The sequence below is a fragment of the Dendrobium catenatum genome, unplaced genomic scaffold (assembly GCF_001605985.2).
Source record: "Dendrobium catenatum unplaced genomic scaffold, ASM160598v2 fragScaff_scaffold_1205, whole genome shotgun sequence".
NCBI classification, from domain to species: Eukaryota; Viridiplantae; Streptophyta; class Magnoliopsida; order Asparagales; family Orchidaceae; genus Dendrobium; species Dendrobium catenatum.
This window is the reverse complement of record NW_021319667.1, coordinates 384,551-446,627: the sequence shown is the minus strand read 5'-3', so window position 1 is coordinate 446,627 and position 62,077 is coordinate 384,551. Positions and strand designations below refer to the sequence as shown.

Here is a 62,077-nt window from a genome sequence, read left to right as displayed (position 1 = left end):
CTGGACGATATACGTCGTACGGGAATGATCAGACATATTATCTCCTATTGAGCACATGAACACAATAGGTACTTGCTTAAAAATTTTTCTAAGTCCTAGCCAGGATGAATTACAATCGTCCAGGATGATAGGTTCTCTGTAAAATTTTCGTCCAGACGAAATTAAAATATCTCAATGGCGTTGCGGACCTCTGGAAAATTTCGTCAGACAAAATTAATCTATGTGCCAGGACGATCTGGTTCTGGAAGATATTTTCGTCCATACGAAATTATAATTATAATTAATTATATAAAAAAAAAATTTCATACAATCCCTCGGTTCGACGGACTCAGAGGATTTGGCCAGATTTAGGCTAAAGCTAGCCAAACGATTTCAGTGCGCACCTTAAATCCCGGCAATGGGTAAATCCCGGATTTAAGGATTTACGGCTTAAATCCCGAATTTACTAAATCCCTCGGTTTGGCGGATTTCAGGATTTGGCCGAAGAAGACTGCGAATGGGAGAAAGTTACCTATGCAACCAGTGAGCTCCCGTTTTAGCTTCAGATCAAGATGTCGGAACTTCCGACTCAACTGGAAGGGAAAGTCGGTGGAAGAGCAAAGCCGAACAGCCAAGGCTCACACCGAGCGAGCTCCCGTTTGTAACTTCCGATCAAAATGCCAAACTTCCGATCCGACAGACAGGGCAAGCCTGTCGGAGGAGCAGAGCCGCGCGGAGGGGGCGAGGGATCGAAGAATGGAATTGAGAGAGTTTCGGTCGAGTGGGGACGTTGGCTTCGGTGGAGATCGGGACAGGCTCGGTCACAGGCGGGGGGTCGGAGCTGTGGTTGGACAAGGAGGAGAGGAGGAAGAGCTCTGGTTAAGTATCGGGAGAGAGGTTCGGTCGTGTGAGCTGGAGGAGAAGCGTAGAGGAGAGTCGGGAATGGAAGAGCAGAGAGCGAACGGTTCGTTTTATAGGCGTGGAGAAGGCGAGGAACGAGGAGCTGTCACGGGATTTTGGCAGAAATCCCGGAACGGCGCTGCTGCACAGTGTCTCGGCGAGACTTCGGCAGGATTCACGGGATTTCAGTCCGAGGTTTGCGGGATATCCGGAATTTTGGGCAGCAGCTCGATGGATACGAGGTATGCATATTTTTTGATCTTTTGGTTATTACGTTGAGGTCAACAAGATCCACTAAATAAAATCCCTTGTGTGACATCTAGAACAAATATCTAGAGATCCACAGGGTCAAACAGCATACAACAAACGTGATTCGCTCTAGAAGCGTATCACATTTGTTGGGGGGCATTTGTTGACCTTTACAGATGAGCCCAAATGAAATAGAAAAAAATACCTATAAATCGTTGAGTCCCCGAAATCTGCCTTCCAAAATTTACCTCAGAACTTATTCAGTTAAAACTCCCTCGCCGAATAAAAAGAAGAGCGAGCTGAGGCCGGGGCCGAATTTTTGGAGCCCACATGGCCCTTTGGTTTCCTCCCCTTGGTTGCCCATCCCGTGGCTGGTTCCTGCCCTTTTGGTTGTCTGTTTTGGTTCCCTGGTTGCTGGTTCCGCTCCCTGTGCTGCCCCTTCGGTTCCTTCCCTTGCTGCTTGTCCCGTGGTTGCTCTCCTCCATCGGTTCCTCCCCTGGTTGCTTGTCCCATGGCTGTTTTTCCTGGTTTCTGTGTGGTCTTTTTGGGTGCTGTTTTGGAATAAATTCTGGCCTTTTTGTGGCTATTTGGGTGCTATTTTTGGACAGCCCCTTGGCCTTCCATTTCCCCTTTAATTTGATTTAAATGAAGGTGGTTATGGTGGCTGTTTGGCTGCCCCCATTTCCCCTATAAATATGTGATGTTTTGTAAGAGAAAATAGGTGTGTTATGTGTCTGATTTTTGGAATTGAAAAAAACCTGAGGGTTTTTCTTCTTTTGGAATAGCTTGCGAGCTATATTTCGTCTCGGGCTTCTTATCTCTTTCTTCTCTCCGCAAGCTTCCACCTCACTTATATCTTTCTTCTCAAGCGATGGAATGCAAGTTTAGGATTTGTTTTGAATTGTTTTATGGGATAAGTTTGTAAGTGTCTTTCTATTATAAAAGTGAAGTTGTTTATCATTTAATTGTTGTATTTGGTCTAAGTAAAGTATTTTGGAAGGTTGTGTATGTATTTTGCTATTTCTTAGAAAGCCTTTATTTTGCGCATCACCTTTCTCCCACCATTCCCTAATGTTTTCAACTTTTCACACTGTTATCCCTACCCTCGTCATCTTTTTCTTCTGGTAGAAATGAATTGGTTGGAGGATGGGTTCTTACTCAAACATACTTGAAGCTGTATGAGAAAGCTTCATCACATCCTGATGTGGAACTGCATATTAAAGTGATTTTGTCACGGCTTTTCTTGTATATGATCATTATAAGCTATTGGGTATATAATTCATCACATACATTTTAGTTTCTCTTCCACGAATGATATTTAAGCATTTTCTTATGACTACATTCTAATATTCTTTGTTGAAATGCTAACTATGTACTTGTTGATTCTATGTTTTTTTGAAAAGTTTATTATTTGTTGCACACAGGTTGCAACTGCCAATTCCGGGGAATCATCAAACGCCACTTCGATTGAAGGTAGTATACAGTTTCATGACATTCTGTGATAATTTTGTTAGAAGATTGGATTGTGTTGGGCTACAAATGGATGCAAATGTTAGAAAGGCTTACATTAATATTAAGATATTACTTATATGACCAACACTCTAAATTGATTTGGCATATTTGTAGCCTTAAAAACATTGTCATGTTCTCATGCTCATCAGTGTGAAACCAGAAGATAAGGTTTTGGCGAAGCGGCTTCTACCTTTTTAATCGCTGGGATTTCCCAGTCCTTTGCATCAGTATAAGATGATACCACTAACGTCATCAATGTCATAGTTTTTATTTTATTTTATTTATTTATTTGATTGGAACTCCGTGCATGCAGTATTTTTAATTTGTTTATATCTATGTTTTGAGACTTCATAGACGTACATTTGGGTTTAACTTTATTCCAACTAGTCTCTCTTTTTTTAAATGAATTTTTCTATTATACATGGCCACTCATCAGCCTGCTAGGCTTTTAGTGCAACTAACAAGAGTGTTTGTCTTGGTAACATTTCTCTACTCCCCAACTTTGCGGTGGTTTTGGATTTCTTCTTCAGAAGAAATGCAACTAATAATGCTCAATTATTTATAATCACAACAACAACAACAACAACAATAACAACATCAAGTCTTTATCCCACTATGTGAGGTCGGCTACATGAATCCTTTTTCTCCATTGTTCTGTTAAGAGTCAAATTCTCATTTAAATCTAAAAAAGAAAGATCATTTTAATATTTTCTAACCAAGTCTATTTAGATCTTCCTCTACCTTTCTTAACATAAGACAAATCTAATACATCTACATTCCTAACCTGGCCATTAGAAGGCTGCCTTTTGTTTAAAAATAAATCCTAATCTTATTTGTCCTCCATCAATTCCCCATATGTTGGGTAGACCTATCTCTTGTAAAGTTCTTGTATACCATGAAGAAAGCTGTGATGAACTTCTTCACGTACATATTTGAAGTCATCTTGTGGAGCCAAAAAGATGTAAAGGAATAAATTTGTTAGCAACATATCAAAATAAATGCAAAAAGCTGATAGTTGACTCTAATATGGAATGCATGATATTATCTTTTGGTAGCAAATCTAGGCTATAAGTGGAAGGTTGAACTTAATGTCAATAATTAATATTAAAGTTGGAAGTGATAATGCCAACAAAGGATCGTCCTTTATTATATCTGAAGTGGTTTAGGAGCAGAAATTGTATTTATAAGTGAACTTTAGTTCAATGCTAATCACTATAGAAGACCAAGGTTTAGGCTCGTGCAATCTCAATCAATTGGACAAATACAAGCTGATCATCATCCTCATCATAATCTATATTAAGCTACCATCTATAAAATCAGGATCATCTTCATATACATTCTCAATTGATCTGTTGACCTTTGTGACCGTGACAAAAAAAAAAAAAAGAGAATAAAAAAATGGTAAAACCTGTTGTAGTCGGTAGCCCTTGCCCTGTTCAAAGGGCACCAAAATGTTGTATCCCACATGCATAGACTTCCTCGATCCCACAAGCTTTGTTCTGCATTCATCGTCATTAAAAGGGTGACTGAATGAAGACTTCCGTTCTTCTTCTTCTCCCACGCGATTTCTTCCATTTGCAAACCCCGACCTTCCCACATCTGACCTCCTTGCACAGCTCCTCTCTTCCTCAACCTGCACCTACCAAACTCAATAGCCCTCTCCACCTTCCGATCCTTGCCCAATCCTCTGGTCCACAGAGATAGATAGATAGATAGATAGATAGAGAGAGAGAGAGAGAGAGAGAGAGAGAGAGAGAGAGAGAGAGAGAGCATTCTCCTTGCCTAATCCGCCTCTACCTCATACCTACCGAAATCCCTCTGCCGTCAGCTTACCCTAGCTCCGACTCCTCACCTCTTCATCCCCTTCGTTGTTGGTCAACTTCGCTCCTTCGACAATGCCCCTTCCTTACAGGACCGAAAGTTATGACATTTGGATTGGATGGAATGACAGGAGCTTGCTCGCAGTGAAGGTAACCTTCTTTCCGTGCGCTACTTCGGCCTAATCCTGTAAATCCACTAAATCTCTTCACTGAATCGAGAAGAGGAAAAGGAGAATTTCACTAGCAATGAGATTTATCAGTTCCTTAATGCATGTTTATCGGGATTTAGCTCAAATCCTGCACAAATTTCTAAATCCCGACAGGATTTAGTTCAATCTGCATAAATCCTGTACAAAAATCCTGCTCTAATCCGGCTTTAATCCTGCTCAACTTTAGCATAAATCCTACTCTTCTAATTAATTAAAATAAATTATTTCAATTATATTTAATTATTGTTAATAATAGTTAGTTATGATTAATTAATATTAACTATAATTTATTATTTTTAATTATATTTAATTACTATTAATAATAATTAGTTATAATTAAGTACCGAAAATCCTATTTTTGGCATTTGTAGTCCGCTGAGGGACCCCCTATGCACGCTTTTCTTAGTGTGATGAGGGGGAACTCGATGCGTGCTTACGGCAATGCAGGCGAGTCTTGTGCGCATTTTTTTGGCACGGTGGGGCAAAATCTAAGTATCCTTAAGCGCTCATGTGGCGTGGCGGGGAAAAATTGCATTTTTAGACATGTACTTTCAAAGACCCATGCACGTCTTTCTTGGTGTGGTGGGGATGAAGACTGCGACTGTGGTGTCACCCGACACCGATCGTGCACACCTTTCTTGACGTGGCGGGTATGATATGACTCTTGGAATTTTACCAAAATGGGAGAGACGTTGTGAGGATGCTGAAATTTCGTCTAAAACGCACAAGGACTTGGAAAAATTAACAGGGGACTATTGAACTTGATTTGGACGAAATGACAAAGACTTGGACTTGAATTTGAACATTAAATGAACTAAACTCAAATTTGAATAAATGAACGAAAGACTTGAATCAAACTTGATCAAGAAGAATTTAAACTGAATTAGATGGGAGATTTGAGCTCAAATGAATAATGCAAGGAATCGAACTTCAAATTAATGAATATACAGTCAAAGTGAAAATGTTTAAACCAAATGATAACTTTGATCAAACAAATGAGAATTAACAAATCAAATTGAGAATGTAATAGCTTGCTTATTAGCAATGACTCACAATGGATGAAGTCTACATCCCATTTAGAGGTAACAAACAATATGAAGATTAATGAGTAATAAGAAGGCCCATGATAAATTGCTAAACATGCTTATGAGCTAATTTTAGCAAGCTACAATCAATCTAAAGGGGGCATATAACATAATGGTATACAAATCACCTTGATCATGGATAGCATATTCATGAAGAATATATGAAGAACATAAAATGAATGCCAATGCTTCCCTTGCCAATCAATTAATAAATGTAAATGGATGAGTACAATGAATGACTATATACATTCATGAACAATATACACAAAAAATGTGCAATAGATATGTCATTATGCAGTCAATGTTAGCATAAAATTAAGTGTATTGAATTTCGCAAGCAATGAATAACGAGGGCCGACATGCATTGGTTATGATAATTCTTTCATACGAATGCATCATACTGTTCACAAGCAAAGAAGATAAATATACAACAAGAACTCTAACCCCTCGTACGAGCTACTACAAAAGTTCATCATGTGCACAAAATACTGTCCACAAGTAAATACAGAAGAGCTGTAGCAAATTCAAATACCCATCAATGATCAGTTAGCTCATAGCAAATAAATATCAAAATGCCACTCATTGACAAGCAACGAATAAAGCCTTAAAATGAATATCAATGAAATAATAAGAGGAATCTAGAATATCAACAAATAATAAATGTAGCATCTCGTGGTCAGAATTAATACATAGTTATCTATATAAAGTCTTGCTATCAAAGCCGGACAACTCATAAGCAAGTACAATAACCCACCAGCGGGCGACAACATTGAATGAGTTCTAAATGCAATGGATTCCCTACAAACATGAGTAGGAAATATGTAACAGGTGCTCTCGCAATTGATGCATAGAAAGAGATCAATGGCGAATGTAAGTTCCCATGAACAGTTGTAAGAGACCCATCATATGCTTAACATATTGTCTATAATCAAGTACCTGAAGAATGGTGATAAATGCAAATACTCACGAGCTGTTGCAACACCCCTGCACTCAATAATTATGTAGCAACAATCAAATACATTGGTCCTCTACAGGCAGTAGTAGATGATGTATAACAAATGCAAATACCTGTGAGTAATGGTAGAAGACCAGCTGTACAGACAACATGTCATCTACAAGAAGGATACAAGGAGCCTGCAACAAGTGCTAAGATACTTATACAGCTTGTAATAAGGTAGTGGCAAGTAGATGCACTTGTCACCTACAAGCAGGGGAATTCAACATGTGATGAACTGAAAGACATGGTGTGTTTGAATAGTTCGAAGAGAATATAACTCTCATGCAATTAATACTATTCAATCGTAGACAAACACACCGGTCCTCTACCACTAAAAGAAGAGGATACATAACAAATACAAATTTTCAAAGACCCGTTATACACCTAATGTATTGTCCACAAGAAAAAATGTAATGTGATTGTAACAAATGCAAATGCCCACGAATTGTTGTAGGAAATTTATTGTTCATACGACATGTTATATGTGAGCAAGTACAAGAAAACTGCAATGAATGTTGTTACTCACGGACAATAACAGGAGATTCATTAGTGCATAATAAGCTACCTGTAGGAAGTAACAAGTAGTGCACGTCAGTCTACCTGTACAAAGTAGCAAACAGCTCAATCCACAAGCTGCTACGCCACGCCATCAGATCCGCAACACTCATGCAAGCGGACAGAAGACATCTACAACCTCTAAAATAGCGCACAACGCTGCATTCAAATGATATTTGCTTGCATAATCAAGCAAACTGAACTATTATAAAAATGCCCCTACACATATACCACAATATATGCATGCACAAGCATAAAGAAATGCACATGTAGTTATAGACCCGCATGGGCCCCAGTGAGCTTGTTGTTGGTACACACATGACGTCTAGGGATACTATGCGAGTTAATAAATGAACCCAAATTTGAGTGTGATCCTTCTATGTGGATAGATATGAGTCGACATGACTTGAATTATCAAATAGATATACGGTCAATGTGTCAACCAAAATATTTATTTTATACATTAATATTAGGCCTTCAAGGTCAATATCAAAAGAAATTCATTAATAAAGAACCTAGTCGACAACAAACCTGATCTTCTGTCGGCAAGTTGATAGAGTCGAATGGTTTTATTCAACAAAAATGCAAACGATTGCATACACCTCGGTGATGGTCGTGCTGAACGTAGATCTCAATCGGAGGGGTTAATTCCGAATATTCAAATGTCACCTAATTACCCATGAAAGTTCAAAAATGTCAATTCCAAATATTTAAAATCGAAATCAACCATCAAATGCTTAGTGCAAAACTCATCCACCCTCCGCAACAGTTTGCCGAGGTGGACAAATTCAAATATTACTTCGGCTCGTAAAGAGTTAGTGTCTGGTCGAGAATATCACTATGATCCATTCTCAAATCATCTTTTGTCAGTAAGGGCGTGGCACTTATCCTCTAACTACAGTTTTGCCACCAAATGGCACCGCAGGTAAACAGTTATGATCGAGGCCCCTGAATTGGGTGGTTTTGCCGCTAAATGGCACAACTAAATTATGATCATGGTCAGAACTCGTATGCTCCCCAATGCCACTAAATTTTTGAGATATGAATCAATAGGATATAATCGATAAGGCACTAAACCTTCTTTTAGCTAAGGTGTATTCAAATTTGTCCCTTTAGACAAACATTCACCCCAGGTGTACAAGGTACCCTTGGACGAAGCAACCCATGGCTGTCGATAAGGATCCTTTTGTCAGGTTGGGTCGACTACATTCTCTTACTAAGTAGACCAGGGACCACAATGTCCTGGGATGACGAAATCATGGGATCTTGATTGGGTCCATCATCCATTCCCCCACCTTCCGCTTTAAGTGCATGATGGTGAAGTTTCTAATCTTAAATATCAACCCTTTAAATTCCCAAGCCCATGCTTCTACTATATGCTAGATGTACGTATCTCTATGTAGCTGATCGACGACTAGCCTTAATTGAAAGTTCTCTCTCGTTATTGGGAGAGGTAATTAACTATAGGGGCTTGCGCCTATAGGAAACCATAAATCATATCATAAAGTCCTAGCAAAATGAGGGCGAAATCTCTAGGTAGTGTCTTATCTACAAACCCAGTTTGCCTTCCCAAAATTTATCCCAGAACCTAATCCGTTCCAAAAAGCAACAGGCGAGGCCATAGCGTGAATTTTTGGAGCCCACATGATCTTATCAAATTCTCCAAAAGATGTAAAGTCCATGGATCTTGGGTTTGAACCTGAAAATGTCACGCATTGGCTGAACTGTTAATTAAATTCCTTGAGGATTTTGGCTTCTTGCTAGAGTTTTGTTGTCTAAGATTGGAGTTTTAGCAATTATTGTTGAATATGTGGATCTTGTTTCAGTGAATCATAATATGGTACATGATAGACAAAGCGTGATTGATTACAATACATATTGGTAAACTGTGATTGATAATTATTATATTCAACATAGTTATTAGGATTAAAGTTATGTGACTGGTATGAATGGCAAGGTTGATGTGATTGATTGTATGAACTCTGTTGGGATGAATATGCATGTATGTGATAATAGTAATCATCACTATCATATGGTTTGATAGTAAAGCCTTAAGCATTGTTTGGCATAATCCTCATAATGATAATAAGCCATGAAAGGAATTATGGAGATTTGATATCTGCATTTGGTGAGTCAATTTATGGCGAGCACTGTGAAATAAAAAATAAGTACTTGAGTTGGGTTTCAATGGGTGAATCTAGACTGAAATATATGGTACTTGTTTGAGTAGGGTGCACCGGTGCAAAGATGCACATGTGATCGATTGAGTCGCTTGACACTATTGAATGCACTTGAGATAAAGTAATAGTGGTGCTTTGTGCTTTGGTGCTCGAAATGTAGGCACAACGCAATTTTGTGAGGGAGATGCAGGGAGTCATGATTACTTGGAAGTGGCATGCTATAGAGTGGTTCAGTAAGTGGAGATGCAACATACATCGAGTAGTGCATGGGGGATAGAGGCTTGTGCGATAAGAGCTATGGTGTCTCACTTATGGTGGTGGTGGTAGGAACCCGTTTGTGTGAGAATATAGGCAGGTAGGAGCGAGCAAAGTGCTACAAAATTGTGAGTAAAGTTTGTTCAAAATTTATTTTTTTCATCATCATTATTATCATTAGGCTTAGTCCAACTATTTTTGATTGGCTTTAATAAATCTCATTTTCCATTTATTCATTTGGAGTGTTTCTTAAGATTTTAAACTTCTTCTTAACAACCATTTTGAATAGCTTATATCCATGCTACCTAGGTTGTAATCATTCAACTTCCTAGTCCTGCTATTAATTTTACCTACTCATATAATGGTACTTTTGTATCCCTTGTTGTGCATGTCAAAATAATCTACGTTATTTGTAATTACTTTATATTCAATGGGTGGCATTTTAACCATTCTTTTATATAATCATTATTTAGTTATTCTTCCTAGTTTTTTCCACAAGTTCATCTGAGCATTCTCATTTCTTTATTGCTAAACTTGGATATTTATGAGTTTTTTAACTGCCCAGCACTCAGTCAATTCAACGTTATTGTTTACCTTTAAGTATTCACAATATCTTCTTTTAGCATAATATACTCAGTCCTTTGTTATAAAAGTTATAGTCTCATTTAGATCCCTATTCTTCTACATAATAGATTTAAGATATTTAAATTGATTACACCTTGATATCAATTTTATTAATGATATTATTTGATAAATGATAATATCACACCCACTAAAATTGCATATCACACTTAATGTTTGTCTATTAAATCTAACTGTTAAGAATTTACCCCATTGTTCTAATGTTTCACTTTTTTTAGTGAATGTTCATCAATTATAATTATGCCATATGTAAAAAGCATAAATATGGTACTTCTATATAAACATCTCTTATGAGCATCTTTATAATCGATATAAGTGATATGGACTAAAATTTCAATCCTTGTTGGTGTAATCATGAAGTAAATGAAATTCATTTGATCACTTCACATATAGTAATTCTAGTCTGTGTTCATCATGCATGTCTTTAATAACTCAAATATGCCCTTTATTCAAACATTTTTTCTTTAATGCATAGCAAATCAATTCTCATAGTTTTCAATCATAGTTCTTTCAAGATTAGATTAAATTGAAAAATAGCCCTGAATTTTCAAACGAGTTCAATTAGTCCCAAAGTATCTTATTTTTCCAATTTAATTATTCGACAATACAAAATTGATCTAAAATTGTCCCTTATGTAGAATTTGTGATATAAAATTGACTCAACTATTTAAATTTGATCTCAATCTAATCTCTGAAAAATCATTTTGTATCAATTTTATATAATCGAGAGACTAAATTGGTCACATACAAATTGTCAGATGTCATTTCGAGATTTAACACCTATCAGATTAATTAAAATCTAATGAAGATCCATTATTTACTTTATTTTTTTCATTACTTGTCTTAACACAAAAATCTCTTTGTAGTAGATCTCGGAATTAAACTATTGATTATTTGAAAGTGACATAATTTTTTCAATTATAGGTTTCGTTTCAACCTTTATTGTAAACATGTAAGTTTGATTCTTCTATAGTTTAACACAATCTTGGACATCTCCCTTTTATTCTTAAAAGTACCAAAATGCTTCTTTAAATTATTTGGCATATGCTAAGTCCTTGAAAATTCTTTGAAAATGTTTGTTAGCCATAACATTATAGCATCCCTAATAGACTTATGTTTAATCTTAATGCCGCCTCTTCAATTAAATCTACAGTTTTTTTTTGATCAATTTATAATGTATCTCATTATCTTTTTCATTTTACTTTTTAAAAATAATTTTATCATTAAAGCTATCATTTTCTCAAAGTAGAATTTTTATATTTCTTTATATTTTTTATATCCTTAGTTAAGATATTATTATGGTTTCCAATGTATCTAATTCGAGGAAAATTAATAGGAAACTCTTTAGAGAGTTAAAGAAATCCCTTTGCTGAATTTAATTTAAGCAAAAATAAAAATTGTAGATGAGAAGATGTAGAAAAAAAATTAGGAGAAAAGATTTTCAATTGATGATATATGGAAGAACACTAGCAGGATTCAAATGATCCGGCTCTCGTATTCTTTAGCGCCAGCTACAGCCCAATCAAATCTTAGAACAACCTATTTTCTATTATAGCAAGAGATAAAAAATTAACCCTAGCCACCAAAAACATATGTAAGCATACAATAATTAAGTAAATTAAAAAATAAAAAATAAAATATAGTAATTAAGTCTCAAAACAGCACATTCCCTTTGAATTTTCCCTCTTCTTAATTTCTCCTTATGAGGGTTGGTGGACCCCACCCTGAGGTGGTGATTTATAGCTGGGTGAAAGCCTTGTTCACGTGGAACACTGGGTGTATGGTAGCGATTGGTGGTAACCTCAGTCGGTAAGCTATAACTCTGATCCTCTCTAATATATCGTAAAGGCCAAAATACTTGGGTGTCATCTTCTCATTTCTCTTGTTAGCTAGAGTCTTCTTTCTGTAAGGATGAAGTTTCAAGTATACCTGCTCTCCCATCTCAAACAAGATGTCCTTCCTTTGCCCATCGCCCTGCTCCTTCATGATTTGTTGAGCACTCAACAAATGCATTTTTAATTCCTCTAGCCCTATCCTGCTCCTCTAAGTACTATTCCACTATAGAAACATTTATGTTTTTTTTCCCAAAATATACTAGGTGAGGTGAATCCATTCCATAAAACAATTTAAAAGGAGTCATCTGGGAGGCCGAATGATACGAAGTGTTGTATCAGTACTCTGGCCATAATAGTCACTTGGCCCACAATCGAGGTGTCTTGGTAATGAAGCATCGCAGGCAAGTCTCCAAGCTCCTGTTAACCACCTCCGTCTGCCCATTTGTTGGAGGGTGATAAGCGGTGGTCCTCTTCAGTACTGTCCTCTGCAGTCTGACTGAGGAACACCTTATCTCGGTCAGATACTATAGCCTCCAATATCTCATGTAATCTGATCACCTCATTGATGAATGCTGCTACCACTGTCGCTATTGTGTAGGGATATCATATGAGAATGAAGTGAGCATACTTACTCAATCTGTTCATTTCCACCAGAATTACTATAAACCCCTCAAATTAGGGTAACCTATCTATAAAGTCCATAGTGACCTCCCACACCCTGGTTGGTAGAGCTATGGGTTGAAGTAACCCTCTTGGATCCATAGCCATGTATTTGTTCTGTTGGTATACCTCACTTGTAGCCACTATCTCTTTCAAATCCTTGTGCATCCCCTTCCAATATAACTTTGTTGCCAATCTTCTGTATGTCTTCTGCACCCTAGAATGACCACCAATAACGCTTCTATGGAACTCCTGTAGCATCTATGGAATTTGAACTGAGGTTCGAGGCAACACAAACCTCCCCCAGTACAACCGTATTTCTCCTTCTAGGGAATAGCCAGGATGGTTATTCTCATCCCTCAGTAGATCTGCTCTATTCCTTCCTAGCTCCTCATGTACACTCTCCTTTTTAATTGCCCGCAATCTAACATCAGTGGTATTGACATAACTAACTTCTAGAGCTTCCCCATGCTTTTGGACAAGGCATCAGTAGGCTTGTTCTCCAATCCTGGCCTATAATGGATGTCAGAGTCATAGCCTAATAGCTTTGACAACGACCTTTGATGCTCCTCGATCACCTTCCTCTGCTCCAACAGGTACTTCAAGCTCCTCTGGTTCATCCTGACAATGAAATGTCTGCCCAACAAGTAAGATTGCCACTTCTGAATACTTCTAAGACCTCCCTCAAGTGCTCCAAATGCTCCTTCACTGACTTGCTGTACACTAGTATGTAATAAAAGAAAACCAGTACGAACTTTCGAAGGTAAGGTTGAAAGACCTTGTTCATGAGGGACTAAAAAGTAGCAGGAGGTTGGTGAGGCCAAATGATATCACTAAGACCTCATAGTGTCCCTTATGTGTCATGAACGTAGTCTTCAGAACTTCCTCCACTCATATGGATTTGATGGTACTCGAACTTCAAATCTATCTCTGTGAATATCACCGCTCCACACAGCTTATTTATTACAAGAATGAGAAACTTGTATGGCATAATCTCCTTAGCCATGGCCTGATAGTCCACGTAAATCTCAATCTCCCATCATTCTTCTTGTTTAGTAAAATTGGGCTAGAAAAAAGACACTCGGACTGATGATACCTACCTCCAACATCTCTCAGATCAACTTTTTAATCTTGTCCTTCTAAATCTGAGGCTAGAGGTATAGCCTAATACTAACCGGTGACACATTCTCTCTCAAGGTGATGGCATGCTCCTACTCCCTAAGTGATGACAATTCTTGAGGTGTCTGAAAAATCTCATTAAAGTTTTGTATAAGTGGCTACACTGAAAGGGAAATATCTTCCTCTTCCTTTAATCTGACCCTATCTAAGCTCTGCAGCTCCACCAAAAATTCTCCTCTTACTTCCTGTAAGGTCCTTACCATAGTTTTGAGTGACACCATAACTTTGGATAATCCCGCATCATCCCTGATCATGATTCTCCTTCCCTCCGTTGCCAGCTCCATTGTTAGTGCTCTCCACTTAACTCTGATATCCCTCAAGGTTTGTAACCATTTTATCCTCAGGATAACATTAGTGCTTCTGCACTTCAAGGGAAATTCCTCCCTCACTTGGACCCCCTGTATGGTCTGAACCACTTTTCTATATACTCCACCTATCTCCACCTTCTCAATGCCCATCATCACCCCATAACTCCCACTCCTTGTGTACACCCACTTCACCTGCAATTGGTTAACGACCTAGTTGGAGATGAAATTGTGGGTAGCCCCACAATCTATCGACACTACCACTTCTCTATTTATTATTTCTCCTTTTCATTTCTTGGTGCGATTCAAAGTGAATCCCACCGCTGAATTTGAGGAGACCTCAGCCATGTCATGATGCAACTCTTCGTCCTCTTCTACCATTGCCTCGCTCCCACCTCCCTTCTCAACTTTCTCATCATCACAGGTGATGAGAACTTGAAGAGTTCGATCTTTATATCTGTGTTACGGTGTGTACCTCTCATCATATATGAAACACAATCCCTTCTCCCTCTTCTCCTACAACCTCTTCTCATTGTGCTTCTTGAAATTTCCCTTGAATACCCCTCCTACAGGCTCCTTTGGGGCCTCACGAAGGCTTCCCAGTGCTATCCCTTTAGGAGTTAAGAATGTGGTGGTCATCCTATACGAGCCTCTTGAACTGTTGCCTCTAAAACCCCTCTCCAGGTATTTTTGGTCCTCCACTAACTGTGTAGCTCCATAGCCTTTCCTAAGTTACGATGCCTCATCACTCTAACCGTCACCTTGTTCTCCATTTTAGCCCTTTTGATGAAGTTCCCCTCTAGCACAATATCAAAAAGCCGATACAATCAGCTAACAAGGTACTCGAATCTCTCACGGTATTCTACCATTGAGTCTTCCTGTATTAAGGTGAAAAAACTGCTCATTGAAATCCCATCCTCTGCTGGTTCGGAAACGTTACGACAAGCTGTCCTTGAACTCCATCCAGCTCCATATGGGGCATCTTATGTCTCTCCACTTTTACCAAGCAAGGTCTACTCATCTAAACACAGGCCATCTACCGTCAACCTCTCCTACGTGAACCCATTGATGGTGAAATACCTCTCCACCTTATAGGTTCACCCATATGCATCCTCTCTCTCAACGATAGGCATCTTCAGCTTCATTACCCACGGATCATCTTCGTTCCCCCATCATTTTTCCGTAACCTCCCATTCTTCAAGAGGATGGTCCTCCCAAATATCCTGACCCCCCCCCCTTTGCTCATTCCCAAACCCTTCTTCAAAATCCCCCTCCTTTCAAAATCAGTACCCCTTCGCTCATAATCAGCTGCTCTTCTTGCAAAATCAGTCCCCCTTCGCTCATACCCTCTACCCTTCTTCCCTTGAAATAGGCTCTAAAAGAGGCATCACATCTTCTCCCTTCAAATCTCTACCTCTTGATTTTCCCCTCATCGGATTCAGGTTTTTACCACTTCCGTGACCGTACTTGCCTCTGATGATGTCATTTTGGGTTGGGCGTTAAGCAACATCTTCAACCTTTCTTCCACGACGACAAACATCCCATCCATCTTTTGCATTAATGGTTGGAAAATGATTTTCAAATTCAGAAATTTTCTCCACAAAATTTAATTTTAATTGTTTCATCTCTCCTTCCAATACTTCCATTTTCCTCCCGGTCATAGGCACCACGAATTGATGCGCTCTAATACCAATTTGATAGAAAATGTTTGAAGAGAATTCAAGAAATACCTTGGCTAAAATTTAATTTCAGCAAAAATAAAAAATGTTGTTGAGAAGATGCAGAAAAAAAAAAAACTAGGACAAAAAATTTTTAATTGATGATATATGGCCTAACACAAGCAAGATATCATGGATCTTCAATTTGAGAGGAAGATCCGACTCTCACTATCCCTAACGTTGTCTAGAGCCCAAGCAAACCCTAGAACAACATAATTTCAATTAAAGCAAGAGATAATAGACTAACCCTAGCCTCCAAAAACATACTTAATCATACAATAATTAAGTAAAAAATAAAAAAATATAAATATAAATAAAAAATACAATAATTAAGTAAATCTCAAAACACCCCTACCTTTTGAATTGTCCCTCCTGAACCTCTCTTAATTTCTCCTTAATGAGGGATATTGGACCCCAGCCCTATGAACCAAAATACAACTGCGTGGAACCCCTATTCTGCCGGCTTTACAAATGACCGGTCCAGGGATAGGCCTAACAAAAACCTCTGTACCTCTTATCTTTGGTCTCTTTCTTTTAAGTTATTTTATATATTTCTCCTTTCTTTTGCTTTATTATTGTGCATATTATATAAATCATTTGGAGTTGTAGCTTTTTATTTGCTCACATTGCTATTTATAAGACTTTTAAATTTATTATATTCATTATAAACCTAAATATATTTAGATTTTTTTCACTATTTAATGACACTTATTTTCCTTAATAGCCTTTTATATATTTTTACTTCACCAAGTCTCTTTATAAGTAAATGATTTGTTATTAGACTTTCATTAAAGTTTTGATTCAATCTTCTTAAAAAAACTAGCTATCTTATGTAATATTTGGTTTTACTCATTAAATTTATTTCAATTTACCTCCCTTAGCAACCTATTTTGAAATATTAAAGTATTTTCTCTGTACTAGTGCAATTATTTCCTCTACTTAGTTTTTGTTATACTTTTAATATAGATATCTATAATTGTTATTCTATAATGTGTTGTCCAACTCTCTTTTAGAAAAAAACCAACAGTTTTCGCATTAAGGAATTTTCTCTACATCGGGCCAGAAGAAAGCATATTTGTGATTAGGTTACTCTTCTTTGTAGGTAACTATTTGTTCTTCTTGATTCTTAAAGTATGTATTCATTTTGTTATTGCAAGTTCACAAGCTACTGCAAAATCAAGTATAGCTCCTCTCATTGCATTCTATTTTCTACTCCACACCTACAATGATTTGTTTCGCAAGAGGTTGTGGTGCCCTCCACATTATTGCCTCCATTGTTGAAATTGCGGCAATAATGGGAAAGAACATAGGACAATTTCTTCTCATAAGATATTTTTAAAGAGTGTACTAGCAAAGCCTTAGTCTTAGTAGTCTTCTTGAATGAGTGGAAAGAACCACTAAAGTGTTGTCTTTTGAAAATAAAAGAAGTTTAGGTCGAAGAAGACGTCTTGTTCTGATTTCACATTCTACATTTCTCACTCTCTCTTTTCATGTTTGTTGCCTATTCTCCATTTCGCATTGTTCCCTTTTAATGCTTGACCTTTAGGCATGTCTAGATGTATAGGTCCTATGTGGACAATGTTGTTAAAAGTAAGCCGACTATTGTATAAGGGCTTCAATGAGTCTAAGGGAGGTCGTAGTGCATTGTATGTTTCTTAGGCCTACATCATTATTAAGGCATGCTTAGGCGAAGTTCTTCTTTTATGCTTCGAGTAGTGGGTTGAGTGCCTTGTCTTGATTTGAGAGATGGGCGCCAACATCTCAAAGTGGAAGATGAGTTATTTTCTTATGATGGTAACTTAATATGAAGTAATGTGTAAAGAGGATTAAGAGCTGCAGAAACTTGGATACACATTAGGCAACAAGTTAGATTAATATTTGTGCAACTACTTCAAGTACTAAAGTAGCAAAAGTTACAAATTTTTAGGATTTTGAAAACAAGTAATATAAGAAGATGGAGGAAGAGATGGGCCGCGACTAATACGATTAAGAAAATAACACAGTTATAATGAAGATGGAATATACAGTAGGGAAGTTTATATTATCTCTAGACTAATATATATACACTGCAAACTTAAATAGTTTAAAAGCCCTTTTTCGTTGAGCTTTTCTCTAGCTTTTCTACACGAAAAGGCACTTCTCAACAGCATGGTAGTGTTTGGGGTTTTTTTTTTCACTTGCTGTATGAGAATTAACCCGCCCAAAATGGTGGTGAGAAGCTGCTTTCTGGTAGGTGTTTTGAAACGATAGCTAGAAAATGCTTCTAAAAATAAGTTGACAGAAGTCACAAATCTTTTCGTGCAATGTAAATACTAGTTTTATTCTCTAGATTTTGTTTTATATTCTTCTAAATATTTATAATTATTTTATCAACTATTATTTTTTTTATCAAATTAAAAGTTGTAGCATTTATTATTTTTTAATTTTTTTTTATTAGCATTTATTATTTTTTTAAATTTTTTTATTATTTTTCTTTAACTTTTTTTTGGGAATGGGGGCATCTACCCGCTTGCCACTCCAAAGGGAGGGTTTGACGATGTAACTAATCCCTCGGCGGAACCTAGCGAGGCCACCCACCGGCATCGGGCCCACACTTGCTTTGCCCCAATGAAGGGGCGAGGCCGTAGTAGAGGGGATTCGAATCCAAGATGGGGGGATCCCAACCGTACTCGCCCACCGACCACCCTAAAAGCCTCGGTGGGTGTAGCATTTATTTTTAATAAGTCTTTTTCAGACTAGATTGGGGCATTTTTGTCTTTTGAAATCACAAAGCAGGATTTTAAAGCAGGTAGTAGTGCCTTGTCTTGATTTGGATACACATTAGTTTTTATTTTCGAATTAGAAATATGCATGTGCATTTCGCACAGGATTACATCACAGCTGTATTCAAACAGCTCCAACTACTAAACAGTTTCTTATCGTACGCGTTTAGCAACATTTGTGCCTCAACTAACTATACTATAGGAACAATTGAACTAAAACAAACCCTACTTGCACTTGTTTAGCAAGACTAGCATTTGGAATCATAGGGAACTTAAAAATCATCATTTTCGAATGTAATGTGATTTTTATTTTATACTTTTCATAGTATTTCTCAATTAAAATTAACATTCTTATGTGATTCAATTGTTTTGTTTAGAAAGGTAGAGGTCGCCTTAGATGATTTGGTCACATTAAACGCCGGCTTTCTGATGGCCCGGTTAGGGGAATAGATGTATTAGATTTAGCCTATGTTAAGAAAGATAGAGGTAGGCCTAAAAAGACATTGTTAGAAAATATTAGAAATGACATTTTTTTATTCGATTTAAATGAGAATTTAGCTCTTAATAGGACACAATGGAGAAAAATAATTCATGAACTGACCCCACGTAGTGGGATCGGATAAATGCTTGATGTTGTTGTTGTATGTGATTCAATTGTTTTCTATTTTAACTTTTCAGTTTTCTTGGCTAAACATTTTGTTAATCGGGCTTACAAAACCATCTTACTTTAATGGCAACTTATGCGTTTGACAGTATGAGAGTCAGAGCTCGATGTTAAGTTTAGCTTGTCAGATATCAAAGGTTCATTGTTATTTAATGCTACTGCTTCGGATGGTTAGAAAGATACAATTTTTACTAAACAGGATATCATATTTCTTGAAATGTTGTTAATGTTGACAATAGCAGTTCTTCCACCTATTTTACATGCTCTAAGATCCTCTCTTGAATGAACTTGTCGTCATGTAGTATATTATGGCTTACTCGAAGTATTTAGTAACTTCTAAATTTTATAGTGAGCCACTTTGTAGTTGTTTAACTACATTTCGTTGTTAGGGAAAGTTATGTTTTGACTCAGCGCATAGCTTTCATCCATATTTCTTTCATTTTTAGGTCCAGTTGTTGCTGACATATTTCTATCCATAATTCAATTGCTAGAATAAAACCAGTTTTGTAGATGAAGAATTTGTTTAGAAGTCTGTTTTAACCTCCACATAACTCTTTTTTACTTGCAATAGAAGCTTCATCTGAGAAGAAAACACAGCTAACTGGCATCTATGATCTTGTTGCTGTATTGACACACAAGGGAAGAAGTGCCGACTCCGGTCATTATGTTGCTTGGGTGAAGCAGGAGAATGGTCAGTCTACTTATATTATTAAATCGCATACTTCTGAAGTTTTGTTTTCATCTTGAATTTTTTTTAGCCATGTTATTTTCTATGAACGAGTTTATCATCCAGGTAAATGGGTCCAATATGATGATGACAATCCTATTTCTCAAAGGGAAGAGGACATAACGAAGTTATCCGGTGGAGGTATAGCACTCTGTACTAATTTCATCATTGTATTGTATTCAACAACAACAACAACAAGTCTTTATCTCACTATGTGTGGTCGGCTACATAAGTTCTTTTCTAATATTTTCTAACCAAGTCTTTTTTGGTCTACATCTACTTTTCTTAAAATAAGTCAAATTTAATACATCTACTTTCCTATCTGGGTCATTGGAAGGCCACCATTTTATGTGACCAAACCATCTAAGGCGACTCTTTCTAATCTTATCTTCCACTGGAGCTACTCCTACCTTTTCACGTATATGCTCATTTCGTATCATATCTCTAAGATTAAAGTCACTCATCCACCTGAGCATCCTCATCTCTGCAACACTTAACTTAATAATATATTTATCTTTTAATGACCAACATTATGCTCCATAAAGCATTGTAGATCTCACTACCATCTTATCGGATATTCCCTTAAGTTTGAGAGGTACTTTTCTATCACACAACAAGCCCGATGCATTCATCCACTTTATCCATCCAACTTGAATTCTACTATAATATCCCCATCTATTTCACCATCACTCTGAACAATAGACCCAAGATATCTAAACATGTACTCTTATTAACGACTTGATCGCCCAAAGTCACAATCACCCTACTAGATCTATTATTAGTAAAATTACACTCTATATATTTAGTTTTAGATCTACTCAAATAAAAGCCTCAAGGCCGACCTGATAATTCAACTTTACCTTCAACTTCCTCTCTAGTTTTATGAACAAGAATATCATCGGCAAAAAGCATACTCCAAGGTACAACCTCTTGCATATGTCTTGCAAATATCATCATCATTGTACTGAATTCAATGTTATTTTATAACTCATCTATGACATTTCATTTCAATGTGGGCTCCAAAAATTTTGCCCCGACCTCCGCTCGACTGTTGTTTTTTCTTCGGGGGAGTTGTAACGGAATGAATTACGGGGTAAATTTTTGGAAGGCAAATGGGTTTGTAGATAAGACACTACCTAGAGATTTCTCTCTCACTTTACGAGGACTTTATGATCTGAGTTCTGGTTTCCTATAGTTAATTACCCCTCCCATTAATGAGAGAGAACTTTCGATTAAGGCTAGTCGTCAATTAGATACATTGTATTCATAGATACATAGTATCAAGCATATAGTAGCAGCTGTTAACCTCTGTACAAAGAAACAAAAAGAGCAAAAAAAGAGAAATCCCGCATACATATCTCGTATTCGTCGAGACGCCCAAATTTCCACGAATCCCGCAAGATACCCCATGTAACTGACACTGTTCAGTGCCGACGCCGTAGGAGTCGTGTCTCTTCCCGGGAAAATTGCTCAAATCACGTGCCAACTATGCTTTTCTCGTCGTTAAATACTGTACCCGTGGAAGCCTTCGAGACCTCTTCTCCCGCAAACCTCCACAAGCCGCAGGCTTCCTCCATTCGCGACCCACGACCGAATCCCGATCTCTGAAGCCGTCGATCTCTCCCATCCACGGCAAAACCCGAGCTACAGCCGAACCCCTGCCCTCCTCCTCACGACATCTGGACCGACCCCATCTCGCCAGAAATCCACCCGAGCCGACCACCCTTAGCCCTGATTCCTTCAATCCAGAGAGAGAGAGAGAGAGAGAGAGAGAGAGAGAGAAAAAAAATAGAAATACATGTGCCTCTCTCTCCTTCTCTCGAGCCTCTATTGTCGACTCCGCGCAGGTATGACCCCTTAACCCTAAAACTCCGAGAGCTTGTCTTCGTTGTTTGCGGCGGATCAGAAAATCGCTTATACTCGCCTTTATTGCACATGGTGGGATGGGACCCAGGTGCGAATCCTACGACGAGGCGGGTAATCACCTAAAAGCCCCATTTCAAAGTTCGTGTGGCTTCGAAAAATCGTCTATACACGCCTTTATTACATGTGGTGGGATGGGACCCCGGTGTGACGCCTACGGCGAAACAGGGTTATTCATAAGTACCATCGAGCGAGGGGAAAGTAAACTGTCTTCTTTTAAACAGGTACCGAAGACCCCATACACGCCTTTATTGCGCGTGGTGGGAAGAAAGATCACGGGTGTCCTCATCTGAGGACACCTACCATATACGCCTTTATTGCGTGTGGTGGGAAGGCACAGTTTCTCATAGTTTTCCCCTAAATAGGGGAGACCTCGGGAGGCTGCCGAAATTTCGGGTGAACACGAGGTCGTACCTGAACTTGATTGAACAAATGGGACTTAAGTGAACTCAACCTTGAGTGAATATAAAAGATAACATAAGCCTGAATTGAACAAGGACTTAAATAATTTGAACGTAAAGTTGAACTTGCAAATCAAATGAGATGAACAAAATTCGAGCATTTGAACAAAATGCAAGAGAACTTGATTGAACTCAAAGGATAAATGAGGACTTATGAACTTTATTCAATTGATAAATTCAAACTCAAACGAACCAGGGTGATTCGAACATTTGAACTCAAGCAAGAGTTTGAGTTGGACCACAGGGGACTTGGACAAGATTTGGACTATTTGATCTCGAACTTGAATTTACAAGGACTATAGGGGACATATAATTTGATATTGTTACCTAAACTCAAGCAATGAGATGAATAATGAACATTAATGAGCAAATAAATGAAATCATAAACAAACTCTCATTACATATTACAATTTTTTTATAAATGATGAAATTAAAGTGATATGCCCATATAACCTAGCTAGTTCACAAACAATAAACAAGAACTTGCAGCGAATGTGAACTTTCATGGGTGTATGCAGAAGATTTGTGGTGAACAAAATAACTAGCTGACAGGCATAAGTGTGAGTTTAAAACACATACAAAGGTCTATCTGCAAGCCATTACAAGGATTGTCCAACACCACTTGTTGTAATATGAGGCCTTCAATAAGTGCTACAATGTATTCATGATATTTATGCCCATCAAAATGCAAATGCCATATGACAATAATAACAACATGAATATTTATGTCATGAGACATCAAGTGAGCATGATGAATCAATGAGCAAGGCCTGTTGAACAAGCTTTAAGTGAATACAATTTGCAAAGTGATCAATGTCATTTGACCCCCTTTGCAAGCGACAAGAGAATTCAATATACAATGAACTAACTACGAAGGTGTATTAGAAAGGTCTGAAGCAAATACAACCTTCATTCGATCAATGTCACTTGATTGGATTATGCAAGAAATGTGGTGATCTCTCCATTACTTCAATTTGCAAACACTATAAAGGAGAAATGTTAGAAGAGTGCTTACCAAGTTGAAGTATATCTCTCTCACAAGCAACTCGAGCTGAAGTTCAACGAATCACTAGCAAGCCCGAATGGGGGAAATATGGTGAAAACAACTTGCCTATGGAGTAATCATACAAGCGAATGCACGAGTTTCTACTAGTAGAAGAGTTTAATAGGCGACATGTGATGAACCCAAATACACAAAGCATAGCAAGAGGCAAATATAGATAGTTACAAGAAACTCATGCGTGCTTATGGACGATAGTACAATACACACAAATAAACACACTAGTCCATCCATGTTAATTTCAAAAGATTTGTAGATCTTTTTACAAAAAAAACACGCCTTCACAGTCAATGGTAATCAAGAGAGAGTCATGTCCTAGTATGGGTAAATCATAAAGTACCTCAGTAATGACTCGATTCATCAAAGTGCATATAAAAAATTAGTTATAAGTGTACTCTATGTTACCGTCAATATGTAGGGAGAGATAGATGACAGATTTGAGTTCCTACGAGTCAATACAAGAAATCTCTCCCATATGCAAATTACCTACGAACAGTTGTAGTAAGTGAAACCCCCCACATGACGTTATAGAAGGTTCTCCATATGCATGAATTGCTACTTACCAACAAATGTAGAAGATTTGTGATGAATGCAAGTATCTGTAATCAATATCAGAAGGCTTACATTCCCTATAACTTGTTTGTAAACTACAAAGTCTCTTGCAAACATGCCAAATGGATGGAGGGTAGATGATATGCAGCAAATGCAAATGCCCACAAGTTCTTATATAGGGGTCCACTCTATATATCGTGTATCATCTGCAAACAGAAATGAAAGACATACGACAAATGTAAACTAATATGAGTTATCATAGAAGACAAAAAAGTCTAGAATAGCCCCGCACGTGCACCTTAGTTTGTATACACGTAGGTACACAAAAGAGGTAGATATATTCACAAAAACCCGCATGGGCCCTGGCAAGCGTGTTATTGGTACATATGTGACGTCTAGGGATGCTGCGTGGGTCAATAAATTTGAACCCGATCCTCCTAAGCAGGTAAATAGGAGTCGATAAAATTTAATAAATAATTATAAAATGCCCCCAAATACCCGCATGGGCCCCGACGAGCGTGTTATTGGTATATACGTGACATCTAAGGATGTTTCGTAGGTCAATAAGTGAATTCAAGTTTCCGATCCTTCTATGCGAATCAATAGAAGTCGACAGGGTTCAAACCATCAAACAAATATACGGTTGTGATGACCGGTATATTTGTTTTAATACATTCATATTAAGCCTTCAAGTCCTATAACAATATGAATTAACTAATAAAGGCACAAAACCTATAAACTCCTATCCCCTATCGGCAAGTTGATAGGATCGACAAGGTTCAAATTTTAAATGGAAATAACCTCAAACACCCCGATGATGATTGTGTTGAATGTTTATCTCAACCAAAGGGGTTCACAAACACTTTTAAATGTCTCCCAAAAATTCAAATGTCTATCAAAATCCAAAACTCCATAAAAATACGAAAATTCAAATATATTTAAAATTTAAATAAATCCATCAACACTTAAAAGCAATATTCATCCACCCTCCGCAACAGTTTGTCGAGGTGGACAAATTTGAATATTACTTCAGCTCACAAAGAGCTAATGCATAGTCAAAAATATCACTAGGATCCATTCCCAAACAATCTCCTGTCATTAAGGACATGGTATGTGTCCTCTAACCGGCAGTTTTGCCGCCAAATGAATCTGCAGGATAAACGGTTATAACTCGGGGCCCTCTGAACCGAGTGATTTTGCTGCCAAATGGCACCACGAAATACTGGTTATGGCCAGAGCCAATACGCTCCTTACTGGCATCAAATTCTTGAGATATGAATTAATAGGATATGATCTATAGAGCACAAAGCCCTATGTTAGCTAAAGTGGATTCAAATTTGTCCCTTTCGACAAATATTCACCCTAGGTCTAAAAGGTACCCTTGGACGAAGCAACCCATGGCTGCCGAAAAGGATCCTTCTGTTAGGTTGGGTTGACTACCTCCTATGACTAAGTGGACCAGGGACCTGATGGCCCAGGACGACGAAACCATGGAATCTTGATCGGGTCTATCATCCATTCCCCTACCATCCGCTTTAAGTGCAAGATGGTGAAATTTCTAATTTTAAATATCAAACCTTTCAACTCTTCAATTTTCCAACATCCAAACCCGTGCTGCTACTATATGCCAGATGTGTATCTCCATGTTTCTGATTGATGACTAGCCTTAATCGAAAGTTCTCTCTCGTTATCGGGAGGGGTAATTAACTATATGGGTTTGTGCTTATAGGAAATCAGAACACAGATCATAAAGTTCTCACAAAACGAGGGCAAAATCTCTGGGTAGTGTCTTATCTACAAACCCATCTGCCTTCCAAAATTTACCACGGAATTTAATTCCGTTAAAACTCCCTCGCCGAATGAAAAAGAACAAAGCGGGCAGAGTCTGGGGCCGAATTTTCGGAGCCCACAGCAGCGTGGGCATAAGTATTTAAAAAGCTTGGATGTTTGGAAATTTTGGTTGAAATATTCGAGAAATTTGATATTTAAAATAAGAAATTACATCATCTTACACTTAAAGCGGATGGTGGGGGAATGGATGATGGACCCGATCAAGATCCCATGGTTCCGTTATCTCGAGCCATCGTGGTCCCTAGTATACTTAGTCAGAGGAGGTAGTCGACCAAACCTGACTGAAGGATCTTTGTCGGAAACCATGGGTTGCTTTGTCCAAGGCTACATTGTAGACCTGGGGTGAATGTTTGTCTAAGCGGATAAATTTGAATTCACCTTAGCTAACCATAGGGTTTTGTGCTCTATCGACTATATCATATTGATTCATATCTCAAGGATTTGATGACACTAAGGAGCGTATTAGCTCTGGCCATAAATGGTATTTCGTGGTGCCATTTGGCGGCAAAACCACTCAGTTCAGAGGGCCTCGGGTCATAACCGTTTATCCTACGGTGCCATTTGGCGACAAAATCGTTAGTCAAAGGACACGTATCATGTCCTTATTGGTATGAGATTATTTGGGAATGGATTCTAGTAATATTTTCGACTAGGCCTTAGCTCTATGTGAGCTAAAGTTATATTTAAATTTGTCCACCTCGGCAAACTATTGTGGAGGGTGGATGGATTTTGCTTTAAATGGTTGGATGGCTGATTTTCAAATTTTAAATATTTTGAAATTGGAATTTTGATGATTTTTAGATTTCAGAACTCGTGGAGTTTTGAATTTTGATGGGCATTTGAAGTATTTGGAATGGACCCCTCCGGTTGAGATTTTCGTTTAACACGGCCATCATCGGGATGTTTGGGGTTATTTCCATTTGTTGATTGAACATTGTCGACTCGGCTGAACTGTTGACCGAGGATCAGGTTTCTCGTAGGCTTTATGGTTTTGTGAATGAATTTCTTTTGTGGTAAACCTTGAAGGCCTAATAAATATACCGGTCACCATAACCTTATATTTGTTTAATGGTTCGAACCCTGTCTACTCCTATTTACCTGCTCAAGAGGATCGAGTTTCGTAGGCTTTATGCCTTTTATTAGTGAATTCTCTTGATTATAGTCCTTGAAGGCCTAATATGAATGCATTAAAATAAATATACCGGTCACCACAACCGTGTATTTATTTGAAGGTTCGAACCCTGTCGAGTCCTATTGATTCATATAAAAGGATTGGGTTTGAACTTGAATTCACCTATCGACCCGCACAGCATCCCTAGACATCACGTGTGTACCAATAACATGCTTGCCGGGGCTCATGCGGGGTGTTTGAGAATTTCATTGATTAGATACCCCTTATATACCTATGTGTATACAAACTAAGGTGCATGTGTATGGGTACTTTGAAATATTTTAGTTATGCAAATAACTGTCATTTGAATGTATAACATTTTATTTGAGAGTTTATATATGCCTTCTGTCCGCTGATACGAGTGTTGCGGATCTGGTGGCAGTATAACTGGATATTATGAGGCACTTCATCATCCTGATGTTGACTCCCCTTTTCTCGTTCATTGGGGAGGTCTTTCTTGAAGTTCGTGGCTACTGCCTTGAAAGGGTCTCTTTTCAAGCTTTTTAGTATAGTAGACTTGTTACTTCCGGTGTTTGTGGACATCGGAATTGTTTTCTTCTTAAGTATAGGACTAAGATGAAACTTTAGAACATCAGGAAGTTTAGTTCTAATTTGTTCAAACATCTCTTCCATTTTGTCAGGAGGTGTTCTTTTTTTCGTACATCAAGCTGTCTTCGTACCCGACGTACTCAAGAATCTCAATCACCGTTGTTGTGGGTGATATATATACTTGTGTCCACAGTGGCTCGTTGTGCCTACGATGTACCCACTGTTGTTATCCACACGCGGCTCATATGTATTTACAGGGGCCCGCTGTATTCACTACGACCTCTTGAAAATTTTCGTAGTTGAGCCATTTGTACTAGTATCATATCCACCTTTCACCAATCTCAGGTGGGTTTTGATGATTGCATTTGTTTGTAAGAACGGATCCTCCACTATCAAGTGGCAGTATTGTCATCTCAATCTACAAGCATTTGTTTGTATTGGAGATCATATTAGCACATGTAGCAGTCGCATATGAACTCCGCAACTTGTTACTGTTGTTTGCCAGTATAGTTCATTTGACCTTATAGGGATTGTCGTAGGAGTCTATTATATCTGCATTATATCAACCTTTGTCATTCACAACTTATTTGCGGCGATGGGTCCTCCGCTATTGATCTCTAGTGTCACCTTCTTCAATCAACAGACGAATGTTGCAAGTATTAGAGGTTTCAATAATGCATACAGGGGACACCCATACATTCTGCAACCATTTGTTGACCTTGCAAGTACGATACACCTGATCTCGTAGAGACTTGTTGTAAGAGTCCACTACATTCTTTGTTTGTATGCATCGAGGTCTTATAGTGTGCCTTCTTGTGCCTCGATGTTGGTTACAAGGATGTTGCAATATCCTTTCTACAAGAGCTCGTGGGTGTTTGTATTCATCGCACCTTAATTACATTTGTTTACAAGGATCAATGTATTTCATTCGACATTGAGTCACTATTGGTCGTACAAATGTTTTTGTAGTTTGAGTTCCCTTGCAATCCAACTCAAGTACTCGCTCGAGTTCAAATTGTTCAAGCCATTAATGTTCGAGTCCAGAGTATAAGTTCAAGTGCAGTTCAAAGTCTTCTGAAGTATTTGCAGGTTCAATTGCATGTTTATATTGATTCAACTTTAGCTCCAGCTTTGATTTTATTTTATTTGGGTTTGAGCCTTGATTAATCGTTTAGATTTTGTTTGAGTTCAGGTCCTCAAGTCCACTGTTCATTCTCATTTGAGTCCAGGTTCTTGTTCTTTTGAGTTCAAATCAAGCCCGAGTGCAGTAACATATTCACCCAAAATTTCGGCAGCCTCCTAGCGTTTTTCCCTTTTAGGGGAAAACTACGAGAAACTGAGCCTTCTCACCACGCGCAATAAAGACGTGTATGGTAGGTGTCCTCGGACGAGGACACCGTGGCCGTGATCTTCTTTTCCACCACCCACAATAAAGGTGTGTATGGTGTCTTCGGTACCTGTTTGAAAATGCAAATTGTTTTCCCCCCGCTCGGGGGTACTTATGAGTGACCCGACCTCGTCGTAGGCGCCGCATCGAGGTCCCATCCCATCACGCGCAATAAAGGAGTGTATAAGTGGTTTTCCGGTGCTCCATGAACATTGAAGTAGGGCTTTAAGTGATTACCCGCCTCGTCGTAGGCGTTGGAATGGGGTCCCATCACACCACGCGCAATAAAGACGTGTATAGACGATTTTCTGGTCCGCCGCAAACTTCGAGAGAGAATCTGAGTTTAGGAAAATTCATACCTTCGCGGGGTTGTCGGCAATGGAGGCTCGTGGACTGAGGCAAGAGAAGGCATTTGCAAAAAAAAATTTATATTAATAATATTAATTAATTAACAAATTATTTTTAATTAATTATTTTCAATTAAATTTAATTCTAATTAAAGTTAATTATAATTAATTAGATTATTTATAATAACTTAATTAAAATTAATTTTAATTAATTATAAGAAATATAATTAATTAAAAATAACAATTAGAATTAATTAAAATTAATTAAAGTAATTATAATTAGAAATAAAACTCTTTTTTTTTGTTTTTATTACGGGAATAGGCTGAAGAAGTGCCCGAAGGGAGGAAAGTTACCTTCTCTGCAGGCAAGCTCTCGTGGCTACCTCGGATCAAAATGTCGGACTTCCGACCGGATAGGAAGGGAAGTCGCCGAAGGTGCAGAGTCAAATAGTCCTAAAGGAACCGAAGAAGTGACGCGTGCAACCTCACGGCTGGCGAGCTCCCGTCCCTGCTTTGGATCAAAATGTCGTAAATTCCGTTCAAACAGGAAGGAATAGCATCGGAGGAGCGAAGTCGTCCGGCCACAGGAGAACCGAAGAAGGGTGAAAAGAAGAAAGTTAACTTCACAGTCGATGAGCTCCCTTGCTTCTGATCAAATTTTTATGACTTTCGAACTGACGGGAAGGGAGGTTGTCGAAGAGTGAAGTCGAACAGCACGAGCTCCAGTCGTTGCTTCCGATCAAAGCTTCGTAACTTCCGATCGACTGGAAGAAAAAGTCATCACTGGAGCGTGGTCGAGCAGCCGCGAGAGAGGGAGAGAGCGGGAGGGATCGGTAGAGAGAGATAGTGAGAGGGATCGGTAGAGAGAGATAGCGAGAGGGATCGCGAGAGATAGAGAGCCCGCGAACGAGGGCCTTAGCTCTCATTTTAATGACGTGAAGTCGTGCGACGTGGGAGCGACGTGCGTTGTGGGGAGGCCTTCATTCGATCAATGTCACTTGATTGGATTATGCAACAAATGTGGTGATCTCTCCATTACTTCAATTTGCAAACACTATAAAGGAGAAATGTTTGAAGAGTGCTTACCAAGTTGAAGTATATCTCTCTCACAAGCAACACGAGCTGAAGTTCAACGAATCACTAGCAAGCACGAATGGGGGAAATATGGTGAAAACAACTTGCCTATGGAGTAATCATACAAGCGAATGCACGAGTTTCCTACTAGTAAAAGAGTTTAATAGGCGACATGTGATGAACCCAAATACACAAAGCATAGCAAGAGGCAAATACAGATAGTTACAAAAAACTCATGCGTGCTTATGGACGATAGTACAATACACACTAGTCCATCCATGAGTAATTTCAAAAGATTTGTAGATCTTTTTACAAAAAAAACACGCCTTCACAGTCAATGATAATCAAGAGAGAGTCATGTCTTAGTCATGGGTAAATCATAAAGTACCTCAGTAATGACTCGATTCATCAAAGTGCATATAAAAAATTATTTACAAGTGTACTCTATGCTACCGTCAATATGTAGGGAGAGATAGATGACATATTTGAGTTCCTACGAGTCAATACAAGAAATCTCTCCCATATGCAAATTACCTACGAACAGTTGTAGTAAGTGCAACCCCCCACATGACGCTATAGAAGATTCGTCATATGCATGACTTGCTACTTACCAACAAATGTAGAAGATTCGTGATGAATGCAAGTATCTGTAATCAATATCAGAAGGCTTACATTCCCTACAACTTGTTTGTAAACTACAAAGTCTCTTGCAAACATGCCAAATGGACGAAGGGTAGATGATATGCAGCAAATGCAAATGTCCACAAGTTCTTGTAAAGGGGTCCACTCTATACATCGTGTATCATCTGCAAACATAAATGAAAGACATACGACAAATGTAAACTAATATGAGTTATCATAGAAGACATAAAAAAGTCCAGAATAGCCCCGCACGTGCACCGTAGTTTGTATACACGTAGGTACACAAAAGGGGTAGATATAATCACAAAAATCCGCATGGGCCCTGGCAAGCGTGTTATTGGTACATATGTGACGTTTAGGGATGCTGCGCGGGTCAATAAATTTGAACTTGATCCTTCTAAGCAGGTAAATAGAAGTCGATAAGGTTCAATAAATAATTATAAAATGCCCCCAAATACCCGCATGGGCCCCGGCGAGCGTGCTATTGGTACATACGTGACATCTAAGGATGTTTCGTAGGTCAATAAGTGAATTCAAGTTTCCGATCATTCTATGCGAATCAATAGAAGTCGACAGGGTTCAAACCATCAAACAAATATACGGTTGTGATGATTGATATATTTATTTTAATGCATTCATATTAGGGCTTCAAGGCCTATAACAATATGAATTCACTAATAAAGGCACAAAGCCTATAAAATCCTATCCCCTATCGGCAAGTTGATAGGGTCGACAAGGTTCAAACTTTAAATGGAAATAACCCCAAACACCTCAATGATGATCGTGTTGAATGTTTATCTCAACCAGAGGGGTTCACAAACACTTTTAAATGTCTCCCAAATATTCAAATGTCTATCAAAATCCAAAACTCCACAAAAATTCGAAAATTCAAAAATATTTAAAATTTAAATAAATCAATCAACACTTAAAGCAAAATTCATTCACCCTCCGCAACAGTTTGTCGAGGTGGACAAATTTGAATATTACTTCAGCTCACAAAGAGCTAATGCATAGTCGAAAATATCACTAGGATCCATTCCCAAACAATCTCTTGTCATTAAGGACGTGGTATGTGTCCTCTAACCGGCGGTTTTGCCGCCAAATGACCCTTCAGGATAAACGGTTATAACTCGGGGCCCTCTGAACCGTGTGATTTTGTCGTCAAATGGCACCATGAAATACTGGTTATGGTCAGAGTCAATACGCTCCTTACTGGCATCAAATTCTTGAGATATGAATTAATAGGATATGATCGATAGAGCACAAAGCCCTATGTTAGCTAAAGTGGATTCAAATTTGTCCCTTTAGACAAATATTCACCCCAGGTCTACAAGGTACCCTTGGACGAAGCAACCCATGGCTGCCGAAAAGGACCCTTCTGTTAGGTTGTGTCGACTACCTCCTCTGTGACTAAGTAGACCAGTGACCTGATGGCCAAGGACGACGAAAACATGGAATCTTGATCGGGTCTATCATCCATTCCCCTACCATCCGCTTTAAGTGCAAGATGGTGAAATTTCTAATTTTAAATATCAAACCTTTCAACTCTTCAATTTTCCAACATCCAAACCCGTGCTGCTACTATATGCCAGATGCCTATCTCTATGTTTCTGATTGATGACTAGCCTTAATTAAAAGTTCTCTCTCGTTATCGGGAGGGGTAATTAACTATAGGGGCTTGCGCTTATAGGAAATCAGAACTCAGATCATAAAGTTCTCACATAATGAGGGCAAAATCTCTGGGTAGTGTCTTATCTACAAACCCATATGCCTTTCAAAATTTACCACGGAACTTAATTCTGTTAAAACTCCCCCGCCGAATGAAAAAGAACAAAGCGGGCAGAGTCCGGGGCCGAATTTTCGGAGCCCACAGCAGCTTCGGCATAAGTATTTGAAAAGCTTGGATGTTTGGAAATTTGGGTTGAAATATTTGAGAAGTTTGATATTTAAAATTAGAAGCTACACCATCTTACACTTAAAGCGGATGGTGGGGGAATGGATGATGGACCCGATCAAGATCCCATGGTTCCGTCATCTCGAGCCATCGTGGTCCCTAGTCTACTTAGTCAGAGGAGGTAGTCGACCCAACCTGACTGAATGATCTTTGTCGGCAACCATGGGTTGCTTCGTCCAAGGGTACATTGTAGACCTGGGGTGAATGTTTGTCTAAGGGGATAAATTTGAATTCACCTTAGCTAACATAGGGCTTTGTGCCCTATCGACTATATCATATTGATTCATATCTCAAGGATTTGATGACACTAAGGAGCATATTAGCTCTGGCCATAACTTTTATTTCGTGGTGCCATTTGGTGGCAAAACCACTCTGTTCAGAGGGCCCCGGGTCATAACCGTTTATCCTGCGGTGTCATTTGGCGGCAAAACCGTCAGTCAAATGACACGTATCACGTCCTTATTGGTAGGAGATTTTTTGAGAATGGATTATAGTAATATTTTCGACTAGGCATTAGCTCTATGTGAGCTAAAGTTATATTTAAATTTGTCTACCTCGTCAAACTATTATGGAGGGTGGATGGATTTTGCTCTAAATGGTTGGATGACTGATTTTCGAATTTTAAATATTTTGAAATTGGAATTTTGATGATTTTTGGATTTCAGAACTCGTGGAGTTTTGAATTTTGATGGACATTTGAAGTATTTGGAATGGACCCCTCCGGTTGAGATTTTCGTTCAACACGGCCATCATCGGGATGTTTGGGGTTATTTCCATTTGTTGATTGAACATTGTCGACTCGGCCGAACTGTTGACTGAGGATCAGGTTTCTCGTAGGCTTTATGGTTTTGTGAATGAATTTCTTTTGTTTTAGACCTTGAAGGCCTAATAAATATATCGGTCACCATAACCTTATATTTGTTTAATGGTCCGAACCCTATTTACTCCTATTTACCTGCTTAAGCGGATCGAGTTTCGTAGGCTTTATGCCTTTTATTAGTTTATTCTCTTGATTATAGGCCTTGAAGGCCTAATATGAATGTATTAAAATAAATACACCGGTCACCACAACCGTATATTTATTTGAAGGTTTGAACCTTGTCGACTCCCATTGATCCGTATAAAAGGATTGGGTTTGAACTTGAATTCACCTATCGACCCGCGCAGCATCCCTAGACGTCACGTGTGTACCAATAACATGCTCGCCGGGGCTCATGCGGGTGTTTGAGAATTTCATTGATTAGATACCCCTTATATACCTATGTGTATACAAACTAAGGTGCATGTGTATGGGTACTTTGAAATATTTTAGTTGTGCAGATAACTGTCATTTGAATGTACAACATTTTATTTGAGAGCTTATATATGCCTTCTGTCCGCTAATACGAGTGTCGCGGATCCGGTGGTGGTATATCTGGATATTATGAGGCACTTCATCGTCCTGATGTTGACTCCCCTTTTCTCATTCATTGGGGAGGTCTTTCTTGAAGTTCGTGGCTACTGCCTTGAAAGGGTCTCTTTTCAAGCTTTTTAGTGTAGTAGACTTGTTACTTTCGGTGTTTGTGGACACCGGAACTGTTTTCTTCTTAAGTATATGACTAAGAAGAAACTTTAGAACATCAGGAAGTTTAGTTCTAATTTTTTCAAACATCTCTTCCATTCTGTCATGAGGTGTTCTTTTTTTCGTACATCAAGCTGTCTTTGTACCCGACGTACTCAAGAATCTCAATCACCGTTGTTGTGGGTGATATATGTACTTGTGTCCATAGTGGTTCGTCCGGCCACAGGAGAACCGAAGAAGGGTGAAAGGAAGAAAGTTAATTTCATAGTCGATGAGCTCCCTTGCTTCCGATCAAATTTTTATGACTTTCGAACTGACGGGAAGGGAGGTTGTCGAAGAGTGAAGTCGAACAGCATGAGCTCCAGTCGTTGCTTTCGATCAAAGCTTCGTAACTTCCGATCGATTGGAAGAAAAAGTCATCACTGGAGCCGCAAGAGGGGGAGAGAGCGGGAGGTCAGAGCGAGAGAGCGGGAGGTCAGAGAGAGAGAGCGAGAGGGATCGGTAGAGAGAGATAGCGAGAGGGATCGGTAGAGAGAGATAGCGAGAGGGATCGCGAGAGAGAGAGAGCCCGCGAACGAGGGCCTTAGCTCTCATTTTAACGACGTGAAGTCGTGCGACGTGGGAGCGACGTGCGTTGTGGGGAGGAGGTTGCGACCACGCCTTCGACGTGCGAGATCGTGCGAGTAGCCAGAGCAGGTACGCGACATTTTTTTTTCTTTTTTTCTTTTTTGTTTTGGGACAACGGTTAACATTCAATACTATTTCGAATGTGATTTTTCAATAAGTAAAGAAAAATGTGGATTATGGTTATATGCCATTAAGTAGTTGTACTCACATAAGGTGAATATAATATGAATTTAAAACTGAAAACAAAACACTCAAACCTTGAGGCTACTATTAAAAAATATTTTAAGTCGAAAAAAAATAATTCTTTTTGCATCTCCTTAGTTGAGTAGTTTTTTTATTAATTTGATATGCTATATGCTTTTCTTGCCATTTTCTTCCTTTTTTTATCACTGTGCGATGAAATGAGTGGATTGAAATGATTAATAAAGCCTCTTGTGAGTTCCCTTGTTGTTTCTCCTCATTGCTTTTGTCTATTTGAGCTTTTTTCAATAGGTCATCCTTATCTTAAAATAGGTAAAAGATACAGAATATTTATAGAACTGATATTCTTGTATGATGTCGAAAATGCTGATATGGATATCTAATAAGAGAGATTGCCAAATCCTTATTTATAGTAGTATTAGGATTGATTAAGCCGTTGCTTTCTAAATTTTTAAAAATATTAACTAGAGTTGGTTAATTTTAACTCGAGGGCAGATTTAAGAGGGGAAATTAAGAGGCATGCGCCCCTTTTAAATGTTTGATATGTTATTATATATATTAGATATTATTAATAATTTCTTATTATTCGATATTTTCCATGAAAAACATTCAATTTATTCCCCTTTTAAATAAGAAAAATAATTTATATGCCCCCATTAAAAAAATTCTCAACTCTCGCTGCTATTTGAATTCCTTGTTTTCTTCTCTTAATCTTTAGGTGTGTCACTGGCTGGTCCTGCTTCTTGTAATTTCTCCCTTCTGTTCTATAAAAATTATATTTGATGTTATTCTTTTGTTTTATTTTGGATGGATTTTTTAGTGCTTCTTAAAGCAGCTTCTATGTACAAAATTTTTAGTTTTTTACTAAAAAAGTTGCTTTAAAAAACAGTAAAAAAAAATCCTCCCAAATAAAACCTTCATATAAATCTAATAAGAAAGCAACGTACCTCTTTATTTTGTTTAAACTTTGGTCTTATTGAACAGGTGATTGGCACATGGCATACATGTGCTTGTACAAAGCCAGGGTTATCTGAGAAAAACATCCGAAAGGTTTTTAAGTTAGAATTTATTCTGAACCTGTTGGGAGAATAATTTGATAATATAAATGCAGAATTCATTCATTCTGATTTGAGCCGTGTTAGCTAAAATTAGAATCAGACTAGTATCTGTTATATTCATGTGCTACATCTTTATTTATTTTCTGGCCACTACAGATTCTGTTTGCCCTTTCCTTCTCAATAATTTTCTTGCGCAATATGAAGTTGTTTATGCCATTTACGAGGCCTTTTACAATATTTAAATTGACGTAGTGCTTACATGGTTACAAATATTGTGGGTTTGTTGTTTTAAATTTCTTATGTGTAAACTCTGTTTGGACCGCAAGAATTCTATCATAAAAAGTTTGCACGGCTTAGATGTTCATGAAGAAAAGTATCAAAATGATTCCTTAATTTCTTAAGAAGGATTAAAATAGTCCTCATTTATTATAAACATGATCATATTGGTCCCTCGTATTTAAAAAATGAATCAAAATGACATTTTATATAGTTAAAGATTATTTCAATATATAAAAAGTTAATGAATCATTTTGATCATTTTCTCAATGATTATGTTATGCAGCTTTTGTAGCTGTCCTTGTATGTATTAGTGTTTGTGTGGATAAATTAGTTGATATGGGAATTGAGAGAAAGAAGAGAGAATAATTGACTCAATATTATTTTAAAGAATGAAAAGTAAACAGGCATTTCTTCATCTATCTTGTTAGGGCTACAAATTATTCTCGGTTAGATGATATGATTTCTTTAATAAATTATTGGGTTCTTTTTTTTTAATCTATAATAGAGTTATAAAGAAAATCTAACTCTTCATCTCTTGTAGACAGTAGACATATGCCATTAAAACTTGTTGGTGGATCCATCGGCTCTCATGAGAACAACTTGAATGTAAGGGTGTCAATTTTTGTTCCAACATGAAACCCGGCTCGGAAAAATTTAGGTTTGGGTTGACCCGTTTAGCAAATGGGTCGGGTTCGGCTTGACCCGAAAACTTGAAATCAACTCGACGCTGACCCGAAAGTCTAGTCCATCCAGGTTTTTGCGCGCACTTGCGAAGTTGCCCGCTACCGCGCTCGCGCCGTCGCCCGCTGCCGCACTATTGCTGTTGCGTGGTCCTGCAGACTCCGTCTGCTCATGCGGTCCCGTGGATTGCCGGACTCTGTTCGCACTCGCGTTGTCGTGCGGTCTCGTAGACTGTCGAACTCCGTCTGAACTTGTGCCGTCTTGCGGTCTCACGCACTCCGTCTGCACTCGCGTTGTCGCGAGCTTGTGACTTTGCCCTCTGCCACGCGGGTCGGGTCGGGTCAACCCGGCAACCCGCCTAGGTGTCCAACCTGTTTGCAAAAATGGGTCGGGTTCGGGTTGACCCGTTTAGATTCGGGTCAACTCAGGTTTGACCCGAACCCGACCCGTCGACTCGAATTGACACCCCTATTTGAATGATTTTCCCTTGAATTTATTCATCTTCAAACAAGTAGATCTAATAGTTTAGATATTTTTTTAAAGCTTAAAAACATTTCATGTGCCTCTTGTAAAATAGTACTTTGATAAATAAGAGAATTTTTCAAGAGGAAAATTTAAAAGTCAATTTAATAGAATTAAGTTTTTTGCATAATAAATTTATATTCCCATGTATATCAATAGCCCAAGCAAGGGACACAATGTTTTTACAAATAGTTTATAAGTTCTTGAATATAAAATGGTGCATCACATAAACCAAGTTGTTCAAGTTAATGAGAAACTAGGAATGATTATAACAAAGTTGGGAAGAGATTTGTAAAAAAGATGGATAGAGGTTGAGGTATCTATTATTACACTATATTCTATTGATGCTGGTATTGATGGGGAAATGGCTTGATTGCTAAATCATGTGAAAAAAAATCCTATATTAGGAATATCAAAAAATTAAATCACAAATTTTTTGTAGTAGTTCGCCATGCCTAAGAAGATGTATATCTCAAAAACAATAGTAGACATTGGTCAATCATCAATAGTTTGAACTTTCTGGGGATTTTCAAAAATACTTGTACTTATTTTTTCCTCCCAACGAAGTCGACGCTTCCATTCGCGATACCTGTCATCTCCAAAATTGCAAGCCGATCGAGCCTCTACTTCTCCCGTTGAGCTCATCCAGCTGCCTCCTTTTTTTGAGCCTCATTCAGGCCTCATCCGACTCCAGCAAACGAATGCAAGTCCCGACCTTATCTTTGACTTAAGTCGAGCCCATCACATGCTCTTCACGCCTCTTAGCCCAAATCGAACCCCTACTCAAATTTAGACCATTATCTCACTACCTGTAGCAATCCAACTAATTACCTCCACCATTCCAACTCATTGAACAAGCACATTCACCCGTTAACTTGTTAAAATAAGTGTTCACCCACCCAAGCAGTAGGTTCCCATCTCTCTATTAAAAAAAGGAAAGAAGTCAAAAAAAAAAAAAAAGGGGAAGAGAGATTTTTGTAGCTTTCGTCGTCATCACGATCTACGCGCAGGTATAATCCATAAACTTAAAACCCTGCATTTGGCATTTGTGTCGAACTGAAAAATCATCCATACACGCTTTTCTTAGAGTGGTGGGAAGGAAACCCGGTGTGACACTTATAGTGATGCAGGTAAACCACATACACTATATTCTCTACCGTGGTAGGGATAAAATATAAAACTGCATCTTTTTTAAAACAGGTGCCCGAAGACCTATACATGTCTTTATCTAGCGTGCTGGGATTGAAGACCTTTTAGCTGCGTTGTCACCCGACACCTACTGTACACATTTTTTCTCTAGCGTAGCGGGAGGCCCAGACTCATGATTTTTTTTCTAAATAGGGGAGATGTTGGGAGGCTGACAAAATTTGTATAAAAAAATACATGGACTTAAATCAATTTTGGATAGCATGGGACATTATTTGGATAGCAGGGAACTTATTAGAACTCAAATGACTAACCACAAAATTTGAACTTAGATGAAAAGACTCAAACTTAATTAAACCAAGTGCAATGGTCAGAGCTCGAGCTCAATTAAGTGACAATGAATTATACTTAATTTTAATTAAACAATCCATAAGACTTGATTTGAATAGTGACATCAAAGCTCCAATTGAATGATAAGGAATTGTCACTTTAATTTAAATGCAAAATACTATTTCAAATCTCATGCAAACAAGTAAGGATTTATGCACAAATTCATTTCAAGCTTAAACATGGAATATGTTTGAACAATAACGAGCAGCTTGTAGTGATCACCCCAATTGGAATGAATAGATGGATGAATTTGATACCAAGCTCATCATGTAAATTGCAAATCAATTTTGAAAATAAGAAAACTTCCAAGTGCAACTTGTTTGCAAGAAACAAAAAATTTTGTGAATTCAATTTTACTATGAAAATATAGTAGGGAGATCTTTGGACCCCGATAGGTCACTTGCAATGTTTGAGATGAAACATATCTAAATAACAATCGGGAAGCATTATAAGAAGGGTGCCAAACTATCTACGAACTATAATGCAAAGAATTTCAATAGTGCAAAATCTACAATTGGTGGCAACAAAAAAAAAGCATGGAGAAAGTTGATGGTGAATGCAGTCAGGAGCAAATGGCATGCATATAAGTGACAGTAGGAGATATGTTGCTTATACGATAAGTCCTTAATGCACATGAGGCGCCAATTTTGGACAAGCTACAAATTCAAAAATATCCCTAAGATCGACAAATGCAAGGAGATATTCAAATGAATGTATATAAGGTTCATGGTGGATAATCGACTTGTAACATTGAACTTAAGTCATCCTTGAACAACAGTCAATAAGAATTGTGAGATAAGTGACAAGCAATATACAAGTGAATACACTAGTCTTCTATGATGTAGGGATGATGCACAGTGAATGTGACAAGACCCTACAGTTTATATGCAAGCAAGAGCCGTGAATTCACTACATATATGAATACATATGAACAATTGTATGAGTATCCACAAATAATTTTATAGATTTGTCACATACATAGTGGTTTTACCTATAACATGCAAAGGGTGCGACATGTCAACAAGTGAAGCAAAAGAGTCATAAAGAGATAGTTTATTTGCCGTCAATGCCAATTGACTCATAAATCAACACAATAATGTGCAAACGAATACAACAACTTGCCAACTGGTCAATGTAGAAGGATCACGACAAGCATAGGATTTTATAAGTTACTGTAGAGGACCCGTTATACATCCAGTGTATCGCACATTATCATACCAAATACAAATGCCAGCGAGCTGCCACAAACATAGGCATAAATAAAGTAGATATAAAATTCTGTAGGTCACCAAAGAAGATTTGTTAAATATCCAAAATGCCCTCGCACATGCACTATAATATCTATACACATAAGTACACAAAAGGGGCGAGTACAATTGTACACCCACATGGGCCCTAGTAAGCATGTTAAGGGTATACACGTGACATCTAGGGATGCTGGGTGGGTCAATAAATGAATATAGTTTGAGCCCTATCCTTCTATACGAACATATGAGACTCAAAATGACTCGAATTATCAAACAGATATACGATCAAGGTGTCGACTGGAATATCTATTTTATGCGTTTATATAAGGCCTTTAAGATCTATGATAAAAGAAATTCATCAACAAAGTTATAAAGCCTACGAAACCTAATCCTCTGTCGATAGCTCGGCTGAGTCAACAAGATTCAATTCATAAATTCAAATGACCCTAAACACCTCGATGATGTCAGTGTTGAATGTATATCTCAATCAGATGGGTTAATTTTAAATAATTCAAAATGCCACCCAAATACTAAAAAAATCCAAAATTCCAAAATTTTCTAAATCCAAATTTTTTAAATTGAAAATAAACCATCCAACCACTTAAAGAAAAACCAACCGACTTCAATAAAAGTTTGTCGGGGTAGACAAATTGAAATTTATTTCAGCTCACATAGAGCTAATGCCTAATTGAAAATATCACTAGGATCCATTCTCAAATAATCTCCTACTAGTAAAATTGTGATATGTGTCCTCTAAACGGCAGTTTCACGCAAAATGACACTACAAGTAAACGATTATGACTCAGGACCTCTAAATAAGGTAGTTTTATTGCCAAATGGCACCACAAGATAATGGTTATGGCTAGAGCTAATATGTTCTTTAGCGTAATTAAATCTTTAAGATATGAATCAATAATATATAATTGATAGGGCATAAAGCCCTCTGTTAGTTAAGGTGGATTCAAATTTGTCCCTTAAACAAATATTAACCCCATGTCTGTAAGGTACCCTTAGACGAAGCAAACCATGGCTACAAACAAGAATCTTTCTATCAGGTTGGGTCGACTACCTCCTCTAACTAAGTATACCTGGGACCATGATGGCCCAGGACGATGAAACCATGGGATCTTGATCGGGTCGATTGTCTATTCCCCCACCATTCACTTTAAGTGTAAGATAATGAAATTTTCAATTTTAAATATCAATTCTCTCAATACCCTTCCAAATACCTAAGCCTATGCTACTATTATAGACTAGATAACATGTATCTCTATGTATCTGATTGACAACTAGCCTTAATCGAAAGTTTTCTCTCATGATCTAGAGGGGTAATTAACTATAAGTGCTTGTGTCTATAGAAAACCAGAACTCAGATCATATAGTCATTGAAAAATGAGGGCAAAATCTCTGAGTAGGTCTTATCTACGAACTCATCTACCTTACAAAAATTTACCTTGGAACTTAATCCATTAAAACACCCCCAAAGAAAGTAAAGGGGAGGCCAGGGCTAAATTTTTGGCGCCCACTTATTTCTGGAGACTCTAGGGCTTAGTTTCTCTTTCCATCTTTGACAAGTTGTCTCAATGCTATAGTAGTGGCTATACAACCATAGGGAAAATTCTGAATTTTTTTTAAATAATCATTTAATGAATCAAGATCTTGAATATTCTAAAATGACCACTCAATAAATCCATTAATATGCCATTTAGTAGAGTTTTGAATTTATTTTAATTGCTTGCTAATGATAAACTATTTTTATTTTCTATTATATGCAAGTCTCTACATTTTAAAAGTGTAGGGTGTTATATTAGATAAAGATTACTAACCCTTCCCGTTCATTTATGTAAATGGATATGCAAAATAATCTAATGACCATCCAACTGGGACAAGGTGCCAGGATCAAACTAGCAAATGCTATCATTGAGTCTAGGAATGCTGGAGCTACAATCTAGTTTGGTTGTCCTGACTTCCTCGTAGTTGCTCCAAGGACTGCTGTCGTTCTTGTCAATGGTGTGAATACTGAAAGAATGCAATAAGTCTCCTTCCTACTAGAGCTCATACGTGTCATATACATCTACCAGTGTCACAAACTACTGTTACTATTGAAAATCCTTATAAGAGGATTTCTATGTTTGAAAGGCTATCACAGCCTAAGGCCTTAGCCACTAAGAGGATTGTAACTAATGAAAAAATCTCAGTGGTACCAGCCATGGCCACTAATCTACCAATACATGTACTAGGGGAGAACATTGCTGAACCTTCCTCATATGGAGGAAAGATAACAAGGAGTTAGAAAGAATGATGAATACTGAGCATCGAGCTCAACAACAACTTGTGCAAATCCACCCATCGAACCTGCCTGCTCCTGAACTTAAAGCCATTGTTTCCACCTGGAATAAGTTTGCCAATTTAAGATAAGTGAAGAAAAATAGCTATATTTGAGAGCTAAAGAAATCATTCTCAGAGCAACAATTTGAAGCCCTAGCTCCCCACAAGAAGAAAGAACATGAATCCCTCTTGGCCCGAGTCTGCAGTGTCCTGAAGACTGTAAAGGAGAAAGGACTGAAAAAGAAGAAGTTCCAATGTCATTTAGTGAACGAGGCAAGGAGAACCCTACCAAGGGAGCGTCTATCTTTTGAAATGGAAAGAAATGAAAGAAAGCAAATTCTATCTAGTAAGCATTGGGGTGTGACACCTTAGCCGCGTGTTTGGGGATCCACTACCGAAAAGTCCTAGTGGAAGGGAAAGCATATATGGAGGCTAAAGCTTATGAGAAATGAAAAAGAAGTAAATTTGGGTGTGGCATCAATTGTGGCTCCCTGAAGATCCACCCCAGCCAACAAACAATGTCAAAAGTTGATAAAAGAAGGCCCATGATGACATCCGTTCTGATGGTCTACACCCTGGGAATCCTTTGGGGGATCCCATCATTTGCCGATTCCTCCAAAGGAAGAGACGACTAATTTCGACTGTAGCCTACAGATCGAAGAAATCTTATTATCGAATTAAGAATAGGAGATCTAGTGGTGCCGTCGCTCGGAGATCTGAGTACTAGAAGATATGTAAGAGAAATAAAATATAGAAGAAGAAGAACAAAATATGAAAGATATAGAAGATGAAATGGAAGAAATAAATAACACCATAAATATGGAGGTTGTGTACATAGTATACATATTGAGGCCGACTATGATGATGGTGAGGATGATGGTTATTGGTAGCCACAGTCCAGATAAGTTTTCTAATGTCACGATGAATCTAAGTCCACTACTGGTAGAGGTGGCCACTCCCAAGGAGAAGAAGAAGTGGAGGAAGTAGAGGAGAATCCTCTTGATGCCAAAAATATTACACTCACCAATATGCGATGGAAAATGACGTGTAAGATGAGAGCTTAGGATAAAGAGATCTCTCAATTGAATGAGAAAACGACTGAGATAATGGCTTAAATGGTGATGATGATGTAGATGATGCAAAGACCTTCTACCATTGGCGCCATACCCAATCCTCCAAGTTTCTAAATGCCACGAGTCTCAGGAATATGGGGCATTCCTGAATGTGGTAATGAAGTCAATAACATTACTCGCCAACTCTACCATGTAAAATATTGTGAATATCTCTGAACATGTGACCGCTGCTCAGTTGGAGGGAATTATCATCGAGAAGATCAAGGCTATCATAGCCGTTAATCAAGCAGAGAAGTTGGTGGACAAAGGTCATCCATATCCAATAGTATATGACCAAGTGCCATACCCAAAATTGTATTCAATCCCAATGTTCTATACCTTCAATGGTACTAATAACCCCAGACAACACTTGGCACAATTCAAGGCCACCTTTGAGAATATAGGGGGAAATGATGTTCTACTCTTTTGACAATTCGTCTGTAGTATGACAACAGCTACTTTTGAATGATATGCTGAATTGCCAAATGACTCTATGAAGACATTTGTAGAGTTAGAATTCATATTTGTGAAGAGGTTTGCTATCATGATTGAGAAGGTCATAATTACCGACCTCGCTTTAGACAAACAAAAGATAAAGGAGTCGACATCAAAATATATAATTTACTGGAAAAACTTAAGCATCAAATGTGAGTAGCAGCTCAAGGAAGAACATGCCGTGTAATTATTAATAAGAAACATCGATAATAAGATACATCCATTTATATGCATGAATATAGTTACTATATTTTAGGATCTACTGGATAGAGTTTCCAAGTGTGAGAAGCTAAACTTATCAAGATCAGAAGGTCACTCTGATAAGATCAAGAAGGCTAAAGCCTTAGATGCCAAGAAGGGTGAAACCTACTCTACATCCTCTCTCTGGCTGGTTAAGGGGAAGTATGTGGTTTATAATATAGACAAAGGTGAGAAACCAATGTAGTATGAAGAAAAGCTAAGATAAGTTTACAACCCTAACCCTCAGTAGAAGTTGATACTTAGGGGGAATGATTAGCCACAAACTTTCCAAGGCAGAGGGGAACGCTTGAGGCAATTAATGGACACTGATGATAGAATGTTCCCATCTCTCAAGGATAAGATGAATAAAGAATACTCATTTAAAAGAGAGAGCATCACCAAGTTATTTTGGCAAGCGCTAAAGGCAGGTCATGAACTGCCAGACTGCAAAAGGGTGGAGGAGTCATAAGAAATTAGCAACCCAAATTACTGCCCGTATCATCGAGTGCTCGACTATCACATTGAAGATTACTACATCTTTAAGGATTGACTCGAAAGGAAGTGTAGGAAGGGTGAGCTCACATTATCCGAGAATGTGGTGACTAACCCTAAAAAGGAGTTAACTCGAGTAGTTACAACTTCTTCTATACCCCTGGTTGAAGAAAGTATAAAGGAAAAGAAACTAATTCAATAAGAATAGTGGGACACTGCGGTCTCTAAAAAAATTGTGAAAATGTTGAGAAAGATGGAAGGGGTCCCGCGTGTGAAATGGAAGTCTCCCACTAACCTGGTGATAGAGCTCAAGGTGCTGCATGTGGTGCGAGCTTCTACTTCTAAAAAATTCACAAACCAAGCTGGCACTTTGAAGTTTGAAAGGGTGAAATCCTCCAAGAAGATGACCAAACAAAAGAAGTCCAGGGGGAAAAAGATCGTAACCTAAATGGTTATTGATAGTTTGGATGAATATTACCAGACTATGAGATGCCCTATTAAGCTTGTTGATTTTATGGTGAAGCTCAAAATTGATAAGGCAAAAGAGGCTAATGAAGATCCACTCCCCATAAAAACTTATCGGGGCATTTCGACAACACCAGTGGCTCTAACAAAAAAGGAAAAAGAAGCACCCTCTGAATCTTGTATGATGGTGTTGCCAATGGATTATAGTATGCATGAGGATTTATATTTTCTAGAATATGATGAATCATGTCTCGATATCGCTTCACAGATGGAGAAGGTGAAGTCGGGTAGTAGCTCTGAATCAATGGATGAGTCTCCAAATAAACGATGGTCAACTTTTAAGAAAATGCACCATTAAATGAGTTTGAATAAGAGGAGATTGCACAAGTTTAGTTGAGAAGTGGTAAGACACTACTATCTCATCCAAAGAAATGAAAAGCTTCTTTGTGAATTCAAAAATTGCTTTGCCTGGACATATATTTAGATGGCCGACGTATCCATTGATGTAGCAGTTTATAGATTAGCCATCAAGCCTAGTGCAATGTCTGTTAAACAAGTTATAAGGAGAATGAGATTGGAGATGGACGAGCAGGTGATTACAGAGACAAAGAAGCTTATTAAAGAAGGCTTCATTCATGAAGAAAAATATGCCAACTAGATCGCCAATATCATCCCTATGAAAAAGAAGAATGGTCAAAACTGTATTTGTATTGATTTTTAGGATCTCAATAAGGAGTGTCCAAAAGATGATGTTTTGCTCCTAATGTCAGAGCTATTACTGGATAACACTTCCAACTATGACATGTTCTCATTTTTGGATGTATCATCAAGCTATAATGAAATCAAGATGGCATATGAGGATGAAAAGCACACATCATTTAGAATGTCTATCAGCATTTTTTGCTACACGGTCATGCCCTTTGGCATAAAGAATACTGGTGCCACCTACCAGTGGGTGATGACACATATTTTTGATGAATTGATACATCAGAAGATTGAGTGTTATGTAGATGACCTTGTCGTGAAGAGGATAGAAAGAAAAGATCACCTAAATGATCTAAGGATTATATTCGAGAGAATAAAAAAGTTTGATTTGAACATGAACCCTCTTAAATGCGTCTTTGATGTCTCCTTTGGCAAATTCTTGGGGTATATTGTTCGCCATCAAGGAATTGAAATTGACCCCAATAAAATCAAGGCGATCATAGAAATGTAACCACAAAAGAGTCACTGTCAACTTCACTCTTTACAAGGATAACTTTCTTTCATTTGATGATTCATATCGAATATGTAGGGTAGTTGCCAACCTTTTTTAATGCTGAAAAAGAAAGATGTTCACTTCACATGGGATGTAGAATTATAGGAGGCCTTTGATAGTATCAAAAGGTACCTTTTAAGTCCTCCCATTCTTGTAGCTCCATTTTCAAAGAAGCCTCTTATACTATATACGACAACACTAGAAGAGTCCCTTAGAGTATTATTGGCCCAACACAATAAAGATGATAATGAAAATGTGCTCTTCTACATCTGTCGAGGTTGATCGGAGTAGAAATTCACTATTCTCTAATTGAGAAGCATTGTCTAGCATTAATTTTTGTGGTTCAAAAACTCTGCCATTACATGATCTCTCATAAAATTATTTTGATATCAAAGATCGATCCACTCTGCCATTGCATGCTCTTATAAAATTATTTTGATATTAAAGTTCGATTCAGGGAAGTTCTTAATGATAATATAAGTATTGATAGGTCACCTTACAAGGCGGGCACTGACATTACTGCAGTTTAATATCACGTAAATGCCACAGAAGGCAATAAAGGGATAAGCTTTGGTAGATTTTCTTATCGTACATCCTATTCTTAGAGATTCTCCACTAAATGATAATTTGCCTGACAAGTAAATCTTGCAGGTCAAGGAAAAATGAAAAATTACCATTTTGGAAAATGTACTTCAACAGTGCATCATCAACTAGATTTGCCCAACCTCCAAATCTTACAAAAGCTCGAGATGACATCGGCCTCATTTTCATTGAACCCGAGGGAGGTATAATGTGGTTTTCATTCAGTTTAACTAAATCTTAGACTAACAATGAAGCTGAATGTGAAGCTCTAGTAATGGGGTTGGAGTTTACAATCAGTGTCAAATTCCAAAATCTCCAAAATTTTTTGACTCTCAACTAGTGATAAACTAGGTTTTGGGCATTTATAAAGTTGACAAACTTGAATTGGCCCATTGCCACTCAAAAAACTCTTGAGCTTCTAAAACAGATGCCAAATGCTAAAATTGTTTGAGTTCCCTAAGGATAGAATGCCAAAGCATGTTATCTGGCCAAACTAGCCAAGGAGCTTGACAATGAAGATGAGGGGTTACCTTTATTGATTGGGGTTCAAAGTCATCGAGTATTAGAGCCATCCATCTTAAAATTCTTACAGACATAGGGAATACCAGATTCATAGTAGCAGGATGCAACCTCGGTTGATCCTCAACCTCCCTAGTATATTACTATTAAAAATCAACTAGAAGAACATCATGTCACCAAGAGGTAAAGAACTAATATATGCTCATAGTCATGGCTGCATTTCTTAGATATTGAAGTGGAAGATGATTGGAGATAACCATTCATCAAATACTTCAAAGAAAATAAATTTCCGTTAGAAAAATCTCTAGCCACACAAATTTGAAGTAGAGCATTGCAATATGAATTTGTCAACAACATGCTGTATCAATGAGCTTTTGACCGAATGTGGCGAAGATGCCTAGGTAGCAAGGAAGTTGATCGAGTGGTGGCAGAAGTCTATGAAGGGCTTTATGGTGCACACCAATCAGGTCCTAAAATGGCTGCTCAAATTAAAAGGATGGGTTACTATTGGGCAATAATGTTGACAAATTGCATTAACAATACTAAGAGCTGTCACAAGTGTCAGATTCACGGTGATGTTATTTATAAGTGGTCAAATCCACTATGCCCAATAGTAGCATCCTGGCCATTCGAATGCTGGGGAATTGATATAATTGGATTGATAGATCCACCATCATCGGTCAGACACCACTTCATATTGACAACAACATACTACTTCTCTAAGTGGGTAGAAGCAGCTCCATTTAATGAAGTCACATCCCAATACATAATTAACTTCTTCACCCATAATGTCTTCTGTAGATTTGATGTACCATGCAATGTGATATGAGATAATGGCATAACATTCAAGAGTACTAAAATCTACAAGTTTGTTAAGAGAGTCAAGATTTATTGGTGATACTCATCAATATATTTTCCAAGGCTAAAGACTTGGTGGAGGCCTTTAATAAGACGCTAGTGAAATTGTTAAAGAAGATATTCACAAAAAATGGCGGAGGTGTTATAAGCGTATCATACTGCTTACAAGATGCTAACCAAAGCCACTCTATACTCACTCGTGTTTGGGGTTGAAACCATATTATAACAGGACATCAAGCTGCCATCACTATGTGTAGCTATTTAATATGATTCGACTCAGGAGAAAAATGCTCGATTGAGAAATGAAGAACTTGATGCCCTCGATAAAGTCAGACTACAAGATAAAAAAAACTTGGAAATCTATCAGGAAATGATGGCAAAATAACTAGATCGGATGGTGCATCATTAAGCATTTCAAGAAGGGGAATTGGTCATGGTGCTAAGAAGGCCAATTATCCCACATAAAAAAATTGGTGAAAAATTTATGTCTAACTAGGAAGACCCCTTTGTTATTGAGAAGGTATACTTAGGAGGAGCTTATAAATTGACTGAGATGGTCAGAGGCCAATGCGGCCTATTAATAGTCGATACTTAAAGAAGTATTATACATAAGCACAAGTATGTATTTAAAATTTTATTATGCATTTTACATGTGCCTATTAGAATATGTATAATATGTGATTCGAAATTCTTTTGTAATACAATAATGTATTTTGGGGAAAAATTTTTAGGGCATTTTAAATTTTTATTCAGGTTGATATCGTGTTACATGCTGAGATCATTGAATAAATATTTAAAACTCCAAAAAGTTAAATTTATTTCATTTTGGAGTCTCCCTGCAAGATAGGATATATTTTAAATATTTATTTAAGTCGACATCGAGTTGCACATCAAAATCTCCAAATAAACATTTAAAACAATCAACTACAAACATTCCTTCAAGTCAGGATATGGCGAATTCCATAGTTAACAAGTGCGCATATGATTTTTTTGATGGTTGGGACACCGTTCCTTCTAGTGTACATAGATTTCAAAAGTCAGAAAAGATATCTTTGTGACTATACACTCCAACAAATTGAGCCAAAAAAGCTTGAAGTTTTCTAATAGCCTGAAGCTTAAGGTTTAGATGTGTGTAAGAGGCTAAATCTAATAAGCCCAAATATGGTCAGATCACTGGCAGCTCCATCTACTCAACACGCTTGAAGAATTGTCATAGTAGTGGAACCCCCTCTTTGTTAACCTGTAAGTATGAATTATAGGAAGAATGAAGGACAATTTGACTCAACAAGTTCTAGTAGTCGTAGTCCACAAGACTCTCCTAATTGACTGGAGAATCAAGTTTTTACTAAAAAGGATGAGTCACAAACAATTACCGAATGTCTGTAGACTCTAAATCTATAACTATGAAGGATGACTTCAAATCTACCAACTTTAGTGGATTCATCATTGTGAAGTGTATTTTCCATAGATCAAGTTTGAAGCCTAAATGGGTATAAGACGTCACATCCAATACGCCCAAATATAATTATATCATTAGCAACTACATCTACTCAACATGCCATAAGAAAGACAGTAGTAGAGGAACCCCTATTTCAGTAACCCGAGAGTGGAGAGTTATCAAATTGTAGCTCACCCAATCGAACAAACTCAAGTGACTTAGATTAAAGTTTTCTCAATTGGTTAAGAATCATAATGTTACCTATATTTGGTACTATCAACCAAATCCAAAACTTGCACATTTTCCAATAAGTCCACCATATAGAGCAAAGGATTAGAAAAAGTCAAAATCTCTAGAATTCGAGGTAAATCTACAACCCTCAAAGATAGGGGGCATTTTAAATATTAATTTGAGTCGACATTATGCTGCATGCTGAGATTCCCAAATAAATATTTAAAATTTCTCGCCAAAATATAAATAAAGGAGGGAAGAATTAAAGATCCTCTGCAAACTGAATGTACCATTAGTAAAAAGTATAATTTGAGCAAGATTCAATCCATACTTGAGGCAGTAAAGCCCCACCAACTAATGAATCTATAAAATTCAGATAAATCTCAAAATATATTAGCAATATACGATAAAAATATTACATCTATACATGATTGTGATAGAGAAAGATGTTAAATAGTTATGAAAATGACAAAAAACTAAGATGATAGTGATGGTAAAAGAAGGATACAAGGTGATAATGCTACCTACCTTCATCAATCTATGGAGTAACACTCTAGGGATCTAAGTATGAAGCACTCTATCACTGTCCCATGAGTCTCTACTTAACTAAAGCCAACATTTCAATTATATAATGGACTACAAGTGCATCTAAAAGATCCATGAAGACAAAGAGATAGACTCTTAGAGATCTATAGAATAAAAATCTAACGTCCAAGTAAGCCATGATCTGCTAAGTGGGAACCTCAATGTGACATCAAAAGCAAATTTCTAGAGATCCATAGGGTCAATCAATATGCAAAAAATATGATTTGCTCTAAACATATACCATATTTGTTGGGAGGCATTTATTGGCATCTGAATAAATAAACAAAATTAACAAAAATCTAGAAGAAGATTTTTACCTTATATCTATTAAATGTATCCACAAAACTCGCTTGAAATCCCATAAACCTCATCTCATAGTCAGCTCTATCAAAATCTTAGGTATCCCACTAACCATCTCAATGGAGCCTCTATTCTCGCTATTAAAATGAGACCCGCTAGAGCCTCATATTATTTTGGCTTCCTCTTGCAGTTCTTACAAAAGCTTTATCTGTCTTCGTATCTGATCCCACATCTCCTTTCCCATTCCTCTTCTACCCAATCTCCTCTCCAACCCTATTTAAATGTCGTCACTGATCTACGTACATGTGTAATCCTTAAACTCAAAACCTCATATTTGGTGTTTGTGTAAAATTGAAAAACTACCCATACAAGCTTTTCTTTGGCGTGGTAGGAGGGAGATCCGGTGTGATGCCTACTATGAGGCGGGTAAACCCCGTACATGTTTTTTTCTAATGTAGCGAGGACAAAATATAAAATTGTATTATTTTTAAATACTTGCATGAAGACCGATACAAGCCTTTCTCTAGCATGGTTGGAATGAAGACTTTTTGTCCGTGGTGTCACCAGATACCTATCGTACACGCTTAATCTAGCATGGTAAGAGGCCCAGACTCCTAAAATTTTCTCTAAACAAGGGAGTCGCCAAGATACTACCTAAATTTGTCTAAAAAAGAATAAGGTCTTGAATCAATTTTAGATAGTAAGGGACTTTATTTGGATAGTAGGGAACATATTAGAACTCAAATGACTTCTATTTTTTGTGATAATACAAGTGCCATATAAATTTCAAAGAATTCTATTTAACATTCTAGAACCAAGCATATTTATATAAGGCATCACTTCATTAGAGATCATGTGGCTAAAGGAGAAATTGAATTGCACCATATTGGTACTGAGAGTTAACTTGCAAACATTTTCATAAAACCACTGGCTTTAAAATATTTAGCACCCTAAGAATCAGATTAGGTGTGATTGATTTTAATGCTTAAAATTGAAATTCTACAAATTGGATTTGTAATGTATTGATGTGTTTATTTGCTTTATTAGGTTATTTTGTTAGGGTTTATTTGTTTGTATGTTTTTATTTCTTTAGTTTTTTGTTTATTTTTCTTTTATTAGTGTTGAGTTTTAATTTTGTTTTTCATGGTAACATGTCATTAGATCTTAAGTTATTGATTTTTAAAAAGGTTTTTTGTTTATCATATCATGTTTTAATTATTTTCTTCATATTGTATGAAAATTTGTCGTATTGTACGAATTATGTAGCGTGTATATGATATTTTTTGAGTTGAGCTTGCAAGACTAAAATTTTTAATTCATATCATACTGTACGATGTCATCATCATCTGTATGATCTTTATTTTTTTATTTATACGATTGGGGATGATTTTCCAAATGTTCAGTTATTTTTGTTAGAGCATACGTATGAAATCCAATTTTATCTGAATGATCATATTGTCAGTTTCTTATATGTACGAACCTAACCATTATAAAATGATCTTTATTATTCTTATCGTCCCGGACAAACAGGTGTTGGTCTATATGATTATTTGCTCAAAAAGCTTATATGAAATGACACCTTGGGAATGGCATCTTATGAAAGCCATTTCATTTTTAGTTGTTTCTATTCATATCTACAAAATATTTTTCATCCTGTATGATTTTAAAATCATATGTATGATCAAAATTTTGTATTATACGATAGGTTATTTTTCTTTAAATTGAAAGGTCACGGATGGTTTTTTATTTCACATTCTCATTCGATTTAAACTATCCTGAGTCCAATCTTTAGTAATGGCCAGCAGTAACAAATACCCTCATACTTCCAAGGGCTCATCCTCTCACTCTGGTAGAGGCGAGAACTTCCTTTCAGAGAAAAATGAGGAAGTCTTTGATCATTTCATTGTAGCTAAGATTACCCCCTCTCGACTCCTTATTCAAAGTGACATAAACGTTTCTGTCATGCCCCTATTTGCCTCATCCCAGTTTTGTTTTATCCTCACCTTGATCTATGCATATCATCAAGAAACTTTTCAAAATTTTCTTGTAAATATAAAAGTGAACCAAAATCATACTAGGATGACCTCTTATATATTTAAGCAGCATGTTGAAATAACTAAGGAAGATATAGGCAACTTCCTTTTCCTTAGGACTTAAGGGGTTAGAGCACACATCATAACCTCTAGAGAAAATTTTGATTGGTCAAAAATAAACCAGACACTTAGAGGTGTTGCACAAGTAAGTCATCTTTCTCATGTGTATACCCTTAAACAGAATGCCAGGATCATCCAGCATGTCTTGAGAACTTCTATCATTCCCAATGCTGGTGATCATATTAATTTGACTCTTCTTTTGTCTACTGTCACATACTTGATAATGATCAAAACTCCTATTGATGAAGCCCAACTAATCATGGACTACATCTATAAATTTTATGCTATTGGACTTCCTCATAATAGGAGGAAGAAAAATGTGGACTTAAGATACTTAGCTGCCTACATTTTAAAGAAAAGGTACAACCTGATCCTCCCACTTAACTTCGCATTTACATTTTTCATGCCTCTTTTTATACACTATTTAATAGGGATCAAAGTTCTGAGAGAGAAGAATTCGAGGGAGAAGAAGGAGCCCATGCTCTAACACCTGCACCCGCACCAAGACCTGATCAAAATTTCTATCAAGAAATGGTCCAGCATTTTAATAGATCGGAATCTCATTTTGATTAGCATTTTGATCAAATTGAGAATCATCTAAATCAGTAGGATGCAAGGTACAATGAAGATAAGGTACGGATCAGAGGGTAATTCAACTCGATCAACACTAATGTATCTACGATCAATAGCTACTTTATAATATTCAGTTCTCAACCACATCCAGACTTAGGCCCCTCTAAATTTTAATTGTTGCTTCTATATTATACTTGTTGTTGAGTATTTGAATTTATTATTGAGATATTTTATTGTGATTTCATGTGTTTGTTTCTTCATGTTGTTGTTCTTCCATTTCAGGAATAATGATGTTTTAGATGGAAAGATGTGTTTGTATGTTTTTCTTATATTAAATGGAAAGAAGGAATGATATTTTATCATGTATTAAAATTACTCTTCTTAAAATATTTATGTTTCTAGAGAGGAATCATTTGTAGCTGATCCCTATAATAGAATTTTGAATTACTTTACTCAACAAATTAATCATCTTGCAAAATTTAATCTCTAAAAATTTCAAATTAAACTATAACTGGATGTAGATTAGAATATCAATTTCATGTTCTTATAGACAAGTATTACTTAGCTATAATTGTTGCAAAATAGATGTCTTATTTTTATTTTATTTCTTTTTTAATGTGTTTATTTTTGTTAATTATTAGTTTTTATTTTAAGATTTATTGATACTAGAAAGAATGAAATGTAAAAAAGTTGCATAAAGTGTTCCAAACTTGAGAAGATGTGTAATGTTTGACAAAATAAGTACAAAATTAGCCTAAACTAAAAAAATACACAAAGTGTGACACAAACAATTGAAAAGATACGCAATATTGCCAATTGAAAAAAAAAGATTCATATTGTTCTTTCATTTATTATTCTATCTCTTATGCAAATATATATAATGGGCAATAATCTTCACTATTGAATTAGAAACTATTTAATCTTTATTTTATCATTTTTTGTTAATTATTTTTATTTGATTTATCTAGAATGAACAGTGAACTTGGTTGACTTTTCTTATATTAGTTATGCAATTAGTTTAAAATCTTCTTCTTCATCAACTTTTTTAATTTATCCATAGAAACTTATCTTTTCAGGATGTAAATCCCTTTTCTATTGTTATCAAAAGAGGGAGTCATTAGTTATTGATGTATTGATTGTTTAAGTTATTTTTGATGTATTATTTGTTTGATGTTGTTTGGTATTTGTTATGATTTTTATGTTGTATGTATTGTGTTATTTTGTGTGTGTTGTTTTTGATTTGTTGTTATATATTTTTATTTTTTGGAATCCCTTATTTTAAATTGATCATTCATTTAGGGGGAGCTTAGGAGAAAAATTTACTTAAGTGTTAATTCAAATAATAATTATTTTGCTATCATAAAAAAAGGGGAGATTATTGTAACTTAGTTTTCAAAACTATATTTTTATATCATGTGAGTTTTTGATAATACCAAAATATTATTTTGTTGATTACTATTTCTCCTAACACATATTAGAAAAATTTTCTTTCTGTTATTTTTGTGTACTAATATTTTAGAGAAATCATACTCGAGACTGCCAAAAACTTTAAGATAGATTAGATTAGGGTTTCTTGTAATGGAAGTCTATAATTTTTTATATTTTTCTTGAGTTTGAGAAAGTGTGATTGTAATTTGGTAATAGTGCACTCACACACTGGGGGAGTGAGTCAAAAATTTTATTTTAAAACTAATCATACTGTATGATTCATGAATCATAGTAGACGATTTAACCTGAAAATTCTTCCAAAACGAAGTTAATCCAATCATGCCTTGGCAATTTTCTTTTAAATTGTTCATATTGTATAAAGTTATATTCAAATAGATGATGTTTAGAGTATAAAATGGATATGTACCAGTTCATCCCAAATGAACCCACCATTTTTATAGGTTCAACTTGAAATTTTTAATTTCCAAGACAATTTTTCTTGTCCTTCATATATAAGAGTCCTAAAACTGACTATCCAAGACTTTTTCTATGAATTTTCTCTTAGGAGTGATAGTAAGAGTGTTTTGGGAGAGTAATTAGGAGCGGGGATTGAGATATCTTACAAGTTGAAATTATGAAGGGTTCATAAGGTTGCCCAAAGGTGAGGATTGTTTTGTATGTTCTTCAAATCTCTGTCCTACTTCTTTGAATACTCTTAAGAGAAGATCTTTGGAGAAGATCTGATACTCTATTGTCACTAGGAGGGTGAGAAAGGGTGTTGGTACTCTTCCATCACCATGAGGGTGAGAATGGACATCAGTACTCTACTATTACCAGGAGGGTGAGAAAAGATGTTGGTACTCTGCAATCACCAGGAGAGTGAGAAAGTATGGCGGTACTCTGTTGCACTAATGTTAGTGGGATAGAGGTTATTGTATGGGCTTCTCCACCTTATCGTGGGATCAAAAGGAGAGTCACTTTGGAATACCTGAAGAAGAAGTCTTCAGGGAGTGGACGTAGGTCTACTTGGATCTAACCACAATAAAATTTGGTGTTCATTTATCTTTACTTTTTATAGCTTTTTATTTTCTACATGTTTATTTTTTGTGATTGAAAAATATTTTTGAGAAAATTTTAATTATTATGCAAAATATCTAAATCAGTTTTCTATATTACTAATAGAGAGATTTTTAAATAACCAATTCACCCCCCCCCCTCTTGGTTAGACTTGAGACACTTGTATTGGGTCTAACAACCTATTCGAACTTTCAAGGGGTCCATTTATTGACCTCATTTTTATATGAGGTCATCAGGACCTATTTCATACTCTTGATAAAAAATCTAATGATTGACAGTCACCCAACTGCCAATCATTAAGTACTATGTAAATCATATGTCAAGTCTTTAATCACTCACTCCTTGCATGTAATCAAACTAAACACTTTAATGCTTTATAATAACTTTAATGCATGGTTTAAATCCCTCGTAATCCACCATGAGTCAAACCATGGTTGGTTAAACTTTGTCTAACTACCAAGTGTGGTCAAAACCCTACCATACATGACCCCTTTAATCAAACATTAAATCTATTTCCTTAGACCCCTTGAAAACTACTCAAATAGCTTCTATATGCTCTCTAAAACCAACCTCACCATGCTTTGACAAGTTGACTGGTAAAACTAGTCAACGAAGCATTTAAAATGGGATTATATTATCAACACTTCACTCAAATGCTCACATCATAGTTTCTTCTTGATTCCAAACCATCACACCATCACATTAAGTCTTCTTACCTTCCACCTAGGTAACCCTTGACTTATTGACTGGTCAAACTAGTCAACAAAGGCTTAAAACACTCTTAAATGGTCAAACCACCTAATATAAATATTTTAGTCCAATCCAATCCGTTCTAGTAGCCTAAACACATTCTAGAATATTCATAATCATATCTTAATCTAAACTTAACCTATGGATTAAGTGTAAGCTTGTTAGATGGTCCCTCCTTCCTATATAAAGATAAACAAACTTTCTAAATCATAGGCCATTGCCCTTTTTTATTTTCTACTTTCTAATTACCTTAGGTGATGTGGCAAGCACTAGAGAATAGTTCCAAAGCAATCACATCCATTCAAAGGTTTCCAAGGGTTTGAATTGAGCTAAGTGTGCAAAAATGGCTCATTCTAATCAGTCATACTTCCTCTCTAGCTTCAACCCCCAGAGCCAAGTCTCTTTTTGTTTAAGATTCTAAGCATTCCCTCAACACTTTCCAAGTCCAGCTTTGGTGGTTGGAAGCTACCAGTGGCGACTTTTCAAACACCATCCAGGTCCAATTGCTCATAATCTATACCATTTTAGCTCTCTGCGTCTTCTAGAGGATTAATCAAAGATAATCTACAAGCTCAAAAAGCCCTCATATGCCTCCTAAGACCCAGCTAATCGCCATAAATATCATACCCTAGTTCAATTCCTATATATTAAAATAATTTCTTATTAAGTGCATTTTAAATTGTAAAATCAGGTCCCCATCATTTATTTAACTCTAATAAAGATATGTTTAAAGTTACATCAAATTTGGTTTATCCATTTTTTAGTTTTATTCATTCTTTATCATATAAGGTTAACTAGAATAATTTTTTATCTATATAAAATCTGGGTCATTGATCTTATGATTAATAGCTTATATCTTGTCATTCCATGATTCATCTGAGCTCCTTCAGTCCTCTAGCTATTTAGATTTCAGTTTGACAAGATCCTAGATGTTCATTCCAAACTATGGAAGATTTGATGGTTGCCGAAGTTTGCTGACACAGATTAATGGAAATTGTGTCTTTTAGAAGACGTGCATCGCCATTTTAATTATTGATAATGAGTGTGCCATTGCACCATTATTGCCAATGATTTTCCCCTATCACTGTGGTTTGAAGTGGCCAATAAGAGGTTCATACATGTAAAGCTGTTTCCGCTATTGCTATCTACTGATTGGAACTAATGCGCGCTATATTTTCATCAATTGCTAATGATTTTCAGCAATGCAATCATTGGAAATTAATGTGCTGTCACTTTTAATTGATTAAAACATTCTTTAAAAACATTTAAATAGAAAAATCTTCAAAAATTCATAAAAATAAAATATATATAGCAGAATTTTGCATATAATAGAATGTTCTATTTTTGTTTAGATCATTCAACACATCAAGTAAGGTAGCGTACTCTTTATCTAAACTAGAATGATTAATCCTAAGATATCATGCTCTTTTTGTAATTCAAAAAATTTAACATTCAAGCTAACATGCATTTTCTTTAGCTTTTTATATGCATCATGAATTTTTTGAGAAACTTCAATTAATTCATAATATGAAAGCTAACATAATCTTGATCAGAATGATCAAAATTATTGTTTGCCATAACAAATATATTTGTTACCTTCTCCTCTGCTTCTAGTTCTAATGATTCTGACGTGGAGTCTGCCTAAAATTCCTTCTATGTCCTTTACTTTACCTTCTTCAAGTCTTCTCCTCACCCTTCTCCTAGATTGGGTAAGCCTTTAGGTTGGGGTATTTTGTCCTCATGTGGTCGGGTTTCCATCATTCAAAGAAAATACTATCAAATGAAGCTTTAAAATTTTTATTTAGTTTACCTTTCACCCATTACTGATGACGCTTTTGTTTTCTTTTTATAAAGCTTTTGAACTAACTTGTTAGTAGTGCTATATCAACTTCTTCAACTGTAGAGATGTCACTCACATAATTATTTGCTTTCAATGCCACTACTTTTTCCTTTTCTTACCTCCTGCATCCTATAATCTCTGACTTACACCTTTCTCGTAGGTAATGAGTGAGCCTAACAAGATATCTATAGAATTAATATTTAGATCTTTAGATTAAAAAATGGAAGTAAACTTAGCATCATAACTACTAGGTAGATAGTGAAGAATTTTATTGACTTTTTCAAAATTTGAAAGTTCTCTACCTAAAACATGTAAAGATGTCACTATTTTGGTAAATCTAGTGTACATGTCATATATTATCTCATTAGGTTTAATGTGAAAGAGTTTATATTAATGCAGTAAAATCTTCAACCTTTACTTCACTAGTACCCTCATATATGATGTAGAGTATATCCCAAATTTCCATTCCTTTAGAACATGTAGTATATCTCTCATGTAATCTTTAGACTTAAGAGTATAGAGAAAAAATAGTTTAAGTATTTAGCACTTAGTTTTACAAACTCTCTATCCTTATTCTTCTATTCAGTAAAGGGTATTTCAATTTTAATGCTATTTATTAATTTAAACAGTGTTGTATACCCTTCCCCTTCCTTTACCATAAACCACATGTAAAAATTAATATATTGAAAAAAGTAGGCATACAGATTTTCCAGAAACTAAATAGTATATTATCGAATAATGTGGGATGGGTTTTAGAATAACCCTCTATAGTATTCCTATTACCATATTGTTGTTGCAATCTAGGATCCATAATCTGTAATTTTGATGATGATAAATATTAGTGATTGAATTTTTACTTTCTCATTAAATATTTTTTTTTTATTTTTCTTTTATGTGAGTTCTAACATTACAGGTAAGACATACACTGCTCAAGGCTACTAAAAGCTCAAGAATGGGCAGAATAAGAATGCAAAGTAAATAAAGTTAACAATTTTATTTTTCTTTATTTTCTATTTCTTGAGTTTGGCCACATAAGAGTGTTTGTAATTGGATGTTCGTACACACACAAGGGGAGTGAGATAAATTTTAAGAGTTAAAATTTTTTGTACTATCATATTGTATGAATTACAATTATATTATATGAATAGTATAGATAGAATGGGCTTAATGGCTAATTGAATAATTAGTTTTTATAAACTAATCATACTGTATGTTTTGGATATATTGTACGATTATTTACGATTTAAAAACTCTTACCACTAGATAAATTAAGTAAGATATTTAAAATTTGATTTTTAAACCAATCATACTACACGATCTGATTCATTCTATATAAAAATTTCAAATCTTAACCTAAATTAACCCACATAATTAGTCAATCAAATCATAATTTAATTAATGATAATAGATTATACTATACGATTTGTACTGAATGATTGACAGAGATGAAATTTGATCATCCCAAAGATCATACCAAATGAAATCATAAATTTTAAACTAATCGTATTATATGATATTCATATTATAATGAATGACATACTTAAAATAAACTAACTGTATTGTATGATGAGAGTAGTACGGGATTATTTACATAGGTGATTTCTATTTTTCTTGGGAATTATCATGTATGAATAAGAGAGAAAATCTAACACATCTTACTAGATGACCTTTGGATCATGTACAGTGTGTTCAAAAAGTTTAACAGTACATCTGAATAGCTATTTACATCTACTATATGGGTCTAGTTTTTAAACTGATCATATTATACAAACTAAAATTATATTGTACAAATAGTGATGGCTAACTGAATTTTTATGGTTTCTTAAAGAACAATACTTGAGCTAAATTTTGAGATTCTCTTTTTAATGGTGAGAGGATTGTCTGACTATTGAAGGAACTTTAAAAGACAATATTTTGAGAAATCTAAGGTTTAAGAGGAAGGAGAAAGTGAGGTTGAGCGTGAGGGAGGAGTGTGAGGGGATCACACATTTTCTCCTGGCTAGCTAAACCCTTGCTCCTCCTATGGCCTTGGTAAGTCTTAAAATGATCTTTTGGGAGAGAGGCTTCTAATTAGAGTCCTTGAGGCACTATGCCTTCTTTAGTAGGGAGAAAAAGGAGCTAAAGTTCTCTACCTTCTCTAGAAGGGAGAAAAATGAGTCAAGGTCCACTACCATCAATGGGAGGGTGACATAGCTTCTGGCACTCTGCCATATGAGGATACTAAGTGAGTTTTTAAGGGCTTCTCCACCTTGCTATAGGAGCAAAAGCATAGTCATTTAGTGTTAGTGCAATGCTTGGAGCGGAGGACTCCGGGGAGTGGAAGTAGGACATGGATGATCGAACCACTATAAAAATCTCTGATGCATTTTTTTCCTTTTTATAATTATACTTTTGTTGCATTTTATTTTTGTTATAATTTCTTAGGAAATCGATAATT

At 36.7% G+C, this 62,077-nt stretch overlaps 1 protein-coding gene across 1 annotated transcript; it reads left to right on the top strand.

The window, feature by feature from the left end:
• Positions 1-2,483: 2,483 nt before the first annotated feature.
• Positions 2,484-36,923, top strand: LOC114580688 (ubiquitin carboxyl-terminal hydrolase 6-like). The gene is made up of 4 exons (XM_028699025.1): positions 2,484-2,601; positions 20,078-20,197; positions 20,300-20,374; positions 36,578-36,923. Exons 1-4 carry the CDS (start codon positions 2,490-2,492, stop codon positions 36,625-36,627), a joined length of 357 nt encoding a protein of 118 aa, XP_028554858.1. The 5' UTR covers positions 2,484-2,489; the 3' UTR covers positions 36,628-36,923.
• The last annotated feature ends 25,154 nt before the right edge of the window (positions 36,924-62,077 follow it).

Bases quoted from the DNA above. Each gene is read 5' to 3' on its own strand.
- LOC114580688 (XM_028699025.1), top strand. From the start codon at position 2,490: ATGCTAACTATGTACTTGTTGATTCTATGTTTTTTTGAAAAGTTTATT. The intron at 2,602-20,077 runs GTAGTATACAGT...TACTTGCAATAG, and splicing joins AAACGCCACTTCGATTGAAG to AAGCTTCATCTGAGAAGAAA. The intron at 20,375-36,577 runs GTATAGCACTCT...CTTATTGAACAG, and splicing joins AACGAAGTTATCCGGTGGAG to GTGATTGGCACATGGCATAC.